General features: G+C 49.7%; 2 protein-coding genes and 1 long non-coding RNA gene across 15 annotated transcripts; 1 reads left to right on the forward strand and 2 right to left on the reverse strand.

Moving 5' to 3' along the window:
- Positions 1-395: 395 nt before the first annotated feature.
- ARHGEF2 (Rho/Rac guanine nucleotide exchange factor 2) lies at positions 396-47,954 on the reverse strand. 12 transcript variants are annotated; one of them, XM_070497635.1, is made up of 28 exons: positions 47,727-47,954; positions 40,925-41,205; positions 39,389-39,506; positions 32,477-32,515; positions 30,378-30,495; positions 29,742-29,781; positions 28,446-28,539; positions 15,764-15,908; positions 13,438-13,505; positions 13,037-13,100; positions 12,260-12,389; positions 11,929-12,038; positions 11,633-11,779; positions 10,881-11,131; positions 10,548-10,673; positions 10,043-10,160; positions 9,596-9,844; positions 7,866-7,942; positions 7,259-7,428; positions 5,915-5,982; positions 4,690-4,890; positions 4,176-4,295; positions 3,978-4,045; positions 3,813-3,848; positions 3,554-3,604; positions 2,918-3,361; positions 2,457-2,640; positions 396-1,566 (listed from the first exon to the last, which is right to left on the reverse strand). In XM_070497635.1, exons 2-28 carry the CDS (start codon positions 41,182-41,184, stop codon positions 1,493-1,495), a joined length of 3,570 nt encoding a protein of 1,189 aa, XP_070353736.1. In that variant the 5' UTR covers positions 41,185-41,205; positions 47,727-47,954; the 3' UTR covers positions 396-1,492. The 12 variants fall into 12 exon arrangements, with proteins under 12 accessions (XP_070353736.1, XP_070353737.1, XP_070353738.1 ...); XM_070497636.1 differs by lacking the exon at positions 32,477-32,515 and having other exon boundaries at positions 47,727-47,932; XM_070497637.1 differs by lacking the exon at positions 4,690-4,890 and having other exon boundaries at positions 47,727-47,866.
- On the forward strand, positions 24,199-25,693 carry LOC139042041 (uncharacterized). Its single transcript, XR_011498242.1, has 3 exons — positions 24,199-24,563; positions 24,644-24,738; positions 25,560-25,693. It is a non-coding gene; the product is annotated as an uncharacterized lncRNA (long non-coding RNA).
- A 3,612-nt stretch (positions 47,955-51,566) lies between the features above and the next one.
- Positions 51,567-59,221, reverse strand: SSR2 (signal sequence receptor subunit 2). 2 transcript variants are annotated; one of them, XM_014836998.3, is made up of 6 exons: positions 58,913-59,221; positions 58,058-58,212; positions 57,263-57,361; positions 55,843-55,951; positions 53,916-53,993; positions 51,567-52,149 (listed from the first exon to the last, which is right to left on the reverse strand). In XM_014836998.3, the coding sequence occupies exons 2-6, from the start codon at positions 58,210-58,212 to the stop codon at positions 52,039-52,041; spliced, it is 552 nt and encodes a 183-aa protein (XP_014692484.1). In that variant the 5' UTR covers positions 58,913-59,221; the 3' UTR covers positions 51,567-52,038. The 2 variants fall into 2 exon arrangements, with proteins under 2 accessions (XP_014692484.1, XP_014692485.1); XM_014836999.3 differs by having other exon boundaries at positions 58,820-58,976.
- Between the last annotated feature and the right edge of the window lie 10,434 nt (positions 59,222-69,655).

Below are 69,655 nucleotides of genomic sequence, written 5' to 3' on the forward strand. Positions count from 1 at the left end.
AGGGCAGAGTGGGGCTGAGTCTGAAAATGAATGACAGGGGAGAGGCTAACAGGAACTGTGCCCAAAGGGAAGGAAGGGGGCAACAGGCTGATGCAGTTTCTGAGCATGGCATGCAAATGAGATGGAAACAAGTTTTCTAATATTGGAATCCCCAGCAGCCACTGGAACCAGCTCAGCGCCCCTTCATTCTCATCCTTGTATTCGTGAACATCGACGACAACAACAAAAAAGGCCTGCAGCAGGTTCTGTGGCTAGTGCCCCATCTTCAATGAGGCAGTCTGTCGTTCCTGTGAGAGGCAAAGACCTCTTCTGGAGGGACACGGGTCACTGCCCGGCTTTCCTCATTACCAGCACCCTCGGAACCAGCAGACATTAAGAGACAGCACATCATGGGGTTCCAGGTTCCAGGTCTTTAATTTTCCCTGCTTTGTGTTTTTTCCCTTCCTTTTTTTTTTTTTTTTTACAATCAAATTGGCAGAAAAACGGCTGGTGCTGGTGGGCACTGGGGGGTCCATTGAAAAATCCCCAAAATTCACACTGAGGTTTCAGGTCATGGTTGCTGAGGTGGGGGATGAGGTCAGGATTTGTGGAGATTTCCCGACTCTCCCTAGAACTTTTTTTCCAAATGGCTGGGGAAGAGGTCAGAAGAGATCCCCCATTACTATAGATGAGGAGAGAAGCCGTTGTTCCCCCATCCCTCAAGTTCTTCAGAGATGTGGAGATAGAAGGCTGTGATTTCTAACTGCCTACAATCTTCTCTTAAAAATATAAAACACGTGCAGTTGGCTTTGGTACAAAAAAGAAAATAACAACAACAAAAGAACATTCTGGTCCCTGTGGGTTTTTTTCCCTCCCCCAGCAACAAACTATTATGGCCACCTCAACCTCTATTCCATCAGCTCTAGGAAGCCAGGTTATCTCCCTGGGGTTTCCATGGAGGATGGAGAGAAGAGAGAACAGCAGGAAGAGGCTGAGGGAAGTGGGAGAGGGACATGGCCCTTCCCACAGCCCTTCTGGAAGGGCAATAGGCTCCTGTGGCTGCAGCCTCTCCTCAAAGATGGTTGTTGCTGGGGAGGGGTGTCAGGGCTAGAACCCTGCAGTTGCACGGCTAAGCCTGAATAAACCCCAGTAGTGTTAAAGGACAAGGCCCCCTGATCCCTATGGCTTGGTTCCCATGTCCCTGGTCCTCTAAATCTCCTCTCGCCCTCCATAACTAATAAACAATAAATAAATAAATTTTCCTAAAGTAGAGGGAAGAAGGCATGAAAGATTGGCATCTGTGGTGTAGCTTCTGGATGCCACCAGGGGGCACTATGGCCTAATTCGCCCAGCTTCCTAAATGGCCCCAGGTATCCAAGGATCCCAAGAGCTGGCAAGGACAATCAGCAGTTCTTTCAAATGTTCCCTTGTCATTGGCAGATTGGAGTCCCCAAGATTTTCCTCCCTCAGTAATGTTCTTCAGGGGGGCACAGGGCAGGGGGGAGGGGCCCCCTTAGCTCTCTGAAGCCACAGGCTCCCCGTCGCGGCTCTCAGTCTCTTCCGGGATGTCCTGCATTCGGGTGAAGTCTGAAGGGGGAAGGGCAAAGTTAGTGAGTGAGTAGAGGCTCCTGGGAGCAACTGCCCCCCTACACTAATGCCTACCCATCTGCGTACTGAAGAGCTCTGAAGGCTGCAAGGGACGGCAGAGGTGTCAGTGGCAGAGATCAGTGAGCCCGTGGGTGAGAGAAAAACCTCTGTCAACAAGGCCACACCTAGCCACACCTAGGTCCTTTTACACTTTGTAAGTATACAAAGATACAATTTGGTTAATAAAATACAAAATGTATTAAGATTATTATATGAAGTCACAGTAGCTTTTAGTTGTTTTGCATTTCCTGAACCAACTCTAAGAACTTAGAGATCTTTGAAATTGTTTTACTTTAAAAATCTATTTCTAGGGCTGGCCCCGTGGCCGAGTCTGTGCACTCTGCTTTGACGGCCCAGGGTTTCACTGGTTTGGATCCTGGGCGTGGACCTAGCACCTCTCATCAGGCCATGCTGAGGCGGTGTCCCACATAGCACAACCAGAGGCACTCACAACTAGAATATACAACTATGTACTGGAGGGCTTTGGGGAGAAGAAGGAAAAAAAAAAAAAAAGATTGGAAACAGATGTTAGCTCAGGTGCCAATCTTAAGGGAAAAAAAATCTATTTCTACTTGAAAAGGTTGGGAATCACTGGCTTTTTGGAAGAGGAAAGGACCCTACGTTCTCTGCTTCCTCGAGTTCTACCACTCATTCACCATCGGACAAAATGGGAAGTCCGTGCGTCCCTCCCAAGGGTTACTGTAGAACTCGGATTTTAGGGACCGTCCTCAATGTTCCTGTGTTCCAGGATACAGACTCCATTTGGAAACCCAAGGGTCTCTACCCAGGTTGTACCCCACTTCTATTCCATGTCTCTGCCTGGGTCTCACCTCGTGGACTATGGGGCGGAGACAGACGGCCACCACCTTCCTCCTCGCTGCCAGTGTCAGGGTCACTGCTATCTTGCAGCCGCTCCTCGGGGCTGCCCAGCTCCTGTCTCTCTCGATCCTCAAATGGTCGATGGACAGAGCGAATAGTCACAGGCAAATCCAGGCGATCGTGGCCTCGGCTGGGCTGTGGACAGCAGGCAGGAAAAGCAGCAGGCCAGGGAATGAGCAGTGTGAAGACTGCAGGCCCTGCTGGGCCCCAAGACGCGACTCTCCCAGTAGAGCCACCACTGACTGATTTCTTTCTGTACCCATCCAAATTTTTCAGTTCTCCAACCAGCATCATAATATCCTTCAAGTCTGTTGCCTGATTTCATTTCAGCTCAAATCCCCCATTCCTTTCAGGTTCTCTCATGGACCCTTATGTCCACCCCAGGTCAGCTCACTCCTCCAAGCCTCCTTACCTGTGGGGGGGTGAAACTCAAGTACAGGGCATCGCCGGCAGGGAGGCTCCGACGCCGAGGGTCCAGAGGCCTGCGGGCCCAGGGGGCCTCGGCTGGGAGCGGTTCAGTCTGGCCCAAGGCGGCCAGCTGCCTGCGAGCCTCCTCGGCCTCCCGCTCCAGCAGAGCCCGGGCCTGCTCGCTTTCCCGGAGCCGGGCTTCCAGGCTGCCGGCCTCGGTGGCCCGCTCTTCGCCTAGCCGCCGGCAGCGCCGCAGCTCCTCCTGCAGCAGCGTGTGTTGCCGCTGCAGTAATGCCAGTTCCGTGGCCTGCTTTTCAGGAGCCCCGGGGGCAACCCCGGCTCTGCCAGCATCCCCATCCCGAGAGTTGGCTCGAGACAGCTTCTCCCGCCGCTCAGGGCCCTCAGGGAACCGAGCTTCCATCAAAGTGTCCTGCTGGGCCACAGCCGCCTGGGGGTGGCATGGGGACAGACGGGTGTATCAGAACCCCGTTTCTTCTCCCCCTTCCCCTCCCTCCCCAGCGCCTAGGTCATGATTCCTGGAGAGCTCAAATTGGAGGAAGGCTTAGAAAGGCCTGTTAGGATGACTCTGCCCCACCAAAACGGGCAGCTTTGGTCTGGCTCCTCCCCTTGCCCCACTGACCTGTAGGCCATGTAGAAGTCCATAGAGATTGACCAATCGCTGCAACGCTTCCTGAGGACAGAGAAGAGGGTGGGAACAGGGCCCAAGCTTCAGGATGGGAGAACTGCCCAGAAGTTGAGTAAAGGTGGGTGTGGGGACAATAAGATTCCAGATACTTTGAAGTGTAGACTTTCCCCCACACCACTCCAAATTGGACTCCAATTTCTCAGACTGAGAAATCCTCCCTTCAGTTTCCTATACCATCAAATTCCCATCTCACCTCCTGGGGCGATCTCAGCTGATTTCCATTTCGATCCTGCAGAAATGGGCAAGGATGGGGAGTCAGCAAGCACACAAGTCCCTGATAGCTCTGTGTCAAGGATCTATAGGCCAGCTGCCCCTTTCCCACCCTCTAGCCAAGTCCTGACACCTTCTGAGGACCCACCTTCTGGCTGGAGTCTGAGTCAGCTCTGCAGAGCTCAATCGAGCCATTGAAGGTTCTGGCCTCACCATCTGTTGAGAAGGGGAAAAGGACGGGCTGGGCTCACTTCCCCAGGGCCCTGACACCACTCGGTCCCTGGTACTACCCCATTCCCTTTAATCCTGCCCACCCACTACCTTGGTCCCCTGCCCTGGCACTCACTGGCAGTGACCCCAGGACTCGTGTTACCGCCGCTGTCTGGATCCGTTGGCAGGGCTGGTTCTCGGGATGTTGAGAGCAGCTCTACTCCAGGCCCCACCAGCAGGTCCTTCAAGCTCTCCACTGAAAGGAAAGAGGAAGAGATGAGGACAGGAGCAAGAGAGAACCCTGTGGGGAATGGGAGGGGATGCCGTTCACCAATATACATGGAATATTGAGGCATTTAGGGAAATTCCCCCTGCACAGGCAGTGAGGTCTCACTCATACCCACAGACCAGGCAAAACAAAGGTCATTAATGGTGCCTAAGGGCCCGCACAAGTAGATGCTAATGAGAGGTGCCAAACAGGAGCAAGGACCACGCCTCTGCCCCTGCCTTCCCAGCACCTGGCAGCAAACAGGCGCTCAGGGGAGTTTGTGGATTATGGACTCGACCTCCCCCTTGTCTGTCTAGCCGTGTGGTCATATTCTGTGATGGTGAGTGGATGAGCCTGGACTCTTCCCTAGGAGCTCCCTCACCCTCACGGATGGCATCCTGCAGCAGCCGCTCGCCACGAGGGGACTCAAGGGACTCAGAGCGGAAAAGGCCCCTGGGCAGGGTGGGCAGGGGCATCCCACTGCCGCCATCCTCTTCCACCTGGAAATGGGTCATCTCGGCGAACAGCCCGACCTTCTCTTGCAGCAGCTCCACCAGTGCCCGGTCTTTCTGCTGCAGCTCCACTGTGGGTAAGGAACAGGTGAGCACACGGGAGGGCCTAGGGGCACCCAGAAGAGGCAGGAGCAGAGGGGCAGCCCCAGGGGTTAAGGTCCAGAGCTGGGCAGAGTGACAGGACTTAATTTTGGGTTTTTGGCATTTACGAAAAAGAAGAAATCTTTTTTGGGGGAAAAGTAACACATGCACTTTGGTTTTAAAAACCAACGTAAACAATTTGTGGCAGGGACTGTAGGTTGTTCACCAGTTTTCATTTTCCCCATCTTCCTTTAGAGAAGGAAGTACAAGGGCTTTTTTAGAGGATGCACACAAGTTTCATCTGGGCATGTGGCTGCCCAGTTAGACTACAGTTCCCAGACTGACTTGCAGCTAGACATTGCCACATGACTAAATTCTGGCCAATGGATGTGAGTGTCTTCCAGATCCGCCCTTAAAAGAAACGGGTATAAATTCTCCTTGTTCCTTTACTCCTCCCTGCCAGCTGGGGTACAGATGTAACAGCAGGAGCTGGAGTAGCCACTTTGGACATCGAGAGGGGGGATTTTCCTATTGAAGATGGCAGAGCTGCACGGCTACCCCACGCTTCCCACTTCTGGACTGTTACGTGGAGAGAAATAATCCTCTGCCTCATTTAAGCAACTGACTTTCATTGGTCTTTTGGTAGAGCAGTTAGATCACAGCCTAAGTAATATAAAGCCTTAAGAGTAAAAAAGTAATCAATCCTGTCTCAATCCTGGTCTTCCTAGTTCACCTTCCCAGAGGCAGCCACAGTAATAATAGCTTATCTTGCTAGAGATATTACACACACACACACACACAAAATACATATGACATACAGCTATCTCCATTATTTTGACACGAGTGGTGGCATACACCTTACCCTTGTTTTAAACTTCACTCTTTCGCTTAGTATATTTTAGTTATGGATCTATATCAGCGCTCATAGAGCCACCTCACTTTTTTAAATAATTCCATGGTATTCCATTGTGGATGTATCATACATTATTTAACAAGCTCTCTGGGCGGACTTACTCTTGATTCGCCGCAGGTAAGCCTCATCCTCCGTCTCAATCAGGGGGAAGTCATCCCTGGATGGGCATCTGGAGGGAGAACAGGTCGGGTGGGGTTGGGGGGAGGAAGCTGGGTTACAGACCAGGAATCAGTTTTCCCTCCTTCCCAAACACGCTGTTCGCTTCCCTGGTAGGGGCTCACCGGCCGCGTGCCCTGGCTTCATCTGCTCCTGACCCTCTCTTTTCTTAGCACCCATCATCTGTGTTTACTGGGAAGGATAAACTTCTCCAGAGGTCACTGCAGAGGCAGCACAGTGCAGAGGGACAACTACAGTTTTGGCATCAAGCAAACTGGGCTCAAATCCTGGCTCCCCCGTTTACCAGGTGCTAATCTACTTCCTCATCTGAAAAATGGGGATAACATCTTCCTCACAGGGTTTTGGTTAGTATTAGAGGAAATAATGTAACAGTGCTTTGAACACGGCAGAAGCTCAATAAATCAATTACAAAGAATAATATTAATTATGATTTCACAATTACAAATATTATACTATTAATAAAGAGGCCACTCATGGATCTACCGTGAATGGGACAGATATTTTGTATTGTTTTCCTAGAAAAGGCAATTTCATACTTTTGTATGCATTTCTGAAAAATTGATTCGAAAGTCTAAATTGCAGAAGTAAAAAAAAAAAAGTAGCTTTACATATTATAAAGTGCAGAAGAATCCATTCCTTGAAAGCTAAAAAATATCATAAACATCCTAATTGAGTTTATCTTTAGGCATAATCTTCAGGAATCCGTTTTCAACATTTTACACGCACGCATTTACTTGACTTTTTCACCACAGCAGATACACAGTTGACTGCCTCAGACCTAATGTGTGTCCAACAGAAGCCAAGGATTTGCTGCTTTAGCAACTGAACAGTTTCCTTCTTGCCTCTATTGTATGGAGGTTGTCTGAGACTTGCACCTCTTATTTCCAGTATCAATGCTTTCATTATCCTCTTTTTCATTCATTTTTAGAAGATGAAGGCAAAACACAATACAATCCAAGTAGCAGCCCAGTGCCTATGAACTGAGATGTTAATGCAGCTGAAACGGTACTGGTGGCTGGCAGGTAGGCCACCATGCGACAGAATTCCTTTGCTTGTTAGCTCATGCTGCATTTGAAAGGTGGTCAGAGTTGTCATCGCATAAAATACGACTTTACAGGAATGAGGACACAGATGACCTTTCCTGCCTTGTGCCATCTTCTCTCTCCCCCAGCCTCTGCCTCCACCTCTGAACCCTGGGTTCTGTTTGCCGAAGTGCCCGGGCCCGGGGCCCTAAACTGCAGGTGCCCTGAGGCCATATACACACTCACACTCGCACGCTCTGCTGAATGACGCGAATCCAGGTGCTCCGGTCATCTCGGGATGCCGTGTGGACCTCATACATCTCAGGGGGCCCCGAGCTGATCAGAAACATCCCTTTCTCCTGGTTGGCGATGTCCCGAACGATTAGATTCTGCAGCGGTACCACTGAGGGCTTGTCCTGCCAGTCAGGGGAGAAGGAGGATTAAGCCTGGGAATCCTGACCCTTGGATACTTGGGTCTTCAGTCCTTCTAGAATACTCAAAAGATTGAAGAGTCAGCCCACAATACCAGTGAAGAGCCCAGGCTCTGGTGGCAGCCAGAGAGGACTCAGAAATGTATGTGACCCTTGACAATTTAATTAACTTTAAGCTTTCCTTTCCTTATCTACAAGAGGATAATAATGGGCCTTGCTCACAGGTGTAACAGTGCCCACACAACACGGTAACAACACCTGTCAGCTATTCTTATTTCTCCTTATCGCGTTATAGTAACGGTTACAGTAACAGCTGTTTGACTCTGTGGAGGATTCCAGGGTTTTTTCGGGCTTAGGTAGGAAAGCAAGAAAGGCCTGCAACACTTGTCTGTTCTGAGAAAGGAAGAGGAAGAGGGTCTCACCAGGGTAGGGAAGATGTACTTCTGGTCCTTTTCCTGGAGAAACACCAGCACATCTGTCATCAGCAGCATCAGCACATCTGGCAGGGGGAGAAGGGCCGGAGAACAGTCAGCATTAGAGGGTCCGAGCAGCTATTCCCCTCTTTCCCAAGGACCAGGCCTACCCTGACAGCTTAGTGCTCCCGACGCCCCCTCTTCCTGGCCTCTCTTCCCTCTGGTTGCTTCCTCCACCTTTGCAGACCTCCCATGTCCCCAGTCTTACAGCTCAGAAATGAGAGGAAAAAAAGCACATGTGCTATCAGATGAAACAGCTTCATGGGCTGGAGGAGACCATAAGGGATCACCCATCGCCTTTGAAGAAAACCCTCTTCAGCCAACGGATGCAGGTTTAACGCGGGGTCTGCAGATCCCCGTGATATCCACTGCTGGCTTCAGGGGCTCTGTAAACCCTCTGAAGTTGCATAGGCAATTTAACATATTAATACAACACATGTGTATTTTTCTGGGTGAAAGGATCCCAGATTTTTGTGAGGGTAAAAAGGATTTCCAGAGTAGGAGGGGCCACCTTTTTTCAGCCTTTCAGTTCCATATCTAACAACAAACTAACACAAGACTTTTGTGGACATCTGACCTAAATTCCCCTGCCCCAGCATATTTCCACTTCTCATTTCGTGCTGGGTAGGGAGGGCGAAAGTTGGGTTCCTCATCCATCTCTCCCCAGTTGAACACACCCATCTCCTCCAACCCCAGCAGGCCCCTCCTTCCTTTTCCTTCTCTGCCCCACCTTCCAGGCTTTCAGATCCTATGAGGTCCAGCACTTTAAGACTGAGGGGGGAAACAAAAGTCGAGTCCATAAAACTCAGATGTCACAGTCAAGAAAACACAGTCACCCTTTGCCCTTGGAAATTTTACTAAACTGTGGGCACTCAGAAGGGGAGGGCTTTTGCTAAATGCTTCAGAAATAAAGCTCTCCAGCCTTGCTATTTTTAACCCCCCATGGTTTACATTTTTAGCTTCTGCGTGGGAGGGATGGGAAGAAGAGAAAGGGATGAAGGAAAGTGGCTGGTGGAGACTGAGGTACCCAAGTACGTGGAGTGGGGGTTTCATGACATGGGACAGAGGCTCTGGGCAGGCTCTGGCCTCAGATAGCACAGTTGACTTTTGTCCCTCATTCTTCACCCACAAAGCCAAGGCCTGCTACTCTCTTGCCTTGATTTAGGTAGGGAAGACTTGTCCAGTGCAACCTGGGAAAGGGAGTGGGAATTGTGCCCCTGACGCTCGCATGCCCTCTCTGCTCTTTTCGCTCCTCTCCACCCTGCCCATCCTTCCCTGGGCTCAGGCCCCTCCTGTGGGCCTTTCCCAGCTGTCTCCCCAAAGCTCCTGCCCATTCCCCAGTCCCGGTCCTGGCAGGTGGGATTCCAGCTGGAGGAACCAACTACCCTGATCTTGTCCTCCAATCCTGGAGTTTCTCTGTCCTCCTCATCAAAACTGGTAGTTCTCCAGGCACACAAGGACCAAAGAAATGAATAAATACTAATAAGGAAGTCCTTGTATGGTCCATGAAGTTAAATCCAGATTCAGACTTTAGCTGCAACAGAGACCACATTCTTTCCTCCCACTGGGTCTCACCCTGGGTGTAGGGCTGCATAAAAAGAGGTCCTAAGGGCTGGATGCTTCTCCCTCTCTATATCTGACAGCGGACTCTTGCCCGGCCTGCCAAGCTGACCACTGACCTTTGAAGCGCCCAGTTGCCGTCTTCCAGAGCAGGCAACCATCATGGATCAGCTTGCGCCGCAGAAGCTCCTCTCGGCCAAAAGGGCCCTTGCCAGGCACTGGGGTCTGGGCCCGAGGGTCCATGCGGTTGTAGATCTCCTGCAGGCGGGCACCTTTCTCCAGCTCATGCACATCCTGGTCCACATTGGATAGCAACTCCTTCATTAGCCCCAGTGCTGTCGTCAGGTCCTGGCGTTCCTCCTCCATCCCTGGTGCCAGGGTTGGCATGAAGGACGGGTGAGCCAGCTGCCCTCCAGCCCCAATTCCCACCGTGTCTCCATCCCACCTTCGGAGGCTGTCCTGGGTTCCACGTGTGCCCCCATACCTTCCCTTGGTTATCTTGAGCCTTTTCTCACCCCAGACAGCCCCCTCCCCACCCTGCTCCTGGGGCCCTCCCTCCCTCTCACCGTGGGAATGCTGCAAGATCCGGTTGATGAGCACCGGGTACTTGGTGATGCGCTGAGTCACCAGTAGGATGCACTCCTGGACCCCATGCCGCTTCAGCACAGCCGAGCGGGTCACTTTCTACAAGGGTAGAGGCAGGGCTCAGGGCTAGAGTGCGGCCAGAGGGGAGGGCAACAGAAAGAACGCTGGACTTGGAGCCTAAGCTCTGGTGCTGGCCCTAACTTGGCCATTTACCTCACGCTGGCTTAGGTGACTGCATCTGGAAAATGGGGATAAGGCCACAGGCTTATTGTAAGGACCAACCAGACAAGGCAGCAAAAAGCACTTGTTCTCCCACTATGAGGGGTTACGGTTGACAGGATCCGCGAGAGGACGGGTCCATGAGGGGTGGTGAACACCTGACCTCCGTGTGGGGGCAGCACACACGTGCTCCCCCGTGAGTGGGGAAGGCTGGGATTGGGCCCCTAGAGGAGGCTCTGAGTGTGGGCCCTGGACAGGTTTGCTCACCCGGATGAACTGCTGGAAGCGTTTGTCTCGGGCATATAACTCCTTATAGAGCTTTAAGGCCTTGGTGTGGCGGCTACAGAACTCCGAGTAGGTCTTACGCATCTGCTCTGCGCTGGGACCTGAGAACTAGAAGTCGAGGGAGCAAGGCTGGGTCAGCACATCCCTTAGACATACCTTATGCCCTAGACACCCTCCGGCATCCCGCCAAACAGGCTGGCTTCCTGCCTCTCCAGCCCTCCCTGGCTCCACCCCCTAGAGTTTGGAGGCAAGAAATGCCCACTCCAGTCACACCTCCTTCCATGAATGTTGCCCATGAATCCTGCCTTTTCACACCTGGCTGATGAGCAGGTCACCCAAACGATCGATGACAAAGTTCCGGGTGCTGCCAGGGCACAGGGCCTGGCGTCGGCGTTCTAACAGTTGGCTGAGGAATCGTGTATGGATGTCACTGAGCTCGTCCACGCAGGGGAACAGGCCCTGGACCACTGCAGGCTCCAGCTGTAGCTCTTCCAGCATCCCCGTGCGGAAGAGGCGGGTCATGATCTTCAGTGTCCGCACGTGGTGCAGTTCCGTCTGGATTAGCTCTGTGGGGACAACGGGACATTCGGCCTCCACCCTGGCTTGGCCACAATTGTTGGGGCCTAGGCTGGAGACCTCAGAGCTCATTTGAGGTTTTCAAGGTCCCTTCCAGGTTAACATTCTGCATTCTTATGCTCTTAGATCACTTTCTAATCATTTTTTATCTTTATGCCTTGCCATCTCAAGCTGTAAGCGGTTTTAGGGCAAGAACCACATGTCTTCTACATGTCCAGGTTTCCCACTGTCCCCAGCCCAGTGTTGGGCATGGCACAGGCAGAGAGTAAAGACTACGAATTGACTTGAAGAAAGGGATAAAGATAGGGCCTTGGAGACCAACAGTCCCAAAAGGTGGGGGACCCAGTAGCAAATTGTGGGACGCCAGGCAGGGTCCTGGAGGTCAGGGGGATAAGAAGGAAAGCGTCTTGAGCAGTGAGGGCTGGCAGAGGGGCACAGAACACAGGATCTAGTGAAGAAACAGGAGTCTAGAGGTGGTCTTCTTGGCTCACCGTAGATGACATCCTGCTGCTTCATCACTTCCTTTTTATGCTGCTGCAAGAAGCTGCTGTCCACAGCAAGGCTCCAGGAATCAGCTGCAAAGTCCTTCTCATCCATCTCAAAGTCACTCATCAGTTCGTTGTAGATGACCTCTGCACCTAGACATCCATGGGGGAAACAACTCAAAGCCAAATCCTCTTCCCCAGGTCCCGGGCCCTTCTCTAGATCCCTTCCCACCGGACCGTTCGCAGGCCTGCTCCCGCCAGCCCCTCAGCCCCAGGTGTCCCCCAGGCCCAGGCACGGTCACCTTCGTCGATGAGGGACTCCACCGACAGGGTTCGGTTCCGCATGTTGAGGGAGTCTGTGGACTGGGACAGAATCCGGCGCAGCCCCAGGGGAGACTCATCATTGAAGTGTCTGAGGGAAGTGGAGGCTGGCTGCATCACTCAACTCAGGCAACAGATCCCTTCCCGGCTGGGGAACTGAGGCCAGGATCTGAGAGGCAGTCACCCCAAATTCTCCTTACCTGTCTGTCTATAATTCTGAACTCAGGGATGGGAAGGACCTCTCAGCCCCCCCGGGCTCCACTGCCACACTCTCTGTCTACCTAGCTCTCCCTTCCCCAAGTAGAGGCTCACCCAGCAATGTTGGTGGTGGAAACACTCTTGGCTAAAGACAAGGAGGAGCGGCCACGGCGGGAGCCAAGCAGGGACTGCCTGAAGCTGTCGGAGGGATAGATGGCAGAGCTGGGCCGCTCCCGGGTGGTGGCTGTGGGGGATATGGAGCAGGCAGACATCAAACTGGTGGCGTCCCAAGATTCAGGCCTGCCAGGCTTCTCAACCAGAAGTGAGGCCTCCTCTTCCACCCCACCCTTAGCAGCCTCTTGTCAAAGAAAGGTGATAACAGCAATGCCACCTTATATCCTGAAATACTTTCAATGTTTACAAAGGGCTTTCCTTATCTCCTCTCTTCCCGCAATAAGCCTCTGAGCAACCTGAAGCTCAGAAAGGTTAAGAGATTTGTCTGGGGTGACTCAGCTAGTGGCTGAGCAGGGACTCAGAATCTGGCCTTTTTTACTAAGTACCATGCTCCTTCTGTTACACCAAAGCTGTCTGAACTAATACTTGACAGCTGCCGCCAACACTCCCAAGTACGGTGTAAATAATCGATAATAGTAATACAGGATGTGACCAGGCTCAGATGACTGGCCATCCAAGCCCTCATCCCCATTTGAATTCTCCTGTCCTGCCCCTAAGCCCGGGAGTCTGGAGATCCTTTATGGCCCCTCCCACTGCTTCCAAGTGAGGGGAAGAAAGTGCTGTGCCCAGGAATGACCTCAGGGGGGCAGCAGAGCCAAGGGCTGAGAGGCCTGGGTCGAGGGTCCTAGGGGGCTTCTGCACGCCCTCACTACTCACTCTTACTGCGAAGTGAAACAGACTGCAAGGCAGTGTTGTTCTTCAGCAGGGCAGCTTTCTGTTGCTGTGAGGCAGAGAGCAAGAAAGAGATACCAAGAATAGCTGTCACACAAGGGTCGCCCCCACAGGCATGGGGCAGGAGCTGGGCCGCTGGCCCCTTGGGAGAAAGCTGCTACGGTGGCCAAGGGCATCAGGGTAGCTGAGCCCAGTGCTGGAGGGATCTGTCTGCAGCGATAGGCCTGGCCCCCTCGGGGCCTGAGGCCTGGGGCTGAGGGTCTGGGCTGCCCCATGGTGAGGAGAGGGGTTGAGGAACACAGGGTAAGGAATGAATGGAAAAGCCATGTGGGTACCACACACTCACTACCCTCTCCCCCAGCCCTCTGCCCTCCCTGCCATCTCACCTTCTGCTTGACCTTGGTACAGTTGGCGAGGGTGTCTTTACAGCGGTTGTGGATAGTCACATTGCAGGCTGGGAGGGTGGGGTAGAGAGGGTAAAGGGAGGGCCGGGTGGTACAGGAGGGGACACACCCACATGCAGACACCCATCTCCCCCTGGCCACACAGTCTCAGAGACTCTCCCCCCTTCCCAGACTTCTTGACCATCACCGCACTCCAGACCCTCTCCTCCCGCCTCCCCCTTCCTTCAAGCAGGAAATGAAGTGAGGGGGTATAGGTGTCGACAGGAACTGAGCAATCAGGAGGGGTGGGCAATCCTGACTCAAAGATGACCTGCGAGGTGGACTAGAGGGAAGAAGGGGTTACTGGCTGCCAGAGATGAGCTCAAGAAGCACAAAGGTGGTTGAGAATGACAGATGGAAGAGAGGACGCCCACGGAACAGAAGATGGCACAGGAGCAGCTGGGATGGGGGCTAGGGGCAGAGAGGGGGGAATTAACATCCCCTGAGCATCTAGTCACTGTTCCACATTTACTCGATCCTAACAAGTCTTTGAGGTAGATTCAATTATCCTCATTTTACAGATGAGGACCCTGTCTCCTGGAGAGGTTAAATCGTCTGCCAGAGGTCATACAGCTAATGGTAGAACTAGGATTTAAACGCAGGTGTGCCTGAATCCAAAGGCTGTGCTCTTTCCGTTGAACCACACATATGCTCATGAACTCTGGCTGGGCCTGAACATCAGCGAAGGCTGATGGGTCCAGTGGTAGAGTGGGGACAGGCCCTGCCCTGCCCTGCCCTCCCAAGCCTGCCCGCCTGCCTTCTGCAGGCCTCAGCAACACTTGCTACCACTCCAGTCAGTCTGCCTCCTTCCTTCCAGGCCTGGGGAGGGCTGTTCCCCAACTAAGGCGAAGCCACAGCTCCCACACTCCATATGCTGCTCTCCCATCACCCACCCCACCTTGCCATGGGGTAGGAGAAAAGAGGAGAGGAGAGGAGAGGAGAGGAGGAGGAGCCAAGCCTAGGCTCAGAGACCACTGGCTGACCCTTTCCCCAACATGCCCTCAGCCCTTGGCCCTCTCCAGCTTCCCCTCTGCCGTCCAACAACACCGGAAACTCTGCTAAGTCCTTCAGACAATACCCAGCACCACACTCACTTCCACAAATACAAGGCGAGCAGGGTGGGGCAGAGGGGCAGACAGAAGTGGGGGCTGCAGCTGCCCCCACCCCTCTGAAGCTCCCTTCTACCCCCAGCACCCAGTGTCTCTGGATCAAACCTCCGCTTTCCACCTGCTCTCAAAATAGTGCTTGCTGCCCGCCTCCCCAGTTCCCCTGGCAACAAGCTTCCAGATTGGGAATTCTGTCAGGTCTCTAGAGGGATCTAGATTGGGGTTCCCTCCTCATCCTCAAAACTCTAAGTTGAGCAGTGAGAAAGTAGGGAGGCCCCACTGGTTCTTTCTGGGGGTGCCTGCCCCAAGTTCCATAGGGATTTAGAGGCTATGGCTTTTGTCCCACTATTCATTAGCAGGTCACAGTGGTCTTGCTCTAGGCAGAAGCAGCTCTTTGCCATAAATTGTGGGCAGTGGGGAGGGAGATGGGACACGACAGGAGCCCTCTGTCTGGGCATCCTGAAGAATTCCTTGCTTGTACTTCCTAAAAACAGGGCTACCCTCGATGTGGATGAAGGTCAGGAGATCTAAGCCCTGTCCCCCAACACACATGTTCCTGCTGTGGTCTCTCTTTCTCACTGTGGATCAGTCAGACTAAAACTGGAGATGGAGGGTGCTAATCCCATACTCTGCTTCAAAGTGCAGGGATTTAGAGATTTCAGCCTCCACCCAGTCAACAGAAAGCGAAGGGCAGGGGGACCCTGAAGTCCCAAATGTCCAGTTCTGCCCAGGAAGACAGGCAGAACCAGCTGCAAGGCCGGCAGCTTCCCACCCAGCTCCCCTATCTTCCCCTCCCGGCCCTCCCCCCCGCCCCCCCCTCCCCCCGCAACATTCCTGCTCCTTCTCCAATCAGTTCCCCTGACCCTCAGCAGCTGTTCAGGGAGCTGGGGGATGCCCAGTGGACGACAGCTGCAAGGGGAGCCATCCCTGCCTCCCCTCCCCCACATTCCCAGCTAGTCCTCCTTATGCCATATTCGGACCGCCACCACTCCTAGGTGTGAGCAAAGGGAGAAAAGGCTCAAGCATCTGGCGCTGGTATTTGGGCCTTGCTGGGGCTCCGAGAAGAGAGTGACCCTTATGGATCCAGGGCAAAAAGGACAGATGGAAAGGTTAGGGTCAGTGGGCACCGAGTCAGAGAGACATTCAGGGTCCAAACAACTTACTTGGGCAGATGAGGGCTTCCTTGGCTGTGATGCTCTTGTTACAGGCATAGCACATGGTCATGCCCGAAACGGAGATGGTGGTGAAGAGGTGCCCATTGGTATAGCGGGCATCCTTGGCTTCCTTCATCTTCTCCTTTTCCCGGGTCTGTGGAAGGGGAGAGAGACAGGAAGTGAGGCTGGAAGATGCCAGGGTTCCTGAGGGTCCGGAGAGACAGGTTGAGGGCAGAGGTGAGGGAATGATGCCCGCCTGGCGTTGCCGGAAAGACACCACTTCCTAAAGCAGAGCCTGTCTCAGGGTGTCGGAGGCAGCTGTCCAGGAGTGACCAGCCCAGCCCCGAGAGGGGCCTAGCTGGCCCCTGACCTACCTGGCCCCGGCGGCTGGGCTGCCTCCTGTTGCCACTCATCTCCCTGGCTCTAGACCTCCGCGTCCTCACTCCACCTTCCAGCCCTAGCTCTGCTCGCCCCCGAGCTGCTGTACTCTCCTCTCTGTGCCGGGGGAAGATGCGCAGAGAGGAGGGGAGAGCAGGCGAAGCAGAGGGTGCCAGCTCACCAGCGCTTTCAAATCTATGGGAGTTAGCTCCTCTTATAACCATGACAACCGGTGTTGGAGCCGCTGTCTCCGTGGCAGTCACAGTGGGGGGCAGGAGATCCCCTAATTAGATTGGCTGAAAGCGGCATAATGCCACCCCCAACCCAGAGGTCAGGATCCCAAACCTCTACCTCTTCCGCACACACTCAGCCAAGGTCACACGAGCTCTTTGCGGGAGGGAGCATGTCCCCCGCTAACCTCTAGGCAGCAGGAGCCTAGTTTTGATCTCGAGACTCTCCCCCAAAACCTTAGAGAGCTCCCTCTATTCCTCTCACCCGGTTAGTCTCTCCCATCCTAGGAAGTCCTTCCTGGCATCTACCCTCCACCCTCCAGCTGCAACATCAGTTCTTCCTGCTCCGGTCTCTGCCGAGATGGGGCACGCTGTGTGCCCTACCTCAAAACCTCAGAGGCTGGCATTTCCCACCTCAGCTTTTTCTTCTCCTGCTTCCCCCTGGTCTCTGCAGGTCAAGTCACTCTCCCTGACCTCTTTTCTGTCCCTCCTCAAGCCCCTGAGCTTCCCCAAAAGCCTGGGAAGGTGCCAAGATGGGATACCACTCTTCCCTCCTAATCCAGGGCCTTCCTTAGTGGTCACCTCAGATGCCCGGATTTTCCCTCCACTCTTGGAGGTTGAAGAGCAGGAATAGGAGCTGACAAGACCACTCCCTCCAAGTTTCCCTGTTTCTCAGAAACCAAAGAGCGGGATCCACATTGCTGAGGCTGAGGGTATGAACCTCAAGTTGGGGACAGTGGCTGGGGCCCTGGGACAGCGGATTAGAACTCAGGGGAGAGCCCTCTGCCTGGGCCTTGGTGGCCCAGTCCTGACTCTCAGCTCCAGCCACACGAGCAGCTGAGAGGCGGGGGAGGGGAAGAGATGCACCGGCCTGCTGCGTAGGGTAGAAAAGGGAAGTGTGTGGGGGCTGAGTCAACAGCACAGGGCCCAGAAGATACTGGGCCGCGTGCCCTAGGGTCTCAGGGCTTCCCAGTGGCCCAAGATCCTTCTCTCTCCTGCTTCCCCTGAGAAGCTCCTCACTGATGACGAGTGAGCCCAGAGGTTTTGAGGTCATTCTCCACCCTGATCATCCATTTTTCTCGTCTCCTCTCCTCTCCTCCTGCTTCTCCTCTTCCTGTCTCCTGCTCTCCTTCCTATCTCCTGGTCTCCCTCTTCCACTCCTCCACTTCTGCCTTTCCTTTCTCACCCTCATTTCTCCTCCACTGCCCCCGGCCTCTCCCTCCCCTCCTCCAGCTGGGCCTGGTTAAGGAAGCTGACTTACCTCTAATGTTCCAGGCCTCCCTTTTTCTATTCTGGTACCTCCCTATCTAGACCACTAGAAAACTCTCCCTTTGGTCTAACCTCCATCTATCTTGCTCCAAATTATAGCTCCTTAGATCAAATCTTCCTCTGTATAACAGCGCCATAGGACCTCAAAGACCAAGTCCGAGTGTCTCTTCTCAGTGCCCTACATGCTCCCTTCTCTCCTCCTCTCCTGCCCTCCCAGCCTTCTCCATGACACAAATTACAAGTTTGAGCACTTATTACGCTTGAATTAAAAGCAAGCAAACAAACGAACGTGAATATCATATTAAAAAGAGCAACATATCTGGATCAGGGTCAACTCCAGAGTTGGCAGTGCTGCAGATCTGCCCTAATGCTGCCACAGCTCCCCCCTCACCTACCCCTGCCCTCCAGCCTCAGGCCTCCAGGAGCACGCACCTGGGAAAGAGGTGGGAACGGAAGGGAGAGGACTGGGCAGCCAGAACGGCATCTCTAGTGGCCTTTCCCTCTCTGGCATCAACGCCCCAGAGACAACCCAGGCACTCTGGGCCCAGCCTCCTCTACCTCCCAACACTCACCCTCTCTCCAAGCGACCCCCTCTCTAGGTGGGCCAGCAGCGGGCAGCAGCCACAGCAGCAGCACATCCCAACACGGGCACTGCCCAGCAGCAAGCAGCCCTGGTACTGCCTAGCGCTATTGTCCTGGAGGCAGCCTGTGCCCGCCCCGGGGCTCGGCTGGTGAGGATAGAAGGACACAGGGCCTGCTCACCAGGGGTGCCTGCTCCAGAGATGGAGAGAATGGGCTTGTCTGGTTCTTTGTCCTACTCTTTTCAAGGTATTCATAAGATAATCACATCGGTCTCCCACTTACCCACCCACCAGCAGGACAGCCTTTCACCTCCATGCCCCGATCTGTCCACCCAGAAAAGGGCCCATTACTCCACGATCCACAACACCCACGCCCAGCACACAGAGGCCCTTCCTGCTTGGTTCAATCCTCTGCTGTCCAGCGTCTAGAATCATCCTTTCTCGCAAATCCTCATGGGAAGTCTTTCTTGCTACACAGCCTTCATGGACACCAGTGCTACATCAAGGATGAAGGAAATAAAGCACCTTGCATAATGGCTGGTATACGACAGGCACTCAATACAGGTTTGGAAAGGAAAAAAAGAAGGAAGGAGGGAGGGAAGGAGGGAAGAAAGGAAGGGTGGATGGATGGATGGACACCAAGACATGTGGACCAGCAGCACCCTCGCCCCTGCTCTAGGGACCCTGGCACTCCTTGTCAGAGCTTCAGAGCCTTTGGTCTCCTGGCCTCTTGTTTCTCCTTTTCTCCCTCCACCTGAAGGGCTCGCAGCGCTTCTTCTCCCCTTCTGCTTCCTTTGAGCTTAGACCCTGAGGTTTCCTCTGGAGGCCAGGAGAAGGCCAACCCAAACCTCCCTTCCATTGTCATCCCAGACCTTGGTCACTTTTGGGAAAGGAGGACGGGGCGAATGGCAGAGGGTACTGTGACTGGCAGCGCAAAAGCTCAAAGGCAGAGGCAGTCTCCCTACTTCTCTGCACTATGCCCTGCAGGCCGAGGAAGGAGGAAAAGGGTGATTTGCACGGACGAGGCAATGCCAAAGCCTACCTAGGAGAGTGAGAGCCTCTCCAAGCAATGTCTAAGCTCTCAGCACCCTTGACTCCTCCATTGGGTATGTCCAAACCCAGACCTAGAGGGAGTCACGTGGAGCTCAGAACCACCTCTGTTCCAGCTGCAACTGGCAGCAGCCCCTTCCCCAAGATGGTGAGGCCTCTGTCTAGGCCCTCTGTATGGTGACCAGGAGGCCCCTGGAGGGCTCCACTGGGATCCGAGTCATCTGTGGCTCAGCCCCTGGACAGCATGGCTTCAGAGTCAGAGGCTGAAAAGGGCACTGAGTCATGGGGGATGAACCACAGGCCGGGAAGTAAGGCGAGAGGGGGTTCCTAGCCACAAGACTGAGAAGAGGGCTTGGGATGGTCTCAGTCAGGCTCTGCTCCTTTAGGAGCTTCCAGGGCCAAGAGAAAGGCAAGAGGCTGAGGAGAAGGCAGCCAAACGGAAACACTAACGCCAAAGCCAGAAACACAACACAAAAAGACATCGCGGAACACACAAAGGCACTTATTAAATGCCTGCTTGATGAATGAAGATGAGATGCCGGACAATGGGGGTAGGCACATTAGGGAAGCAGAAGAGGGGCGCTGAGGGCCACAGGGAATAAAATCAGACTAGAGACCCTGAGATACAGGCCTCCTGGACCCCAGCCTGCCCCCCACCCGGCCACACCTGTCGGGTCAGGAGAGAGAGACAAGCAGAGAGCGAGGGGGGAGTGATGCAAACAGACGGGCATTTGTGCAGGCGAACAATAGCTGTGCCAGGACTCCCTGCCCTCCTGGCACAGGGCAGGCCGGCTGAGGCGGGAGGGGGGCAGCTGCTGCCTGCAACCCCACCCCCACCCTCCCCCAAGGAGCCATAAACAAACCCAGAAGGGTCCAGCCAGCTCCTCTCTGCCATTTCTCTTACCAGCTCCAGGAACCCTGACCAATGTGCTCACTCAAGCTCCTAGATGATACTTTAAACCACAGACTGAAGCTAAGAATGGAACTACTTCCTCACGTAGAGAGCAAGGGCCCCTACTGTGGTGACCACCATTCAAAACAGTAACCCAGATCATCCAGGGACAGACAGACACAGACACATACACACACACACACACACACCAATATACAGGTCATGTGCATTAATGGGATTCACACCTTCAGATCTGACCCCTCCCTGATTCCAAAGTCAGTGTCCCAGGGAAGCTAGAGGGACTGAGCTGAGAGCCTCTTTAAATCCAGCAGGTCCTTCCCTAGGCACCATCTAACACCCGGGAAGTCACTCACTGACTTCCCTAAGCTTTTGGCTCCCTTCCCCCGTTCTTGCTTCTCCCCTCTCCCTCAGCTCATTCCCTAACCTCCATGACCCCTAGAATCTTTTCCTATGCCCTCAAAAGCCTCAGCCTCTGGGAGACCCCCAATTCCTCAACTTTCCTCCCAAACTGCCAGCCCCCTCAGCTCACTCCTGGGCTCACCCAGCCCTCCTCTCTGGCTTCGGTTCCACTCCTAGTGCTGCACACAAAGCCAGCCACCTCTCCATTACTTGGAACAAAGAAATAGTCTCTTCTCCTCTCTCCCCACTCCACCTGCCCACCACACGCCAATGCTAGAGTCCAAGAGATTCCAAGGGGATCCCCCAGCCTCCAGAAGTATCCCTGGATCACTGGCCTCTGCTTGCTCCTAGGCAGGAAAGGACCCTTTGTTCTGAGAGAAGTGAAGGTTAGAGTTTGGGGAAGGAGGAGGGGAGAACAGGGAGCTAAAGAGAGAAAGGGGACCTATGGGGTTTGGGGCCTGTGGAGGTAGGAAGTAGAGCGGAGAGAATTGAGGGGGTGGAGAACTGAAGACAGTCTGGAAGAATAGAAATGGAGTGAAAAAAAGGAAGCATGAGGAGGGGGAGCCACACAGAAAGACTCTAGGAGGGTGGGAAGGAGAAAGGGGCAGGGTCTACTTAAATTTCTCCCTCTATAACAAGGTCCAGGGGAGTCAGGTGAGGAACGGGGAGGGGGCTGTGGGGGCAGACCTTAGCTCTGACCAATCACCCCAGATAGGTGGAAGGGGAGACCACCTTCCTCAAATAATCTCATTTCCAGCGGGGGCCCCCCTCTACTTCCCACCATGGTATAAAAAGAAAGGAGACAGCTGGTGTGCTTGGAGGAGGGGGAGAGAGGGGATCCAGGGTTTGTTGGCTAAGAACCAACTCCCCCTTTCTGTAACCACAGCTTTCCGGAGGTGGCCCTCCCCTTCCGACCAGCCAAACTGACAACTACCCTCCTCCAGTGGCCTCTTTGCCCTCTCAGATCCACCCATTCAGCCCCCCACACCCCACCCCTAGCCAGAGTCTCAACCACCACCAGGCCCAGGATAGAAAGAGCCGAGCTTTTGGATACCAAAAAAAAAAAAAACAAAAACAGGACACGGGGACCAGGTATCTGGTCCCCTAGCTCCTCCCAATAATGCAGAAAGGACCCCAGTACCTATCCTCCCGGAACGCCCCTCTACATGCGCTCTCCAGGTCTGCCCCCCACCAGCTCCCCCATGGCTTTCCTTTTTAGGGTGGAACCAAATTTCCGTGGTTTCAAAAAACCTCTCCGCCCCCCTTGGCTCTACTCCAGGGTCTCAGCTCAAACGGTTGAAAAATAAACAGACTTTCAGAGCTGGGGCCTGGCCCGGCGCAGGGTTGAGAAGAGCCTGTCTGCCACCCCACTGTTCCACCACACTTCAGCCACCTCTCCCCTGGCCTCTGTTTGTCTTAGGCCCTACTCAAATCTCCAGTTGCTTTCCTGTTAGCAGAATCTTATCCCAGCCGCTTAAGGAAAAGTTCCAGAATGGAACCTTCTCCCAACTTAGCCTCCAGACAGGTAGCCAGGCTGGGAGATGGGAGGAAAGCATAGGGAGGGATTTCCATCATCTCTAAGGGGACTGCTCCCTTGTCTGAAGATGCTGATGAGCACCCGCTGGGCACCCAGGGAAGGGCACTGGGGTCAGAGAGAAGCCACAGATTAAACCAGCCCTGGGCTGGGTCCTGGCCCTTCTGATAATGAGTAGAGTGTGGGTGCCCTGAGCAGCCGGGAGGTGCTGTGTGCATGTGTACTTCTTCCCAGCTCTCACTTAATCACCTACAAGTCAGCTTCATCATTTCCTGGGGTCTGGGGTGTGGAGAGGTCATGGCGTTTGGGAGTGGGCCTGGGTACAAAAACAGGGATAAAGGATACGTGGAAAGGAGTGGCCAAGAGGTCACGATGGAGGTGGGGGGCAAGGATAATTGCACACCCGGACTCTTGAAATGGTAAGCCAACGGCCCCAAGATGAAGAGAGAAGAGAGCTGGGGGAGGGGGAGGAGGGACAGGAGGCACAGTGCCGAGTGGGTCAGCCTAAGGGTTTCAGGTTGTGAGAACAAGGAGCTTGGAAAGCTGGTGGGGCAGATGGGGACGGGAGACCCTGTGTTCCAGGAACAGGGGTGCTCAGGACCCCTAAGGATGCAGGAAAGGATCCCAGCTACACAAAGACCTCTGCTACCTTCACCTGAGGGTGATGGCTTGGGGGGAAGTAAGCAGTCCCTCAGCCGTCTTGACCCCAGACACCCGCCCACCAGAGGAGAGAACTGAATCACAGCTGGAAAGTCCATTTGCGAGGAGAGGAGGAGCTGACTTTTGTCTCGGAGGGGTGGTGGTGGTGGCGGTGGTGGCGGTGGGAGGAAGCCGGGAAACCACCCCCTCCCACCCCCTCCGCCGGATGGCGGGGACAAAGGGGGAACGACCAAGCCAGCGACCGCTGGGTGGGGGGACGCCGAGCGCAATCCGGTGGGAGACGGGCGGAGGGGGTGCGGGCGAGCTTTCGCCGACCCCACCCTCGTCCGCACACCTCCCTCCTTCCCGAGCCATCCCTTACCGGAGCAACTTTCTTTCGCGCGGCCCAAAACACCCGGTCCCGTCAGATCGGAGGAGACCAAACCCCGGGGCCGCTCTCTCCCGGGATCCCGGCGGAGCATCTGCGCGGAGCAGGAGGCGCGGGTCGCTTCTCCTGCTCCCCAGCCCCCTCCCCACTCACTCTCAGTCCCCACCCACCCCGTCCCGCCGCCGGCCCAGCGGACGCTCCGCCCGATCTTGGCGCCCAGAAAGCAGGCGTGGAGCCCGGGGGTGCGCTGCGGAGGACGGGGGTCGAAGGGCACCCTGAGGACCGCGGGCGGAGGGAGAGGGGACTCAGAGCCCACCTTGCTCGCCAGCTCTTTGCTCCGGTCGATCCGCGCCCGCGTGAGAGATTCGATCCGAGACATAATCTGCGGGGGGAGCCCGGGAGGACGCGGCGCGGACCCAGGCGTCCAGTTATTGTGGGGGGGAGGGCGGGGGAGGGGTCCGCCCCGCACGCGTCGGTCTCGGGGACAGGAAGTCTGACTCCCCTCGCCCGGCACCCAGCGCCAGTTCCTCAAACCGAGTCTCCTCCCCCGCCTCGGCTCAGGAAGGGGAGGCGGGGCGGCGCGAGGGCGGGTGCCGGCGCGCGGGACGGGACGCCTCGGGCTGTGCAGGGCAGCTTGGACGAGCACCGGGTCGGCGCGCGGGTCGAGGGGGCCCCCGTGCCTGTTTCCCCTCCAGCGCCTCCGGGCGCCCTCTAGCTCCAGAGACCCGTCCCTTAGCCCCGCTTTTCCTAAAACCCACCCTGGGCCAGCCCGCAGCCCTTGCCCTCGCGCTCGCCCTCGCCCTCGCCACACCCCAGGTCTTCCCTCCCCACCCCCTCCCCCTGCGCGGGACTTCAGTCTTTAAAGACCCGCAGGCCGGAGGACTCCGTCCGCCCCCAGCTCTCCAGGGAATCCGGCACCAGTTCCTTCCTGGCCTTCGGGGGCCCATCAAAGCAGGCCGGAGCCGACTGACCCCTTTTACGATTGGGGGCAGGGGAGGGGAGAGGACGGGAAAATCAAAGAGGAACTAAAGCCTGGTCTTTAGAAGCGTGAAGGAGAAGAGTCATTCCCAGAGGTCGAAGAATCAGACAGGGAGAGGAGCGCATTCTCCCACAAGCCCCCACCACGCTGGGGCCTTCCTGACCGCAGTCTGCCCATCCCCCTCTCCAGCTCCGCCTCTGCCACCTACTTGGCGGGGCGGGGAGGAATTTGCCACCTTTACTGAAGGCTAAGAAGCTGAGGAAGTCCTTCCTTGTGTCTAATCCCAGTTCTCTCTGTTGCAAGTTAGGCCAGAGCCAAAAGACCAGAAACCAGTCTCCCCCAGTCAGGGGGCAGTTGGGGTAGGGCCAGTCTCTCCACAAGAAGGGGGTGGAATGCAGCATTCTTCTTTCTGGACTCTTTGCCCCAGCCTGAGCCAACCTCCACCCTTGGTGAGTTTCCTGCTATTGAGAAAATTCCTTCTCCACTCTAACTATAATCACTCACATTGCAGTTCGTTTCTGCCTCTCAGGGTCTCCCATTTCTCTGGTGGAAGCAGAAGCATGGAGAGCCCTGGGACAGAGCATCCTATGTTTGCAGGGTCCTGCCTGATTCTGGTCCTAAAAGGTGTGTGGGGGGGGGGGGGGGTCAAAGAAGGGGAAGAGAGGAGGCCCAGCCCAGGTCCAGCAGCTTCCTTTCCCGGGTTCAGCAGCAGGGCCAGGCTGCAGGTTTCAAGCCCAACTCAGCACTCTTGTAGGTGCCAATTTTAGCCTCTGCCACTATTTTGGGCTCTACCGCCTCACCACTGGCTGAGCTGCTTGGGCTCCTCACCCCCAACACCACCCCCACACTGCTCCTCTGGCTTCCCCTCTTGCCTAGCAACTCCTTCACCTCCTTCTTCACCCATTCCCCTGTTTAGGATCCTTATATAGCAAAGACCAGAAAAAAAGGAGAGCAAATAACCATGCCCTTTCTAGGCTAGATGGAAATTAGAAAGCAGAAAGGACTTTCCCAGAGCCATGGGGAGGCTGAGTCCTCCAGGCTTGCACCTGCAAGGCAGACCTAATGGAAGGCCCTAGGAATGTCCCCAAACCAGCAGTCCTGAGTCTTCCGGGCCCAGATCCCCAGACTTACCTCCCCGCAGTGGGCAGCCAAGACTGAGGAATGTACTAAATTTAAAAGCAGACAGCCAAAAACCAGAATTCTGGCCTCATGGCTCCACCCCTAGGGGGTCCAGAGACAAGGGATGGGCTGGGACCTCAGCTTTTCTCCCAGGATGGAATCTTAAAGGGCCAAACTCCAGTCTGGGTATCCAGTAAACCTGGGACCTAAACCCCTAGGTTTTTTGAGGGACCTCTCAGTCCCCAAAGACAACTTAAAAGGTCTTGATGTGGGGCCAGCCCCGTGGCTGAATGGTCAAGTTCACACGCTCCGCTTCGGTGGCCCAGGGTTTCACCAATTCGAATCCTGGGCGTGGACATGGCATCGCTCATCAAGCCATGCTGAGACAGCATCCCACATGCCACAACTAGAAGGACCTACAACTAAAAATACACAACTATGTACCAGGGGGCTCTGGGAGAAAAAGGAAAAATAAAATCTTTAAAGAAAGAAAAAGGTCTCTATGAAAGAAGAGGACCTAACCCTCCAACTCTTTTCTGTCTCCCACCCCCATCTTCAGTGTTTTTTCCATCCCATCTGCTGTTGGTGACCCTGCCCTCTTCTTCCTCTTAGGATGAGTAGCAAGGAAGAGGGCTGGGGGGTGGGTAAAGGAAACCATTCTACCTTTAAAAACACCTGGACTTTTAGTGAGCTAGGCCTGCAGCTTGACTTAAATTCCATTTTCTGTATCCTCTGGAAAATGAACCCTTTTCCTTGGCATCCCCTGCCCTTCGTCCAAACCACTCGCATCCCTCCTCCACTCCTAGGCAGTGATACCTCCCAGATTTTCAGAAATTATTTTTTCAGACACACGAAAACAAAAGCCAACTCTAATTTCTGCCAGAATCAAAAAGTAGCCACCACCTTCTTTAGCTCATTTAACTTGACAAATGTGTCCCCACATTTCAGGGGTGGGGAGTTGGCCCCAGGGAAGAAACTCATTGTTGGAGTCTTGGCCAGCAGGTGAACAGATAGAGCTATGGGGCTATGTGGGCCCAAGCACTACAGTGCCCAAGAGGAAGTTTGTTTTTCTTATTACTCTGGACATTGTGTATTCTGGGAGGGCATGATTAAGGCATAATTGACTCCAATGGCTATCCATCAGAAGATGGTGAGGGGCTGGCCGGGTAGTGCAGCAGTTAAGTGCGCACATTCCGCTTCCGCGGTGTGGGGTTCGCCGGTTCGGATCCTGGGTGTGGACATGGCACCACTTGGCAAGCCATGCTGTGATAGGCATCCCACGTATAAAGCAGAGGAAGATAGGCATGGATATTAGGTCAGCACCAGTCTTCCTCAGCAAAAAGAGGAGGATTGGCAGCAGATGTTAGCTCAGGGCTGATTTTCCTCAAAAAAAAAAAAAGATGGTGGAAGAAGGGAAGAGGGGGGATAAACGGTTATGTTAGGTTTACTGGCAGAGGCAGAGGCAACATTATATAGTCAAAGCTCTGGGTTTGCAGTTCCGCTCCACCTCTTACTAACTGTGGGATCTTGGGCAAGTAACTTAGCCTCTAAGTAATCTTGTCTATAAAATGGAGGTTAAAATAAAATACTTATCTTTGCCAGGGTGTTAGAAGAATTAAATGAGATGACCTCCGGAAAAGTGTTTGGCAACTCTACAATGCTAATCAAATAGGAAGGAATAAGCTACTTCCTTCTCTCACTGCTTGACTGAGCTTCTTGCCAACCCCACCCCCTGATGTTTACCTGCTCATGGCCCTTATCCTGAGCTGGGAGGAGGGGGCAGAAGAGATTTAGTGAGGCAGGTACACACATTCATGGGGGTGTAAGGAAGATGGACCAGAAGATGATGGAGAGGGAAGCAGGAGGACAGGACCAGAGACCCTGGTGAGGAATGGCCAAGTGGGACAATATCCTGACTTACTCTGGCTCTTTCCTTCTGCCTATCTGGACTTCACATTCTCTTTCACCCGGTTACTCAACCCCTCACCAAACCATTAGGCCAAGGGTGGGAAAATTCAGACCAAGTGGGATCTGGATGGCTCCCCTGGGTAGTACCAGCTTCTCCTACCATTCCCACTGTAGGAAAAGAGGGCGATTCCGCCAACAGGCTCACCTACCCTGAATTGAGAGACCCTGTGGGGAGATGGGACTCAGACCCGAGGTCTTGGTATTTGTTCTCTAAAGAGCTCTGTTCCCCACGAGAGAGAAGAAGCCTCACTGGGCCACCTGCCCCCCCACCCCCACCCCGCCCCGCCTTTAAGAGTCTCCAGCTGCTCTTGGCCTGGGTGAGAAGGTGCTAACCAGCTGGTTTCATCTCTGCCCACCCAGAGGAAGGGGAATCCTGGCTCAAAGGCTGGCAGAGAAGAGAGCCCTGGCACTGTGGGTGGGGCCGGGAGGTGCCCAGGCAACCTTACTTAGTGAGAATCCCATGGTTTTTCAAGGTGAATATGATGATGTCTTCTCTGGGGTTTCTCTCAATGCTCAGAAGCTGCCCTGGCTTGGAAAGTACATGCATACTTGGGAAGGCCATGAGAGCAAAAGAGGGGTGGCTCATTCTGCCAGTAAATGAAGAAAGTGGAAATGAATTCAAGCAGCAGGCAGAGCTCCCAGTTTCACCAGAGCCCAGGGGTTGGTAATAAGGAAGAAAGAAATGTGCCTTCACCTTCCTGAGGTCAGAGCTGCACATGGCCCCACACGTATGGCGTGCATGTGCTTCCATAATCATATACTTTCCTGGCTTCCACTCTGCCTGTGGTCTAATTTCAACTGCTTCAGCTGCTGTATCCACCCATAAAATTATGAGTGTAAAAGCACTTTGCAAACTCTAATATTCTCTGAAGAAGTAAAAAGTATTGCTGTAATTATTATCATTATAATGTCCAATGGTTAAGATTTCTGCTGCCCACCTCTTAGCTATGTGAGGCCTAAGGAGCAGGAGGGCCAGGCCACTCCTCAGCTTCTGAGGCTCCTCTCTTCCAGCTGTCTACAGCTGGCTGCTAAGCTGGAGCATGGGGAAAGCAGAGGAAAGGTGATTTACAGGGATATAGGGAGGGAGGCTGGGAGAGAGAACATGTGTTCCCCTAAAACTTGAACCACTGCCCTGAGTCTCTGTCTAGGGAAGAGGGGGAGGGGCGCAAGTAGTGGGGTGAGGAGGAGGAGAAGCGGGGAGGGCAGTGGGTCTCAGGCCTCCTGCTTCCCTGGCTGACTCTTACCTTGGCCTTCCCGGTCATGCCCAAGAGGAAGCTGAGGGTCCGTCGCAGGGAGGAGCCTGCCCAGGTTCCCGAGCCCCCTTCCAGTTGGCTACAGCTGCAGAAAGAAAAAGAAAAGGTGAAGAGATGGAGGCAGAGCTGGAAAAGAAAAACAACATACTCACAGAGAGATGGTAGATGAAGGTCCCATGACCAGGAGATAGAGAATGGAGATACAAGAGGGAAGACTCAGAGAAAGGGTGAGGAAGAAAGAGGAAGGAGCCGGAAAGAAAGACACTCCCACACACACCTCCTAGGACTTCCTGGATGTGGACACTACAGTTTCCCAGGACCCACTGTTTATGAGGAAAACTGCAGGCTCCTCCCAGATAAATACAGACTTCCCCTTCCTACCTAATCCAGGCCCAGTCTCCTCCTCTCATGCTGCTCCCCAACGGAAGTGATATGGGGTGGGGGCTCTCCAGTGGGGCATTTTCCCCTCGCAAAACAAGAACCCTGTGTACGACCCTCTCTGCTGTTTGGAAAGGGCCTCTGGGCCTAAAGCCAATAAGGACTGAATTTCCTGGGATTTCATCAGCCCCATCCCATGAGCTAATCCCAAACCCAGAGCCAGGAGGATGTGTCAGCTAGAGATTTTCAGGACCACAAATCAGAGCTTGATATCTTAAAGGGCCCATTACTAGCTCACACACCCACACTGTCTTAGAGGGCTGACCCACTCCAATCAGGCCTGGCTATAGGAGCCAAATAAACAGGTGCTGATTTTGCATGCTTATTTACGTAGTTATTGAAATCTCCCAGCCTCCATCCTGATTCCTGAACTATGCCTCCAGCCCCTGCCCTCTCCCCTCGGGGCTCTACAGTTCTTGCCCAGCTCTCCTTAGAGCCACTCCCCATTGGCCAGTTATCTGAGCCATCCAAGCTGATCCATGATCCTTTGTCACTGTCTCTCCGGAAGACTGTCCCAGAGCTCACCTTTGTGGCACTGACAACAGCAAGCAACTCCCATTCTCTTTTATTCAATTGACACCCTGGGGTCTAGATACTCCTTTTCTTTCCCTAATTTCTTCCGCATCCCATGGAGCTCCTGGGAACCTTCTGAGCCTTCCCTGGCCAATGAGAAGAGGGTAAATTCTATGCAGCTCAGAGAGAAGGATATTTGGAGGTCTTTGATCAGAAATGTTAACCAGAGCAATGTTTCAGGAAGCAGGGACCCTTGGGGCTACGAAATCCAGGGCCCAGTCCCTTTGCCCCTCCCTAATCTGGGCCTTTGAAGGGCTCCGAGTCCCCCAAACTCACCTTTGGCTGAGGTCAGCGGCAGACGACTGGGATAAATTCCCTGCCAAGACAAAGGGAGACGGGAAGTGTCCAGCTAAAGCCAGACAAAGGTGCTCAGGGCTGCCTCCCCCACCCGTTCCACCTGGATCAGGTTCCCAAGCTGCAGGTGCATGTGACGCCATTCCTGAGGGCGGGCGCTGGGGAATAGGGAGGGAGGGCGGGGTCTGAGCTGAGCAGAACTGAAGAATTTAGGAGCCAGGGAACTGAGCACCAGGGTTATGTGGAGACGAGGGGCTAGGCATGGATGTCTCCGTTCTGTTTCTGGTGAGTGGGGAGGGCAGAAGTTTCACAGTGAGCTCCCAATGCCTCATCTTGACAACAAGGTACATTGCGGGTAACTGTCCTCCATCTCTGGTGACAGGGGAAGCTGGAGAGCCTCACTCTGTCCTATGTCCTCCTTCATTGGAAAGGAGAGTCTCAGAATGCCAAAGGTCTGAATTCAGATCTCTCATGTGAATAAAGGCATTTTTGGGTTTCCAAGAGTGTGTGGTTAAACATAATCCAGGACCTCTGGACCCTAAACAGCTGGCTCGGAGGAGTGGTGGCGAGACAGAAAGGGGAAGGGGCATCACTGCTTTGCTCCCCACTTTTACTCACCAGCTGGATCTGAGCAGCCCAAGAAGCAATTGATGCCACTCATGGATACAGACTTGGAAAGCATGCCAGTGGCTGGGTGGTCCAAAGGGCCAGCAGATGGATGACAGGAACCCTGACCCTAGAATCATGTCAAGAATCCTCACACAAAGGTCAGGCCTCATCCGTCTTCCACCCACGCTCTTCACTTTTCCCACAGTGTGGCCCCCTCAAGGCCTCCAGTACCCATATCTGGGATATTCCATTTGAAGTAGCTGGGAAGTTATTCCTGCTATTTAGCATTCATCACTACTGCAATTCAAGCCCAGACTTCCTTAATATAGAAAATATCTTAGAAAAGATTTACCCTGAATAGTTTCCAGAGATGACAAACTCAAGCTATAGAGGCCAGGCAGGTAATGAAAAAAGAAATGAGGCAATCTGGGTTTAATACAATAGGGAATAGAAATATTCATAAACCACACAGCCAACCATTAGAAAATAATTTTTTTTTCCTTTTTCTCCCCAAAGCCCCCTGGTACACAGTTGTATATTTTTAGTTGTGAGTCCCTCTAGTTGTGGCATGTGGGACGCCGCCTCAGCATGGCCTGATGAGCAGTGCCATGTCTGTGCCCGGGATCTGAACCAGTGAAACCCTGGGCCGCCTAAGTGGAGCGCGAACTTAACCACTTGGCCACGGGGCCGGCGCCAGAAAATACATTTTTCTGAAGCCTACATGAAGCATTATAAAAACCGGCTACATACAGGCCATAAGGCAAATTTTAACACACTTCAAATAATCTGTATCATAGAGATCATAGGAAACAATCCAGAAGTTCCTTTCCAATAGACTAGATAAAGAATCTGTGATAGATTTATATATCAAAATACTATTCAAAAGTAAAAATGAACAAACCACAGCTTACCCAACAATATGGATAAATCTCACAAACACAATGTTGAGTCAAAGAATCAAGACACAAAAGATGTATATACTGTAGGATTACATTCATATAAAGTTTAAAACAAGCAAAACTCATTGATATTGTTTAGAGATGCATACAAAAATGGTAAATCTATAAGGAAAATTGATCTCAAAAGTCAAGAAAATGATCATCTCTGCCAGGAGAGAGAAGGTTCTCAATGTGGAGGGACACAGGGGCTTCTGGGTTTTGATGACACTTTTTCTTTTTTCTTCTTTTGAGGAAGATTAGCCCTGAGCTAACTGCTGCCAATCCTCCTCTTTTCACTGAGGAAGACTGTCCCTGAGCTAACATCTGTGCCCATCTTCCTCTGCTTTATATGTGGGATGCCTACCACAGCATGGCTTGTCAAGTGGTGCCATGTCCACACCTGGGATCCGAACCGGCGAACCCTGGGGTCACTGAAGCGTAATGTGTGCACTTAACCGCTGTGCCACCAGGCCGGCCTCAGACACTTTTTCTTACCTGGGGTGGTTACACAGCTGTTTGCTTCCTAATTATGCGTTACCTTGTTCATGTAAGTTTTATATACTTTTCTGTATGTATGTTTTATTTCAAAAATTTTTTAAGTTTTAAAAAAATCTTTATAGATTTAGAAATTTTAAAACACCATTCTAAATAAACTTTCTGGTCAAAGAAGAAATTATAATGGAAATGTAAACATACTTTATAATAACAATAATGAAAATACTACAGAACAAAACCTGTGAGAGATGGCCAAAGCAGTATTTCAAGGGTAATTTGTAGCCTTAAAATGTTTATATTGAAAAATTTAAAAAGCTGAAAATTAATGAGTTACGTCAACTTAAAAGGTTAGAAAAAGAACCACAGAAAAAATCCAAAGAAAACAGAAAGAAGGATACAATAAAGATAAAAAAACAGAAGTCAATTAAGTAGTAAACATAAAGTAGGATCAATAAAACCAAGAGTTGTTTTTTAAGAATAGGCAAATAGACAAACCTTTGATAAGAGTGATGAAGAGAGAGAAGGCACAAATAAAAGTAGAATGAAAAAGTAGACCTAACTACAGAAAGAGCAGTGATTAGAAAGATAAGAGAATACTACCTACAACTTAATGCCAAGAATTTTGAAAATGCAAACAAAATAGACAAATTCTTTAAAAATATATATATAACTTACCAAAACTGAATCTAGAAGAAATAGAAAGTCTGAGTTGTCCTATTAAAGAAACGGAATCAGTAATTAATCTTTCTATAAACAGAATAAAACACAGCAGGCCAAAACAGTTTTATAGGCAAGGAACAGATCTTTCAAGGAATAGATCACTGAAAACTCCTTCTATAAGGCAAGTATAACCTTGATTCTTTTTAAAAATTTTTTCATTTAATTTTTTAATTTTTAAAAATTTTATTGGAACACAGCCATGCCCATTTTTTTTCCCCTGAGGAAGATTAGCTCTGAGCTAACACCTGTTGCCAATCTGCAGCAATAGATAATTGATACCATAAGTGAAATCCAGCAGCAGCATGACGAAGTTGATTTATCCTAAGAAAACAAGGGTGGTTTAACATGAGAAAAATCTTTAAATGTAATTTACCTCAATATCATATCAAAGGAGAAAAACCGGAACCATCTCAGTAAAAACAGAAAAGCATAGAATAAAATTCAACACCCACCTATTGTAAAACTAAAACCTTGGCAATTAGGGATAGAGGAAATTGTCCCTAACCTGATAAAGAGGATCTTTCAAAAACTTACATCCAAAAGTCAATTTCAATAGTGAAACATAAGATGTACTCCCTCTAAAATCAGAAACAAGACAAAGATACCCATTATCACCATTTCTGTTCAACATGCAATAGAGCCCTAGCAAGCATAGTAGGGCAAGAAAAAGAAAGGAAAGGAATAAATATTGGAAAAGAAGAAACAAAGCTCATTTAAGGTTGATTTAATTGTCTAATTAGAAAAGAAAAAAATCCACAAATTGTTAAAACCAGAAAAACACTTAGTAAGATGAATGACTATAAGATCACTATACAAGGATTAATTCAATTCCATTTCTATAAACCAAAAATAATTATAAACTGTAATTATAATATAAGAAAGCATTTATAATAGCAACAAAAACTATAAGATACCTAGAAATAAATCTAATAGATTGACAAGACCTGTATAAGGAAAACTAACACTTTATTTTTTGTTTGTTTCTGCTGAGGAAGATTCGCCCTGAGCTAACATCTGATGCCAATCTTCCTCTTTTTGTATGTGAGCCACCACCACAGCATGGCCACTGACAGACGAATGGTGTAGGTCTGTGCCCAGGAACTGAACATGGGCTGCTGAAGTGAAGCACACGGAATGACTAGGCCACCAGGGTTGGCCCCTAATATTTTATTAAAAGACATATTTTCCTTTTAGAAAACTTAACTAAATAGCGAGAGATATTATTTTTCATGGATAGGAAGATTCAAGATTAGAAAGATGTCAATTCATCCTGAATTAATCTTTGAATTCAATACAATCTCAATCAAAATCCAGCAGGAGTTTTTGATTTTTAGAATTGATAAGCTGATTCCAAAATTCACATGAAAATGTAAAGGACCTAGAATAGCCAAGATAATCTTAAAGAAAAATAATAAAGTTGGAGGACTTACACTACTACATTCTTAAGACTTACAATAAAGCTACATTAATGAAGACAATGTAGTATTGGCATAAGGATAGACAAGTAGATCAATGGAACAGAGAACAGGGCCCAGAGATAAACTCACACAAATACAGTCACTTGATTTTCAACAAAGGTACCACGGCAATTCAATAGGGAAAGTCAGGTTTTTTAAGGGAGCAGCTGGATATCTACATGGGGGAAAAAACCCACAAAACCTTGATTTCTACCATACACAAGAATCTAGATAACTCATAGACCTAAACATGAAAGCTCAAACTATAAAGCTTCTAGAAGAAAACTTCAGAGAAAAGTCTCCACATTCTTGGGGTAGGCAAGATTTCTCAAACATGATCAAAAGCACTAACCATTAAAAATGTGATGAATTGGGCTTCATCTAAATTAAAAACTCATGCTTATTAAATACATTGTTAAAATAAAAAGGCAAGTCCAAGACTGGGAGAAAATATGCACAATACATATATCTGACAAAAAGACTTAAATCCAGAATATATAAAGAACCTCACCAATCAATAAGAAAAAGACAAGCTGTTTTAAAAACTGAGTAAGAGTCTTAGACAGACATTTCACAAAAGAAGATATTCGGATGGCCAATATGAATATGAAAACGGGGGCTGGTCCCATGGCTGAGTGGTTAAGTTCGCATGCTCTGTTTCGGCAGCCTAGGGTTTTGCCGGTTTGGATCCCGGCTTGGACATGGCACCACTTGTCAGGCCATGCTGAGGAGGCATCCCACACAGCACAGCAAGAAGGACCTACAACTAGAATATACAACTATGTACTGGGGGGCTTTGGGGAGAAGAAGAAGAAGACAAAAAAGAAGATTGGCAACAGATGTTAGCTCAGGTGCCAATCTTTAAAAAAAAAAAAAAGAGAGAGAATACGAAAAGGTACCCAACAAAACTTTTCAACAGGGACATGCAAATTAAAACCAGAATGAGGGGCTGGCCCCGTGGCCGAGTGGTTAAGTTCGCGCACTCCGCTGCAGGCGGCCCAGTGTTTCGTTGGTTCGAATCCTGGGTGCGGACATGGCACTGCTCATCAAGCCATGCTGAGGCAGCGTCCCACATACCACAACTAGAAGGACCCACAATGAGAATATACAATCCCGTACCGGGGGGCTTTGGGGAGAAAAAGGAAAAAAATAAAATCTTTAAAAAAAAAAAAAACCCAGAATGAGATACCTCTAAGACACTCACCAGAATGGCTGAAATTAAAAACTTGACAAAAGCAGTATACCATATCTAAGAATAAATCTAATATATACATCTAATCTAAGATCTGTATGGCAAAAATAATAAAACTTTATTAAAAGACATTAAATGGAGAGGTATACTATTTTCATGGATAGGAATAAGCAATATTATAAAGATGTCAACTCTCTCTAAATTAATCTTTAGATTCAATGCAACTCCAATAAAAATCTCAAAGTTCGTTTTTTGTTTTGGTTTTTTTTTGCTGAGGAAGATTGCCCTGAGTTGACATCTGTTGCCAATGTTCCTCTTTTTTGTTTGAAGAAGATTGCCCTGAGCTAACATCTGTGCCAGTCTTCCTCTATTTTGTTTGTTTTTGTTTTTGTTTTCTTCCCCAAGCCCCCTAGTACATAGTTGTATATTCTAGTTGTGAGTGCCTCTGGTTGTGCTACGTGGGACACCACCTCATCATGGCCTGATGAATGGTGCCATGTCTGCACCCAGGATCCAAACTGGTGAAACCTTGGGCCACTGAAGTGGAGTGTGCAAACTTAACCACTCAGCCATGGGGCTGGCCCCTTTTCCTCTATTTTGTATGTGGGTCACTTCCACAGCACAGCTTGACGAATGGTGTAGGTCCACACCCAGGAACCGAACCCAGGCCACCGAGTGGAGCATGACAAACTTAACCACTAGGCCACAGGGCTGGCCTTCAAAGTGTTTTGTTGTTTTTTGAGGAAGATTAGTCCTGAGCTAACATCTGCTGTCAATCCTCCTCTTTTTTGCTGAGGAAGACTGGCCCTAAGCTAACATCTGTGCCCATCTTCTTCTATTTTATATGTGGGATGCTTGCCACAGCATGGCTTGACAAGTGGTGTGGAGGTCTGCACCCAGGATCTGAACTGGTGAACCCCAGGCCGCCAAAGTGGAGCATGTGAACTTAACCGCTGTGCCACCAGGCCAGGCCCTCAAAGTTTTTTTAATGCATGTTTTGTATGTATGTTATACTTCAATAAATATGTTCATTTTTTTAAAAATTAAGAAAGTCTATTTAAAGACACCATGGGAGAGGGAAAAGACAAACCACATTTCTCCATCTTTGAGAAAAGATTACTGCAGCACATATAACAACAAATGATTAGTATTCAGAATATACAAAGAATGCATTCAAAACAATAAAGGAAAAACCCTCAAAGAACCCAACAGAAAAATGGGCAAAAGACATGAAGAGGCGGGGCTGGCCCGGTGGCGCAGTGGTTAAGTTTGCACGTTCTGCTTCTCAGCAGCCCCGGTTCACTAGTCTGGATCGCGGGTGTCGACATGGCACTGCTTGGCAGACAGGCTGTTGTAGGCGTCACACATATAAAGTAGAGGAAGATGGGCACAGATGTTAGCTCAGGGCCAGTCTTCCTCAGAAAAAGAGGAGGATTGGCAGTAGTTAGGTCAGGGCTAATCTTCCTCAAAAAAAAAAAAAAAAAGACATGAAGAGGAATTTCACAGAAGAGGAAACACAAATGACCAGCACACATATGAAAATACGCTCAATTGCATTTGTAATAGGATAATTCAAATTAAGACCACAATGAGATTTATAACCGCCAGATTGGCAAAATTAAGTCTGATGACTCCAAATGTTGAAAAGGACGTGGATCAATGGGAACTCATATTTATATACTGCTGATGGGAGTGGGAACAATTCGTCATTATCTTGTAAAATGAACATCTGCATACTCTACGACCCAACAATTCCACTCCAAAGTATATACCCTGGAGAAATTCCTGTGAATGTGCAGCAGAAGATGGATAAAGGGATATTCATAGTGACAATTCTTCATAATAGCAAAGAATGGATATTACCCAAATGTCCATCAACAGAAGAATGGAATGAAAATAAACTATAACTATTTGCAACAAATGGGTAAAAATTAGAAGCAGAATGTTGAATGAAAATGTAAGTTACAGAAAATTTTGTACAACATAACATCATTGTTTTTAAACTCAGAAATAAATAAAAGAAATAATATATTATTAGGTAATACATATATTTGTGTTAAAACTATAAAAAATATAAGTGAATGATAAAGAAAGTTCAAGATAGTGATTACCTCTGGTAGGAAGGCAAGAGAATAAGTGAAGAGAAGAAGACATAGGCAAAGATAAGTGTATTGGTAATGTTCTAGTTCTTGAGATGGGTGGTTGATTTACTGGGCATTCTTTCTTTTGCTTGAGGAAGATTAGCCCTGAGCTAACATCTGTGCCAATCTTCCTCTATTTTGTACGTGGGTCGCTGCCACAGCGTGGCTTGATGAGCAGTATGTAGGTCCCCACCCGGGATCTGAACCTGTGAACCTGGGCCCCCAAAGTGGAGCTCGCTGAACTTAACTACTACACCATCGGCCAGCTCTGGGCATTCATTTTTAAATATTATGTTTAAAAGGCAAAGGGAACAAAATACATCAGAGGGTATTAGCAACTCTGGCAAAGTGGAGTGAACAGGCCCCATTTAAGGACATCTGAATTTTAAAAAATGTAAGCACCATGCTGGCCAAACAAAATAAATTTTGGAACTAGACTTGGCTCATGGACCATCAGTCCCCAAGACCCAGTCTAGTTTAAAGAGTCTCAGACTTCTGTTCTGTGGACTTTGGTGGAGAACTTAACGCGTTACACGTTACTGCAGGAAGAACCAAAAAACCTCCAACATATAGACAAGGAGGAATTTAAGGGGATTGCTTAAATATTGGGTGGAAAGAGGAGAGGAATCAAAGCAGGAAGGCATAAAAAGAGAAAAAAGCACTAGGGAAAAGAGGGAAAGAAGAGCACGTATAATACCAAGAAAGGGAAAGTGGGGAGAAGAGAAAGGTGGAAGAGAGGGAAAGAAGTATGAAGGAATGCTGGAGAGAAGAGGAAAAAGAAGTGCTATTTCTCACGCTCCTCCTGGGTGCCAGCGCCTGTACTGGGCACTTTAACACCTTTTACCATCTAATAATCACAACTTTAAAAGATTGTTTTTATTATCCTGATTTTCAGAAAGATGAAATAAATTGTTCAGCTGGTAAATGAAGGATTTAGAGTCAGTTTGACTCCTAAATCCTGTTCTTTCTACCATATCACATTGACATGGGGGTGAGGGAAGACAGGCAGAGATCTTGATGGAGAAAAGGGGGCGATGGAATCAGACGGGGCTTGCTGTCTCCCTGACAGGCTGTAACAGCCCCTTGCTGTCAGCGTCTCTCCCAAACCACAGGCACTTGAACGACGAGGCGGGGGTGGGTAACCCTCGCCAGCTAGAGGATGAGCAGGAAGGGAGGCAACCTTTAGTCACCAGGCTTGAGACATTTCTGTGCACTCAGGGACTCTTAGCTAGTAGATCTAGTGGTGTCTCTAATGCCCTCATATCCTCAGTAGTCCCTAGGTCCTGACTTGAGATCCCCCCAGTTTTATGTGTCCTTAAGCCAGAAGGCTGGGCAATCTCTCTATCCTTTCTCATTTGATAATCCCACGATTATCTTGTTAGAGAACTATTGTCTTTCAAGGTACCAGATGCCTAGTTTCATCCCACAAATAATTTCAGCTCCAATTCTGAGAAACGTGGGGTCTACAGAAAGAAGTGGTTATAATAACTAGGGGAACAGGGGACTTTGAATGAGAGAGAAACAGAGATACCCACATCAATACAGAGACACAGACATGGAAAGGAAGGAACAGAGAGTCTTAGAGAAAGAGACAGAGGTGGGGGGGCTAGCCCCGTGGCCGAGCGGTTAAGTTCGCGCGCTCCGCTGCAGGCGGCCCAGTGTTTCGTTGGTTCGAGTCCTGGGTGCGGACATGACACTGCTCATCAGACCACGCTGGGGCGGCGTCCCACATGCCATAACTAGAATGACCCACAACAAAGAATATACAACTATGTACCGGGGGGCTTTGGGGAGAAAAAGGAAAAAATAAAAAAAAAAAATCTTTAATAAAAAAAAAGAGACAGAGGTGGGATACCAAGAGTGGGGGACAGAGCAGACAGACCAGGGGAAGCAGACAGAGGGGTGGGGTATAGACAACAGATTCCGCTTCAGTCAGATGGAGTCAGTGATGCCTGCGTACAGAGAGAGACCCAGCAGCTGGCAGAACAGAAGAGGCACAGAGTGGCAGCTGGACAGGCAAGGGGGCAGGAGAGGGGGAGGAAGTCGGTGGCCTCCACCGGGATTAGTCTGTCCATACCACGTGGGAGGATCGGCCACCTTGGTGCCGCAGTTCCAGAAAGGTGTCCAGTTCGTCTTGGCTCTGCAATAAGGGGGCCTCCTGGGGGCTCGTGCATCCCGATGCCTGCAGTTTGCTCCTGAAACACACATTGCCACCACTGCCCTCTGTATCCAGTGGCCAGTGACGGGCACAGGGAGGAACACCGCCTCAGCCCAGCCCTGTTGCTTGCCCCCAGCCCAGCCCTTCCTGTTGGCATAGGCTCAACCCAGACCCAAACTAACCTCCCTTTGCGGCTGTGCTCTGGCAGAACTGCAGAGCTGGCTGCAGGCAAGGGTGACCCCTGCTGGTCAAAGGACAGTACTGCCCTCCAGAAGAAAGCTGGGATTCAGGGGGAGGGAAAGGGCAAGCTGGATTCTCAGTCTTTGCCTGGTTTCTGATGCCAACCTTTGGCCCACTCAGCTGAATGGTGTGCCCAGGGCTCCCTTCTGTCTATACCCAAAGGGCAAGAAGTGATGCCTGATAATGAAAGGTGGCACCTGGAAGACTCTGAGATACAGTTGGCACCACATAAGGGGTACCCAGGGCATCTCTGCCTTGGACTAGCTGCTCTTAGGAAGGTGCCGTGAGCCCACCAGGCAAGGCTTCTCACCTGAGTTCCCACCCAAGCCAGTTCAGGGACAAGGCGCAGGGTCCTCTCTCTCCACCCGGTCCAGCCAGCTCTGCCCAGGAGGTAGAGAAGGTTCGTCTACTCACCGGAGCTAAGGGAACTCGTCTAAGGGGACCATTGCCAAAGCATGGAGACAGTGCCCTTCCATGACTAGCAGGCCCTCACATGACCAATCACACTGAACTCTTCATGCTGACCCCTGGACCTTCTCTTTCTGACTTCCTCTGTCTTTGGGGAAGTGGTCAGGGATTTTCCAGGAGACGGGGGAAGAGATGGGTCCCTCTCTTCCGGTCTGCTGAGCGTAAGCAGGCCTCTGAGCAAGAAGAGCTATTCCCCCATTGCAGGGCCATACTATGAGGTCCAAAACATCTTGGGTCTGCCTCAGGCTGGACCCAGCAGGTAGGCAGCAATTTGGGAAAGGGGCAGGTTCAATGCTCCAACCCTGGGACCACTTCTTTCAAGAAATCTCCCAAAGTTCTCTGGGCCTCAGTTTCTTCACCTGTAGAATGAGATTGGGCCGTGTGATCCCTGAGTCCCTTCCAGCTCTGGCACCTTTGTATGACTCTATGAAACCCAGTTGGAGATGGAGGCAATAAGACCAAGCGTCCTGATACTCACCCCAACTCCATACCTTACCCCCTCCACTCTGACCCCCGCCTGCCCTGGAGACAAGGTAGAAAGAAGGTGCTAGGACCACTAGGGAGAGCCACATTTTAAAAGGTAGGGTCCATCATCCCCAAGGGCCCACAATAGGCCTGCGTTCTGATTCTCTGGGGAAGAGACCTAGGGGACCAGGTCTCTTCAATTCCTGTCATTCCTTTCCAACCACTTTCTCCTGGGTCTAGGACTTGAGGGAAGGAGGGACAGGAGGTCCCCTGGTGGTTTACCTGCTCAGTGGATCCTGGAGCTCCCTGCCTGGCCCCCAACTATGTCTTTTGAAGGGGTCATAGTTGTGGCTATGGGCACGGAAAGCCCCCGACCTTCGGAGGGGCACAGCATGGAAGCCATCTCCCTCCTTTTTTCCCTCTTCCTCCTCCTCTTCCTCCAGCTGCTCTCTGGACTCCACCACAGACAGGCAGCGGCGAGTGTGGCCTTGGGGTACCGGCTCTCCACCTGTGAGGAACACCTCTGGGACGTCTCTGTTCATGGGAGGCACACACAGGCCAGTCTGAGTCAAGAAGACAGAGAAGGATGAGCAGGGTTCTAGAACTCTAGAAACGTGGAACTAGAAAGATGTCACAGTCAGCAGGGCCTAGAGTATCTAGTTACCCCTCCCTTTCCTGAGGCACTGAATTCGAGAATGGCTGGCTCAGGATCACACTGGAAATGGAGTGCAGAGCCAAGTCTAGAACTTGGGTTTTCTGACTTCTAGTCCAGTGTTCTTACCAGTACCTAATGACGTCCTCATTCACTCATTATTATTCCATTTACGGAGCATCTATGTGGCAGAAAGCCAAGCCAAGCAAAGAGAAATAGATATTGTGTCTGTCCTCGAGGAATTCAGTCTAGTGAGTGTGTGTGTGTGTGCACGTGTGCATATGTGCACACAGACAAAAGCACAAAACACAAATGACTGACTGGCCAGAGTATGCCAAAGGCGACAAGCGAAGTTTCAACAAAAGGCCTTGTGCTACCAAAGGAATGAGTGCATATAACCAGTTGGAGACTCAAAAAAGGGAAATAGAAGGAAGTAGAAAACCTTTGAGATGGGCCTGGAGGGGTGGAGTGGTTGGGATTTGGCCAAGTTAGAGAGGGAGGAGGCTAGGCAGATAAAGCAAGAGGGAGAAAAGGTTTAGGAATGAGAAAATATTGTGATTTCTTCCCTCTAGAACTCTGGTCATATGGGGAGTTAAGAAAGTGCTTATGACCTCTCCCCGGGAAGCAGAGAGAAGAGCTCCCAACCTCAGCCACATCGCAGTTCCTTCTCTCTCCTCCAAGGGGGCGTTGTCGTCACTGCCCAACACCCCCGGCTGCCATTAGGGCTTGCCTCAGCGTGTCTCAGAGTTAAGAACCCTCAGGTGCTCTTAAAGTTGAAAATGATAAGCCCCATTCCAGAAAGAAGTACCACATACCAGAGTATCAAGGTGCTGGAGGGGCAGGAAGGGGACTAACATTACTGCATACCCCTCTATACCTCATTCCTAGGCCCTGTCTCTCTGGACCTTCTGCTAGGATGAGTCTCCCAGGCTCCCCTTCTCCAGGGACCACCCAGCTAGTGAGATGTTGGGAGTTCTCAGGAGGACCAGGAAGCAGTGAGCCAGAATCCTGCCTCCTCCAAGGCTTTCTGTATTATTACTCTCCCCACACAGGAGAGTGCAGGTTGTTGGAAAGTTGCTCCTTCAATCTATTTTACCCTCTCTCATGGCAACCTGTCCACTGCCCCCACCCCACTCAGGACTACTGAGAAGCCACTTGAGCCCGTGTTGACCACATGCCTGTCCACCTCAGGGAAGGAGGGAGACAAGTGCTCAGGCCTCTGCAGACGGCATTCTGCTGCTCTGTCGGGTGGGTCTAAGGATAGAAAAGGAGAGGCCTGGGAAACCAGCCCAGGCCCTGTGCCGGTCCATGCTCATCACATCTGAAAGCAACATAGAAGGGACTCCTCAGCCAGCCACCAAGAGAGACCTTCTCTCCCCTGGTCTACAAACTTGGGCCTCGTGCCATCTGATGTGCTGTCTATAAATGGGATAGGCAGATCTGCAGGGAGCAGGACAGAGCCCGAGGGCCAGAGCATTCCTGCCAACCGGTGGTCTCCAAAGCTGAGATTTGGGGGGGCAGGGGGAATACTGACAACAAGTATTGTGAGAAGCAGTGGTGGAGGGAGGAATAGGAACTGGAGGTGCTCACTGGGAAAAGAGAGACAGGGACCGGGAACAGGACAGAAATTGAGGGGCGCAGAGGGGGCACTGCGCGGATCTTGTGTGCTCTGGCATTCGGTGACCTCACGAAAGAGGAAAGACTGCTTGAGCTACACCCCCTGTAGCCAGCTTCTCTCTGCTCTCCCTGCCCCAGTCCTGCCTGCAGTGCCGATTGGGCAAGACGAAAGGACTGCAGTGAAGTTCAGCCCTTTTCTTTCCCTCCAGCCCTGGAGGGGCCACTTGCTGGAGAGGGTACCCTGCTACTCGGGCCTGGTAGACATTTCTGATCCTGACATCTTTATGTTCTGAGATCTTCCCTCTTCTTCCTCCAGCTCAGACCAACTAGAATCTGGCCTCTTCTCAAAGATCTACCCTTTTCCCACCATCTCTGTCATTTCATTCATGGTGTCTGCCCTCTGTGAAAATGGAATCCACTGGGCTCCTTCTCCCTCAGATCTTCATTCCATTTCTCAGAAAGCTTTCCTAAACTCCACCCCTCCATGCTGTAACGTCAATAATTTTTATTCTATCCTTCAAAGAGGTGAGGTTTAGCAAGGCTTCCTCAACCCCCTCCCAGAAAGATTCCCTCCTCCGTTTTTTCGGAAATTCAAGCTGGGGCCCCCATGGTTGTGTCCTCCTCTTTGCTTCTCCTCTCATTAGCTCTCTCCCAGCTCCCCCCTCCCATATCCTCAGCCTCCTGAGCTCAGGAAACAGTGCAAGGGAGCAGCCAGTGCTGGGTCTCACACAATGGCTTTATTTAGCTCCCGAATGAGATCACATCATGTCACATCACTGCTTCCGCTGAACAGAGAGATAGGAGATTTGAAATAGGTCTGGGATCAGACGCTCGAGATGGGGGCAGGGGAGGAAAGCAAGAAGGGGCTCTAAGAAGTCCTTTAACTTATCTTCCTGCCTGTTGATCAGATGGTTTTCCCACCAACACAGACTATCAGTGTCTCCTGCCTCCTCCTCTGAGTGTGCAACCTCCACCTATGACACCAGTCATCGGAGATTTGTTAGACAATCTACTGGGCACTGAGATGGGAGCATATAATATTTTAATACAGAGACATCTGTTATTCAAAACTCTGAGACCATACTTTCTTTAGGATCTTATAGTGGCTTTGAGGTCTGTCAGATTTGCTAGCTCTGCCGCCTTCACAACCTCATGACCTTAGGAACTTGCTTAATGTTTTTCAGTTTTAGAATCATCTGTAAAATGGGAATGATAATACATACCCTTAAAGATGTTGAGAGACTTGGTGATGGCGTATGGATGCAACTAACGTTGTACTTGGCACAGATTAGGTACTTAATAAATGCTATTATTATTGTTGTTATTATTATTATCATTTAGAGGCAGAGAGAAGGCAGGGCAGACAGAAATGGAGAGCCGGAGAGAGGAAGACCCAAGACAGTAGTAGAGATAGACATTATATGATGATTGCCCCCTGTTCTCTCTTAAAAAAGAGAGAGAAAATAAATTACCTGTGGGCTGACACTAAAACAACTGAGATAGGGACTAATTATCCTAACTTCTGATGGAAAAGAGTGCTGAGGAAGCTGTCCTCTTCAAAGGGAAGGGAGGGACAGAGTGGCCTCTGGTCATTTAAAGCAGGGTTGGCAAACTACAGCCTGTGGGCCAAATCCATCCTGCTATCTTTTTACGTTTTTGTTTTTTTTTTTTACAGATTGGCACCTGAGCTAATGTTTGTTGCCAATCTTCTTTTTTTTCTTCTTCTTCTCCTCATAGCCCCCCAGTACATGGTTGCACATTCTAGTTGTAGATCCCTCTGGTTGTGCTATGTGGGACGCCGCCCCAGCATGGCCCGACAAGCGGCGCCATGTCTACGCCCGGGATCCGAACCAGCGAAACCCTGGGCCGCCAAAGTGAAGCGCGTGAACTTAACCATTGGGCTCCAGGGCCAGCCCCGTGCTATCTTTCTTAAACGGTCGGAAAAAAAAGCAAAAGAATACTACTACTTTGTGACACATAAAAATTATATGAAACTCAACTTTCAGTCGTTCATAAATGAAGGTTTTTTTGGAACACAGCCATGCTCATTCAGTTACATCTGTTCTATGACTGTTTTCACCTCATCACAGCAAAGTCGGTAGTTGCGACAGAGAACCACAAAGCCTAAAATATTTATTATTTAAGTCTTTGCAGACTCCTGATTTAGAGCAACTGGGTCTCAAAATCTCAGGAAGGAGGAAAAAGAGACCAAAGAGTGACATGAGGGCTCACTGCACACCCACCAGGCATTCTGCAACAAGCTCGGGGGCGGAGGGACAGTGAAGACCCCAACATAGCCATTTCCTAAAGAGCATCTGGAGTCTGCGGGCAAGAGAGTTAACCCATAATGAGTACCGACATCATCTTGAGGGATCCTCACCACCATTTCTTGAAATGGACATTATCTCTGTTTTATATATGAAGAAACAGGTAGCACAGAGAAGTAAAGAAACTTGCTCAAAGTCACAGGGCTGTAGGAAGTGGAGCTGAGTGTTCAAAGCAGATCATCCCACTATTGAGCCTGAGGACTTTTCTGAAACCAGAAGACAAGCTCCCAAAGCAAGCAAGTAGTTAGCTTGGAAAGAAATCTGGCAATATTGTTATTCACCCCCACCCCCACCCCATTCCCACCTTGCCCCCCAGCCAAAGAAAGGAAGTAGCTTCCAAAAGAAATTAGACGGAGGTTCCAAAGAAGTTCAGTTTGTGCTTTCTCTTCCCTCTGTTCTCTCAGAAGTCTGATGAGGTGATGGGGGGGCAGCCAGGGCTCTGCCTATGTTTGCTGCCAGCAAACACTGGGAGGAGGAGCTGCTGATAGCAACCATACAGCTCGGAAGGGGGACTGGGGCAATGCTGGAGGGTCCTTTCACAGCCTGGGGGGCTCCCTGGGTCTGGATCTGGGGTCCTAAATCTCCCAAACGGGGACAATAACGGGAAAGACCCGAAAGAACCAGGTAATAAAGAAATAAGAACGGGGAGGAAGGGAGAGGCCGGACGAGAGGGGCTGCTAGCTTCTCCTCCAGGTCTCCTCGCCCTGGGGAACGGGGTCATAGAAAACCCTTTGATGGTTCAAAATTTAACCTACCTGCCTCTTCTCCCCTAGAAAGTAAACCATTAATCCAACAGTGTCTTGTAAAGAGGGCTAAAGCAGGGCTTCTCTTAGCCGCAGATAAAGAAGACCCCAGTAACCCCAGTTCCTTCCTACGCCTGCTCCCCGGACACCCCATTCTATGGCAGGTCATAGCACCTGAGTCTCTAATACCTCCTGCCTCACCCTGACTTAGCTACATCATTGCTCTCTCTCTCAGTGTGAGATGCATGAGATTTTGCCATGTGCTGAACACTGGTGTCCTGGAACTCACTCTCCTTCTCTGACTTTCCTGTCAACTGCCAGAGAGTAGCATCACAATTCCAAAATCAAAGGAAAGGCAAGGGTACAGAGAGAGGATTCATTCAGCAAACATTGCTTTCGCACCCACCAGGTTTCAGGCCCAGAGAAGAGCACCCAGCAGGGTCTGTGCACAAAAACAACGGTGGGACGCGGTAAGTACAGGCAAAAGCCGCCTGCCCACACCAGCTTCCAGGCCCCCTCCTGAGAGGCGCCCACCTTCTTCCCAGGCCCACAGGGCAGAATGATCAATTTTGTTGTTAGTACTTAGTTCCAGAAGTTCAAAGCTAGAGAGTAGGGCACACCCAGCCCCCATATCGAAGCACACCTCAGGCATCTCAAACAGGCAATCAGGCATCTCAGACACCCACCCTAAACCACCCGCACCTCTTCCATATACTAGGCTCACAAGGCAGTCAGGAATTTGCTGCTTTGGGCTTCCAAGTATGAGCACCTTTTTTTTTTTTTAATTGGTTTGCAAACTGAACCTAGGAACCCAGCCTTCTTCCTTTGTGCTAGGCCCTTATGCTTATTCTATCAGGAGCTTGTTGGGACCCAGGGTAGCCCATGATGTGCGGGGGCTAGGGAAGAGGAGGGTAAGACCAGTCAGAGCTCTTCTACCTCCTTCCAGTTTCTTGGCATGTGTTCTGGGTGCTGTGCCAGAAGGGTGGGGCAAGAAAGGGTCTGAGGTTCAGAGGGACACACCTGAGAAGACTTTGGCCACTGTGTCACAGGGAATTAACCCATCAGATTCCAGGGGACAGCTATAAGTAGTGGGTGGAGTAGGAAAGCTCTAATCTGATGGATGGGGTAATCTGGAATCTGGGAGTCTCTGGCTCACAGGTATGAGTTGATGGCCCTTTAAATCTCACAATTGATCCCCAGGGATAAAGAGAACAATGTCAGGCACTACAGGAAGGGGACCCTGGATGAATTAGGATCTCAAGGTTTTAAAATTCCAGAGCCATCCTTCCTGTCCATACCTCCCGAGTAGGACAAAGAGACCAAAAGACAACAAAATGGACTTTGGTGTCAGATGGACTTGAGTTTGAACCCCAGTCCTACAGTTTACCTCTTAATTGACATGGGTTATTTAACTTCTCTAAACCACACCTGTAATGTAGGGATTATGGTATATCAACCCCATAGGATTGTGAGGATTAAGAATGTATAGAAAGGGTTTAAAATCACTTGTTGCACAAACAGTAAGTGTTATCTCTTGGCCATTATTGTGATTCCCTATTTGCATACTTACACACACTTAAAATGCCCCCTGAGTGAAAATGGGAGCTGAATGTGGGAGGCTGGTGGAGAAGCTACAAATTGTCCCGCCACTTCCTGGGGTGCTGAGGGGTTCTTGAAGATCTCTGCTTCTGGGGAATGCCCATTCACGAGGGAAGGACCCAGGGAAAGGGAAGAGGGAAACTCACCAGACCCGGAAGATATTCCAAAGATGGGGGACCTGTTCCTGTCCTCAGTTGGTGACTTCAATGTAGGAAAAAGTCCTGCTTCAGGTAGCCCCTCTAAGAATCCAGTCCAGCACCCAAGTGGGGGTGCCTCCCTCTCAGTGCTTTTAAGGGAACGGCTCATGGCCCAGAAGTTTGCATAGGAGACAGGGGGGACTCATTCCAGTCCTGACCAGCTGCCTCTTCAACCACTCCAGCCCTTCCCTTCCCCGCCCTACTTCAAACACCCCAGACGGTGCTGGGCCCAGACCTTTAACCCCTTGGGTGCCATTGCTGGTCCCGAGGATTCCTGGGTTCCCCGGTCCCCAGCATTCCCTCAACAAAGAGCAGCCCCCGGATTCAGGCTGGGGTGGGAACAGGTACAGGAAGCCAAGCCGGGGTAACCTGAGGGAGAGTGTGTGGAAACCCGACATCCCAGGGAACTTTCACCTTCCTTCCAGCGGGGACAGGGTGGTGCTGAGGAGGGGAGAAAGAGGACATCTCAGGGAAAGGCCCACAGCTGGAAACCTACTTAACAGCAAGGTCCTATTGGGGTCAGGGAGGTCCTTTGCCCTCTCTCAGATTTGGCATCAAGATGCTTGTTGGTCCCTTTAAGAGGCAGGTTACGGCAGGGGGAGGAGGAAAGATTGTATTTTCTGTGATGAAAGTGCAGGGAGGAGCAGCTACAAGGGCAGCTACGACTGAGGAGGCCCTGGCTTCAGCTAGCAGGAACAGGGGCACCAAGCAGCTCAGCACACACAGGCCTCCCTGCTTGTTGTGGATACCGGCACAGGATATCTGAACAGCCCCCTCACCCGCTTCCCCAATAACAGCTTCTGGGGGGTGCTGACTCACCCCCACTGTTCCCTGGGGCAGAGGACAGCGTGGGCAGACATTGGACTTCCTGAGGTAATGGGGGACCCTCCTCCTACAGGCCCTGTGGTCTGGTGGTAAAGGGTATGTTGGAGTTGGAAGACCCTAGCTGGCTTTGCCAACTCCCTAGTTATGAGGCCTTGCAGAAGTTCCTATTAGCCTGATTTTCTCATCTGTAAAATAGGGGTGTTAAATCAGCTACGTGCAAATAGTGGGACATAAACATTGAGCCTATACTAGTTATTCAATAAAGAGGCTAGCGGCCACTTGCTGTGTGACCTTGGCTAAGCCACTTGACTCTGCGCCTTTCCTGATCTATTAAATGAGAGGATTAAATTCGGTGATCTATGGTCTATCCTTGCTCTAGAATTCTGAGTGAGAGGAAGAGGGGAGTTGCTGCCAGACGTGGAAACGGTGTACCCTTTCCTACCTGGCTGGACCCCCAACCACACGATGAGTGACTGCAATTGCTTCTCACTTCACAAGAACGCGGGGAAACACTTGCTTCATTTTTCTGGTGTGGAGGTCCTCAGAAATCCTCTGATTAAACAATCTCGTGATTGTCCAGATGAGGACACAGGCTCTCAGAGGGAGTGTGACTCCCCTGAGCTCATTCAGCCATTTGGTGGCGGAGTTGGGGCCGGGACCCAGCACTGCTGCTTCTGTCTGTGGTCAGTGCTGCCTCCAGCACCCTGAGCTGCTCCTGCTCTCTGAAGGGATTAAGCTTTATAACTTCCTGAACCACTGGATTTCTTCCAGTTTCTTGGAAATTCAGATTCCTTTCCCATTGACTTTCTTCAGGTAGAGCCCCAAAACCCAGTACGTGAAGTGGGTGGACACTGGGCACCTGGCTCCTCCTGGTACCGTGGCTGGGTGTGTGGGTGTGCAGCTGCCAGCTGGAAGTTTGGACAATGTGGGAGGGATAGACGGTTGGTTTCCAGGGGGTGGAGGGGACCCGGAACACGTTGGCAGCTGGGTTACTATCTATATTGCCTTTTAGGGAGGAGCCGCTCAGTTTTTTTTTGAGGAAGATTGGTCCTGAGCTAACATCTGTTGCCAATCTTTCTCTTTTTTTTTTTTTTCTCCCCAGCACATAGTTGTATATCCTAGTTGCAGGTCATTCTAATTCTTCTATGTGGGATGCCTCCACAGCATGGCTTGATGAGTGGTGTGTAAGTCTGTGCCCAGGATCCAAACTGGCGAACCCTGGGCCGCCGAAGTAGAGTGTGTGAACTTAACCACTCGACCACGGGGCTGGCCCCTAAGCCCCTCAGTTTTGGTACCCAATTTCCAGGAAGGCTGTGGGACCGGTGCTTACGTTCCCTCTCCCTGACAGACCTCCAGACAACCCAAGATGAGGGTGTACACCTCCCCAGGGTGGTTTCCATTAGAGTGGAGAGCTGTGCTCTGATACTCATCCTCCCAATAAATTAACTCAAGAAGTTCAGAGGGCTCAATCCTAAGGCCAATTATTCCGGGTAAGTCTGTCTATAGATTTTAGAGGCTTTTATATTCTCCAACTCCACTACTTAAGGGAGGTTCAAATTCCACCCCTACCTCCAAGGAAGTTGACCTTTTGAGAGATGAAGCTTCTGGTTTTGGCCTTTTTTCAAGGTGCCTGTGACACTAAGTGCCTTCAGAATGCTTCTCTTGTCACCTGTGTCAGGCCTGGGTCCCCCTCCCCACCCGTCTCCTCCATAACAAGGGCCAGGACACAAAGTGCTGAGTCCTCCAAGGAAAGGTGGATTGCCCCAGCTTTCAGGAAAGGAGTCCCTCCCAGAATTCAGACTGAGGAAGAAATCCTCTGTTACCTTCCAGAGTTATGAAGTTTATCCTGTCCTCTAAACCAGAACTCCTCCTCCGCCAGGTTAACTCCTCATTCTGTTTTCAGTGGAGACTACACAGATGAAAAATGTGTGTTCCCTCCTCCAAAGACTAACATTTCATAGTCCTAGAGAGCAAGACAATACAGATCAAACCAGCTCCCTTTCCCTTCCCTACACTTGTTCTCAAGCCCAAGCTTCTGACCCATTGCTTTTGTGCCTATTCTCCTGAGCAAGTCCCAGGTCCCACCAGGAGTACAGTGAACAAGGGCAAATATATCCTCCTCGCCCTCTGACCTGGCCAGTCCCGGGGTCTCCGAGGTGCAGCCCCTGAAAGACCGATGTGAGCTGGCGGAGGGCTACTCCATTTGGATTCTCCCGTTGTCTCCATGTCCTTTTCATCCTTCCCGGGCCCCAGAGGCTCCAACTGCTGGGCGAAGGAAAGGTTAAACCGGTTGAGCAGCCCCCCCCCCCACCCGAGAGAATCTACACTGGGAAACTTGGTGGCAGGAACAAAGCGGGTGTTTGTTGGGTCTCCCTCCTGCCTGGGAGGCTGTTCTCGGACCACGGCATTCCTGGGTTGGACAGAGTCAGCTAAGAGCGGCTTCTCTCCACTGCTGCTATAGCAAAAACCACCGCCTTTCTACAGGCCCTACTTAGGTAATGGTTCAGGGGATCCAGGCTCTTCTGCCCAACCTGAGCTCAAAGCAGGGGCATTAAAAATAAATTCAAGCTCCAGAAAAGTTAGTTTAGAGGAAGGGCTAGAATCAGGGGTAAGAGATAGCTTTGCAAAAACAATCAGTAAATAAATCAGACCAAAAGTCTCCTGGGGTATGAGAATGGCCGCTCATCTGCAGACCTCTTTCCCACAGTCTCCTCCAGCTGTGCAGAGGAGCTGACAGGCCAGGGAGGCTTCCGGCAATGGGTGGGGACTGGCGAGGAGAGAGAGACAAATAGGGGATGGAAGCAAAGGGCTTCAAAAGGGGGCAGGTATCTCTGTGGGAACAGAACCCACAACCCCCACAGCAACTAGGCAGGAGTTCAGCTTGCCTGCCCAGGAGCCGGGGTGCTCAGGGCCTGAGCTCCGACAACAACCTGGGCTCACCCAGGTGACAGGAAAACAGACAAGTCATTGTGGCATTTGTTTTTATTAGAAAACCCCTTTTGGTAAGCGCTTCCCTAACCCAGAACAGAGACTGCGTAGCCTCCAAGAGTCCCACAGCTTTCATTTTATCTTCCACCCTCTTCTGACAGGGGAGGGCAGGCAATGGGGGTGGTGTCAGGTAGTCTCTGAAGTGCCCCCTCCTGGACCCCTGAAAGAGTTCACAGGCCAGCAATACACCCTGTGGCACTCAGTGGTGCACCTGAGGTCCCTCTAGGCTCAAGGCTGTTGCTGAAGGCGTTCCTGTTTGTATGGCTTCACGAATGGACCCACGGAGGCTCTCACAGACTCCCAGGCCTGGTCCCTCAGTCTGGCTGACAGCAGGGCAGGATCCAGAAGGCGGCCAGGGGCTAAGGGAGAAGCGACTGCATTTGAGATACCCTTTGGAGTCTGGAAAGCACCTGGATTTCTTGGGAAGGGAGGGCTGTGGAAGCTCCACTCAGTTCTTCTTGGTTTTGGGAGTGTCATATTTCCTCTTGCTGGAGTACCACAACAGCAGGGGGATGCCGATGGATGGGAGTGTCATGACCCCGAAGGCTGCCCAGTCCAGCTGTGGAAGACAACAGAGACCTTGCTTAGAAGTCTGGATTAGGGCACAGGAGAGGACCAAGAAGGAAGGGGTCCAATGAGATGTGGAGCAGCCCAGGCCAAATCTGAAGCAGGACCTAGGCAGGAAGGTTCCTCTCTGCCTACTCCTGACACAGAATTGCTCTCTAAAGACCAATCTGTCTTTCAAGCAGTGAAGCCAAAGGCCTCACCTGACCCAACTCAGCCTAGAAGAGAAGGTCCTCTCTCCTGGACAATCTTTGAGGAGGGAGATGCCCAGGTCTTGCCCTGACAGCCAGGCCTCCTGTGATCTAACCCCTGCTTATACTTCCAGCCCCCTCTCATTCTTCCACTTCACATTCTGCCCTCCAGCCTTGCTAAACCACTTGCCATTCCTGGACTGCACCATGCTTTTTCTCACTTCTGAGCTACTCCTTCTTCCTAGGACACCTGCCCTTCCTTATCTTCTTTTTTTTGCTGAGGAAGATTCACCCTGAGCTAACATCTGTACCAATCTTCCTCTATTTTGTATGTGGGTCACGGCCACAGCATGGCTGCTCACGAGTGGTGTAGGTCTGTGCTCGGGAACTAAACCCAGGCCACCAAAGCAAAGCATGCGGAACTTAACCACTAGGCCACTGGGCCGGCCCCCCTTACCTCCTCTTTGACTGGTTAAACTTCTCCTCCTCCAGAAAACCCTCCCTGACTCTCAAAGACCATCAGACGTTCCTGCTGAATGCTCCTCCAGCACCTTGGATATGATCTCTATCACAGCACTCTTTCTCCCCCTTGACTTGTTCTGAGTGCCCATAAGATCTCTAATAGAATAAACTGTGTCTGAGGATTCACCCTTGTTTTCCCAAAGCAAAGCACAGAACTGAGCACATAATTAGGAACCTCCTAAAGGAATTTCCTTATTCAGGACTTCAGGCAAATCTTAAAATTCTCTCCTAAGGCCAGCCCTGTGGTCCAGTGGTTAAATTCAGTGTGCTCCACTTCAGCAGCCTGGGTTCAGTTCCTGGGCACAGACCTACACCCCTCTGTTAGCAGTCATGCTGTGCTGGTGGCACACATACTAAAACATAGAGGCAGATTGGCATGGATGTTAGCTCAGGGCAAATCTTCCTCAGCAAAAAAAGAAATCTCTCTCCTACTCTAGACCGTGGCAAAGTTTCCACTTAAGCTTCCCAATGCTCTATGATTCTCTGAATCTAAGCAGATATTCTTTTTTTTAAAGATTGGCACCTGAGCTAACAATTGTTGCCAATCTTTTTTTCCTGCTTTTTCTCCCCAAATCCCCCCAGTATATAGTTGCATATTTTAGTTGTGGGTCCTTCTAGTTGTGGCATGTGGGACACCGCCTCAACATGGCCTAATGAGAGGTGCCATGTCCACACCCAGGATTTGAATCGGTGAAACCCTGGGCCACTGAAGCAGAGCACGTGAACTTAACCACTTGGTCACGGGGCTGGCCCCACAGATATTCTTTTAAACCTCAAAATAGACCCAAGATTCTATGATGGGGCTCTACTCGAGGCTGAGTAGAGAAAAAGGGCAGTTTTTTGGTTATGACAGTTGTGATCTCATTGCCAAAAATCTCTAATCATGGTTAAATCAGGATATTTGATGGCTGTCTGTATCAGACACCACAGAACAGATATGGCAAGAACCAACCAACTAAACAAATCTTGCAAGAAGACCAAGAGGTCCCAAGCCAAAAGAGTGTTCTCATCCCAGGGGAATGATAAGTAAGAACATCGCAAAGCTTACAAAATGGGGGGAGAATCTCCTGTCAAATTCCCGCTGAGCCAGGATTCCTCCCTGTCCAGGTGCACTGGTGAAGCCAATCTGAAAAGAAAAGGGCATTAAGGCAAGTCCACATTCTTCTCATCTGAGAAGGGGCAGTTCCAACCAACCCAAGTCTAAGCACTAGATTCTTGGAGCTTCAAATAGATGAGGACAAGCTTTTGAACCAGAGAGAGTTGGGTGACTCTTAGTGTGTTATAAAGAGTAAATCAGGAGCCAGGAGACCTGAGAAACCCGTGAGGACCATACTAGACGAGGTAGGCCAGGTATGCAGCTGAAATTAAGCCAAATCCTTCTATCTTAGCCTCAGACACTGCAGAGAGCTGCTCACCACCACTGGCCCCTCTGCGGGGCCCGTGTGTAACGGAATGACTTGCCCTCGGCAATCATTTGCTTATTCCTCAAGTGGAAATACTCTTCTATACCTCACAGGTTGACATGAGGCTCAAACGAAATAATGAGAAGGATTCTGGAAGGTATAAAGCCCTACCCAAATGTACATTACTAGAGGAGGGGCGGAGTCTGGCCCACATTCCTTGGTCTTGGAGAGGTGGCCAAGAGTTTGCAGCACACCGCAAACAACTTTGTTCTAAAGCGGCGGTTGAGCCGTTGACTTTGTCTTTAACCCATCAAGTACCAGGTAGAACCAAAGAGTCCTAAAGTTGGTTCTGAAAGCAGAAATGACACAAGATGAGAAAATGTAACTACGATTACAAGAATATGATTCCATGTGGTTTATAAAAAAAGAAAATTCAGACAGTGTCCTGAACATTAGAGAATCTTCGATTTCTCTTAGTTCTATGGTGGACTCCATTGAGTCCCTTCCCTACCGTGCACTCACTAAGCAGCCTACAGCCCATGCAAACGGTCCTGTCAGGCCCTTTATAAAGGCACGACCTAAGCTTCCTGAGGGCTGGGACAGTGTCTTAATGTTCTTGGTATTCCCTAGAGTTTAGCACATTGCAGGAGCTCAGTAAATGCCTGTTGACCTTTACATCAATCAATCAAAAGACAGTTTATCACTGAGCTTCTATTATATATGGCAACAGAGAGAAATCTAAGAGAAAATTCTGGCCTCAAGGAGTTTATAATTAAATTGGGAGGTGGTGGTAGGGGAAAGACCTATACACAAGAAAAAGAACTACTAAAGACAGAAAATAATTAAATGTCCAAGTGGCACAGACTATAAGAGCTACAGAAGTTCAGATGCAGTCAATGAATGTTGACTGAAAGAATGAGTAGGAAGGAGCAACACGAAGTGTAAAAGCCAAAGACAAGAAGGAGATGCAGCTCAAACTGGGTCTTGAGAAGGCTTCGGATAATGAAGTGGAGGGGGGGTACTTCAAACAGAGAAAAAGGCAAAGTGGAAAGAATTAGCACAGAGTCGGGAGGGAGTGCAGGAAGGAGCTTGGCCTAATTAGGACGGAGGGTCTTTGTGGGGAGGGTGGGCGAGAAAGCTGGAGAGGCAGAGAACAGCTAGACTACCGGAGGAGATGCGATGTGAGGCAGACAAGTCTGTCCTTGACGCAATAAGCAGGAGCAAGACAGAGAAACAGAAGAGACTGGGAACAATCTGACAGTGGCACAGAAAATGGACTGGAAGGGCAAGGACAGCAATAAACTGGACAGCAAAGGACACATTCCAGATTACAAACACAGCAGAAGGAACGAAGAGGAAGGGAAGGCTACAGTACTCCCCTCCCATCCATTTTCATTACTTTATTCTGGGACTTTATAATTTGAAACATACTTCCTTCCTAAGGACAATATCCCAAGTTTCTGGTCCTTCTTATCTTCCTCAGAATTTAGCGGCTGCCTTGGAAATTTTCTGAAGAGTTTTCAAAGGCAGGCAGATCTGAGCCCCATCCAGCAAAGGGTTTGGGCCACTCACCACAACAGGCCCGTCCTCCTGGGCCAGGTAAGTAATAGTTGCTGAGGTGAAGTTGAAATAACCAGCCTTGAGAGGGCGCAGGACCACGGTGTGGGAGACATTGCTGGCACTGACCCAAGAGTTAAGGATGGGAAAAAGATGAAGCTGAAGTTGTAAGAACCTTTCAACTTGTGGACTAAACGCACCATTCACAAAAGAGTTGCCAGCAGATGTGGTGACCTCACACCTGCAAAAATAACAAATACAGACTTTTTCCTAGCCCTGAAGCGTGTGGCATAACATAATGTCTTCCTAGCCAAGTGTTAAGGGGTCTATGATGTACTCAATATCGAGGTTTTTTCATGTTGTACTCAATATCGAGATTTTTGGGGGTTTTTTTTGAGGAAGATTAGCCCTCTTCTTCTACTTTATATGTGGGATGCTGCCACAGCATGGCTTGATAAGCAGTGCGTAGGTCTGCGCCTGGGCTGCAAACTGGCAAACCCCAGGCTGCCAAAGTGGAGCACATGAACCTAACCACCATGCCACTGGGCTGGCCCCTCTAGGTTTTTGAAGTAAACTTTCAAAGCAATATGTGTTATGGATGAAAAATTAGTCACTTAAGCTTACAGAAGAGCTTTCATTGACTATAAGTGAAGGAGGTTGTCGAAAATATAAAATAAAAACAAAAACAAGAAACACAAAGAGAACACTTACCCTCACCAGAAAATCTAAATATACTTTAATTCACAAGGAGGAGAAAAAAGTAATCTAATTCAAAACACTGAGGAAATAAGTGGTAGATCTCAATAAAGACTCAATGAATAAGAGCCTTTTTTTTCTTTTTGTGAGGAAGATTGGCCCTGAGCTAACATTTGTTGCCCATCTTCCTCCTTTTTTTAATTTTCCCAAAGCCCCAGTACATAGTTGTATATCCTAGTTGTTAGTCCTTCTAGTTCTTCTATGTGGGATGCCACCACAGCATGGCTTGATGAGTGGTGCTAGGTCCATGCCCAGGATCTGAACTGGTGAACCCCGGGCCAGTGAAGGTGAGCACGTGAACTTAACCACTTGGCCACAGGGCCAGTGCCAAATAAGAAGAGTCTTTAAGAGGTCACCCAGGTCCTCCACGCTAGCATCCAACTGAATTTCTTTTAAAAGCACCTTAAAAGTCCTTGTCTGGTCACAAACATCTTTCTAAGTGTCTACATCTTCCCAATACAGTATGTCTTAGAGCCTTATAACCTGAACTTCAGGAACATCCTTCTTCAGGTCTACCTTAAATCACAATTTTCCCCAGTCTCTCTTGCCCCCTTTTATCCTGAGAGGTGACAGAAGAACAGCCATGCACACCCAGGTGGCTGGAAGTGACGCTGCTCTTCTGCTGGCAACATTCCCTCCCCACACCACCAGGCTCCATCAGCCAGTGTCAAGAGGATACGGGGCAATCCGGTCCCATTTGACATTGAGCATTCCAGAGACGATGCCAAAGTCCTCTGGAGGGAAGGAATCATCAGATAACTCCACATCTAATGCAGCACTAGAAAACAGAGGAAACAAAAAAGGTTAGTAAGTAATGGATATAAAATTAAAGCAATCAGCAATTAAATCTGCCTGCTTGTCCTAAAAAAATCAGAGCTACAGAAGACAGATACAAGTCACACAGTAACTTGGGCTTGTTGCACTGAAGAATCTAGGTCAAGGACTGGATTCCATAGCTCAGAAGCCACCAAAACACTCAAGTAGCTAGGAAGGAATGGGCCCAAATCCATTCTTGCCTCAATTTCTTCATGTGAATGTGTGTGTGTGTGTGTGTGTGTGTGTGTGTGTGTAAGGAGGGGAAGAGAAGCCAGATGCACTTGGAAGAGAAAAGTAACGGAATAAAATGAAAAAAAGGCACCAAAAATGCTTAGAGGCTAACGAAAGAAAGGAAGCCGAAACTTTAACCCCCTGAGGTAACACAGAACATACATATTTTGCCTCCTCATCTTCCTCTCCCTGTTTCACTACAATTCTTGCTTCTTCCCTGCTCTAAAACTCTTTCAACTCAGAAATGTGAAAGATGGTTTGTTGCAGCTTAGGTAGCAAGATCCTCCTCTTCCAAAAGTGGGTCCAGCTGTCTATCACTCACTCATGATATCTGTCTCTCAAAGATAAAACACTGCTGGTCCCTGTTCCCAGCTGGGAAATCTAAGAATCCTGAAAAGGGCCCCCTGCAGCTCCAGGGCCTCCTCACCTTGAACCAACATTGTAGATGTTGTACTGTAAGGTCAGGTCTCGCCCCTCCACGGCATATCTGTTCAGCAGCGATTTGGAGGCCAAAAGCCTGGCTCCTTCCTCTGCTTGAGTGACAGCAAATAGAGCCAACACTGCAAACGCCAGCAGCCTCATCTTTGGAGAAAAAAGCAAAATGAGCGATCAACCCAAGCATACAAATATCACTAGAATCTTCCTGACAGCCCTCCCCTACAAAGTTTATCCAAGCTCTTCTGATCTTATCAAAGCAGCAGCCCCTTCCACAGAGGAGTCCGTAAGCCACCAGAGCTGACCCATTCAAGAGACTCTCCTACCATCTCCTCCGCTCTGCACTCTCGAAAATCGGTCTAAGCACCAGCGTATCAGTTGCCCTCTTCCTGTCAGGGGCCCAGGGCGCTCCCCAACTGGTGGGGTCTTATGAGAGGACAACAAGTGGCCAGAAGAGGGCCTTCCTTAGGGTGCCCGAATTCAGCCGATCTCGGATCTGCAGCAGCCTCTAGCTTTCCCAGGCTGCTGCCTTCCCGCTGCTCCTCTCCTCCTCCGCCCAGCTCTACTGGGATCGCCCCGCGCGCTCGCGGGGTCCTCCCCAACGCCCCGGTACCCCACCCTCCATTCTTGCCCCGGAATTCTTCCTCGCCCCCCACATCCCTTTCTAGGTCCCTCCGGGGGCTCCATCCGTTCTGCCCCCTCCCCCGTCTTGTCAAGATTACACGTCTTCCCGCTGGCGCGCCCTCTCCCGTACCCGCCGTCCCCGAGATAACCCTCAGCCGCTGGGTGATGTGCGGACACGAGACGCCCCTGCTCCCGCTCGCATCTCCAGAGCCTTTGGACTCACCGTGGATACCCCAAGGGCCTTTCGGCGGCCACCACGACCGGAAGAGAACGTCAGCACCCGAAAGACCGGAAATAAGCTCTGGCCGGAAACCTTGGGAGTCTGCCCGATGCCTTCTGGGATTTGTAGTTCTTGAACAAGCCCCACCTTTCCCTTTGTAGTGCCCGCCCGCCTCTTCGACGCGAGAGGTCCTAAAACCGCCTTGTCTGTGCGGCCTCCAAGGTTTTCTTATTCTGCCCTCTTCCGTGGCTTTTCAAGCTGGGTTGCCGTTACTGTATGTGATCGGCACCTGATTAGGTGCTTTGCAGAACTGGCAAACCTAGAGATTTGGATCATCTATTTGGAGTGTACTGTCGAGTTAGGAATTAGGGAAAAGCTATTTCTCTCAGGGCTACCAGCATTCTTGCTATTCCCAGGTGAGAAATTTAGTCATCCTCTAGATCCAGTAAGTCACCAAACGCTGAGCTTTATTTAGAAGCCCTTTGAGGTGCTGAAAAACTAGATCCTTTCCTCTGCGTTCCCCGTGTAACTGCTTTATTTCATACTCCTTACTATATGCTCTTTTTACTGCAGTAGTCTCCCTATCTTAGGTCTTTCCCTGCACTTTTCAATCAGCTACTAGACAAACTTCCCAAAACAGCATTTTGAACAGTAGACTCTAAGTTCAGAGGATGGACCGAAAATTTAGGCAGTCATGAATTTAACTGTCAGTTCTGTCACTTACTAGTTAGGTAACCTTGAGGCAAGTGTTACTTGTATAAAGCCTTGGTTCCCAAATCTATAAAATGAGATAATTATAGTACTCTCAAAATATTGGGGGATTGGGCCAGCCTGGTGGCGCAGCAGTTAAGTGCGCACGTTCCACTTTGGGCAGCCCAGGGTTCTAATCCCAGGTGTGGACACGGCACTGCTTGGCAAGCCATGCTGTGGCAGGTGTCCCACATATAAAGTAGAGGAAGATGGGCACAGATGTTAGCTCAGGGCCAGTCTTCCTCAGCAAAAAGAGGAGGATTGGCAGCAGATGTTAGCTCAGGGCTAATCTTCCTAAAAAAAAAAAAATATATATATATATATATATATTGGGAGATCAGTTAAGATAATCTATGTAAAATTCTTAGCATATGGCCTGGCACGTGTGTGTGCTCAATAAATGGTATCTGTCAATATTACTATTATTCTCTATCTCCATCGTACCGTTCCTTCCTCCAGTATGCATTTACTGATCACCTAATTTGTACTTGTCACTGTCTAGGTACTGAGAATACAGTGATGAACAGGACAGATAAGGTTTTTGCTTTGGGTTACATTCTTGTGAAATAATACACATTCATCACCTGTATTTGTTTTAGTATCTGTCCTTCCATTCCCTACCTCCCAGACTCGAGCTCCTTGAGGACAGGTTGTCTGTTTTTCATTGCTTAGTGTCATGGCTGAGCACACAGAGGGTACTCCAGGAATGAATAATCACCACTATGCTACACATCACCTCCAATCTGCTCCTCCTTCAGGCCTTTGTGTGTGGTTTCCCTGAAATGCTCTACAGCCTCTCTTTCCTTATCCAAATCCAACCCATCCTTCAGGCCCGGTCCTGGTCTCATCCCCTCTGGGAAGCCTTCCTTGGCTTTGCCAGACTACGTTGCTCTTTTACAGCTCCACAGTTTATCGTGTCTTCTTCTAATTGTTTCTGGTCTGCAAAACTACTTTATTGATTAGGTGTAGTTCTCTAGTGTACACTTATCCAAGGGCCCTACAGCGATGCTGAGCGCACAGGAGGTACTCAAGAAACACCTGCTCACTGCAGGACTTTTCATTTCTTTCCAAAGCATTGTTTTCTATAGCAACTTCTCCAGGATTGGAAAGATGCGAAGTGTGAGTGTTCTTGTTTCTCAGACTCAGCTGAACCCAAAAGGAACATCTTCAGCACGCACAGTCTAGACACGTACAAAACAGCCACTCTGGATTCAGAAGAGAAACGTCTTCATTCTTACTTTGCCCGTTTATGCATTGACACTTCTCCTGCCCTTACTCCATCCAGTTGGGTCACTTGTTCGTTCACTGATACATTTAGCATTGAATTGTTGAGCACCTATTATGTGTGAAGCACTGTGATAGTCACTGTGGGAGATACAAAGGTAGAGCATGGTGTTAGCCCTCACGCAGTTTAGAAGCTAATGGTGGGAATGAGATATACTTGCGACTACAGTAAAAAGGCAAATGGGATGTCAAGCGCTCCTCAAAAAAACAAAAAAATTCAGTGGCTTCCCTTTGTCAATGGAAGTAAATCCAATTTCTTTGTCTGACAGTGAAGACCTTTCACTGTAGTCCCTTCTCCCCTCTGCTTTAGCCAGACAGACCACTCCCTCTTGCCCACTTTCTCACTTTAGGACTTTCGATCAGTGCAAGTTATTGAAGTTCAAAGAATCTTTGTTGACTACGTACTATCACTAACCCTCTGCTAGTTCCCGGGTAAACAAATATGTATGAGACATAACACTTGCCTTGGAAGAGTTTGTAACCTGCTGGATTTGGGGGTAGGGGGAGGGATAGATAAGCAGAGTATTTTGACACCGTCCTAAGTGCTCTGAAAGAGGTTAGCATGTGGTTTCCCAGTCTGTGGTTTGTCTTTTCATTCTCTTAATTTTGTCTCTTTGATAAATAAGAGTTCTTCATTTAATTATAACGTCCTCTTAAAAAGCAGTTAGCACTGCCTGAGAAATACTGCCCCTTGGTGCTTTGGGTAGCACATGTGGAGTTTGGACATTTGGGAAGGAAAGACACCCAAGCTAAGACAAAATATGACACTTACACTTAATATAGTCAATGAAAAACATTGTTCACCAAAGTTCCCTATATCCAAGTGAATCTGCCTAGCAAATCCCTTGCAATTAATATAAATTGTGTTTTTCTTTCTCTAGAACCGGAGAGAACACAGGAAAACGTTGTGACAATAGACCTTCTCACCCTTGGGACCCTGACATATCTCACTGTGGATCAGAAAGTCTCAGACAAGGCATGGACTGTTAAAGACACATCATCTCTGTTTACAGTCTCCCTATTGGAATCTATTCTGCCTAGAGGAGAGATTTTGGGAGTCAATTGCTAGGGGAAATGTTTCTGTTGAAAGACTTTCAAAAGAATAAAATGGCTTCCTGCCATCCTCAAGGGTACCCCAGACCAAGAGATTGAGTAGAACTTTGTTAGAAGTGCTGGGAACTGTGTGCCAGGAACAGAGGCATGCATAGCCAGTGTAAGGCTACCTAGGGCAGCTACTGGGCCTCCTGGGTGGTGTCACTGGTTTCATGCCCTATTTCTTGATGTTTAAGATAAAGCCCAAGCTGCTTACTGACCTCTCTTTTGGGATCTGCAACATGAGGGCAACTAAGATAGCGTGTGGCTAAGCTGCAAAGGAAGTAGCAAGCTGCTTGTTGGCTGGTGGCTAGGCAGGCACTTAGAAGTAGAGCCTTGGGGCCGGCCCCATGGCCGAGTGGTTAAGTTCGCGCGCTCAGCTTCAGGAGCCCAGGGTTTTGCCGGTTTGGATCCTGGGTGGAGACATGGCACTGCTCATCAAGCCATGCGGAGGTGGCGTCCCACATGCCACAACTAGAAGGACCCACAACTAAAAATATGCAACTATGTATCGGGGGGCTTTGGGGAGAAAAAGGAAAAGTAAAATCTTTAAAAAAAGAAAAATTGTGGTGAATACACACAACATTAAATTTACCATTTTAACCATTTTGAGTGTGCAGTTCAGTGGCATTAAGTACATCACATTGTGTGCAACCATCACCACCATCCATCTCCAGGACTTTTTCATTTTCCTAAATTGAAACTCCATATCTATGAAACGCTAACTCCCTATTCTCTCCTCCCCCAGCCCCTGGCAACCACCATTCTACTTTCTGTCTTTATGAATTTGACTACTCTAGGTACCTCATATAAGTAGAATCATACAATACATTCATTTTTTTTTTTTTAAGATTTTATTTTTCCTTTTTCTCCCCAAAGCCCCCCGGTACATAGTTGTGTATTTTCAGTTGTGGGTCCTTCTAGTTGTGGCATGTGGGACACCACCTCAGCATGGCTTGATGAGCGGTGCCATTTTCATGCCCAGTATTTGAACTGGCACGGATTCGGCCAGGATTCAGAAGCAGAGCTCGAGAACTTAACCACTCGGCCACGGGGCCGGGCCCTCATTTTTAATTTATATAAATAATACATGCTTATATTCTCATTGAGCAAAATCAAACAATACTGATATAGCAGGTATAAATGTCAGGATGCAAATTTAGATGTCCAAGAAATGTGAACTTCCTTATTTTTCTAAAATCAAACCTAATTTCCATTTCCAACCCATTTTCCATCAGGTAGCAAGAACTGAACGTTAAGGCAGGGACTCCTCAGCCATTTTCTCCAGAGGTGCCTCTAATTTTCTAGAGGGCTCTTGATGTGCCAGAGGCATGGGGCATGGGGGAGGGGACTTCTCGTGCTTGGTCATCAATACTTTTTCTCTCTGGCATCTACTAAGATTTCCAGATCCTGTCTGCTCTCAGGCTGTGAGTTCTCTCAGAGCACAGCTGCCACCCCTCGGCCTATCCCGAGGCCTCCCCAGGCATGGCGCCTCACTCCCTTTCCCTCCCTCCACTTTTCACACCTCATTGGAGCCACAGGGAACTCAGTTGGGCTCTCCAAAGCCCTTCACCTCTTCCTTGCTACTCAAAGTCACTCCCGAATCCTGCAAACCAGGCTAGAACCTGGGGTGAGCAGGGATCTTAAAGGATGTCTCAGACTCCCTACCTGGGCACATCCCAGTTGACCGCTCTTTGGCTCCAGCCCCAAGCTGGGATGTGGAGAAACTCTGGTGCAGTCCATTGCATGCTTTGGGACCAGGCACGAGACTCTTCTTGCTCTTGGATTCACCAACCTATTTGGGTTGTTTCTTTGCTCCCCTCCCCTAAACCCACAACAGAGTTAAGTCAGAGCACAATGCAGGGAGGCTGCCAGAGCCTCAGAGCTCTTCTCAGGGGTTTATCCATGGAGGACTACGATCCTCTCTCCAGTTCTCTCCTCTTTCTTTTCTTCCTCCCCAATCTGGGCAGACTCTATCTAGCTGAGATCAGTTGGGTGAAGGGATAGACGTGATGGAAAACTGGCTCTAACTTCTCTATATTCATTTAACAAAAATTTACAGATCCCTCTCCTTTGTGCCAGACACAGATCTAGGCCCTAGGGCAGTAGTAGTGGACAAAACAGACAAAACTCCCTGCCTTTCTCTCAAAACAGACAAAACTCCCTGCCTTTTTCTCCTAAGGAAACACTGTCGAATAGAACTTTCAGTGCTAATGGAAAGGTTCTCTAATATCTCCACTGTCTAATATGGTAGCCACCAGCCACATGAGGCTATTGAGCACTTGAAATGTGACTGGTCAGACCATGCAGCTGAATTTTTTAGTTTTATTTCACTTTAACTAATTTCAACTTAAGTTGGAATGGCCACACTTGGCTAGTGTATTGAACAGCATGGTTCTTGTGTATTCTGACACATCTCTGGCCTTTGGCTTTTGTATTAAGAAAAGCCCATGGTTTTGATATTCAGAAAGCCTTTCCTCTGCTTTTCTTCTGAAACAACACTTCTCCTCATCACTGGGAGAACTGAGGGTCTGGGGCACAGGATATAGGACAGCTCCCAGCGATTTCCAGAAAATGCCCAGCTCTTGACTGATTCCACTGAATGCCTGAACCCAGGGAAGACACCTTCCTTGTGGTAGATGCTTCTGAGTGTACAAAGCACAGGGTGCTCCCCTTCCTTCCCACAGTCTCCCAACTCATTAAGCTGGAAGGAAGCTGAATTCCCACTTTGAGGGCTCAAAGAGATCCAACAGTAGGAGAGTGTGGTATGAAGGACTTCTGTGTCCCCCGCAGTCCCTTCACCCTTATGTTCCTCCTCCGCCCTCATCTCTAGTAAAGAGGAGCTATTTGAGCATAAGAGCACATCATCCTGGTGCTCTGAGAGACGGTCTCTATGAGCAAGAGAGCAGCTTGTTGGTTGGTTGGTTTGTAGATGCCACACTGAGGAAGACAGGACTTGATTCATTGTGAGGCCCCCAGGAAGGAGTTAGAAAGAGTGATCTCCTCCACCTTCCCACAAGGGGCAGCAGCAGGAAGAAGTAGGGCCCCAGAGGAAGGATTGAAGGTAAATAAGGAAAAGGGAAGGGCCCTTTGTGTAAAATGGGCTTCCAAGTATCTGCTCCAGGCTGACTCCAGAAGTTATCCTTTGGGAGAAAGTGAATATATGTAAGTCCCACCTCCCAGGCCAGAAGTCTGTGTGTGTTAATGACCAGCTACTAGTGGGTCTGTTTTCTTTCGGATAATGAACTGTGCCCACCATTCTTTCTCCCAGACACTAGGGAATAGATAACTGGCAGCATTGGCGAGCTCCAGCTCTGGGCTCCTGCTCAGCTACTGCAGCCGCCAGCCTGCAGTAAGATGAGTTGTTGCCAAGTCTGTCTCCTCACTAGATTGTGAGCATCCAGAGGGCAGAGACAACCTCGAGTTTGTTGAATGGCTACCCTAAAAAATAGTCGTTGAGCAGAACTGAGCTGTGGTGGGAGAACAGCACTGCTGCTGACCATGAAGCAGCCAGGTTTGGCTGGAAACAGACAGGAGGCTGGGGAAAAAAAGGCCAGATTACAAGAGCCAAGAACATTGCCTAGCATACAGTAGGTGGTCAATAAGTGCCCCACACACTATTTTTTATTTTGAAAAACTTCAAACCCATAGAAACTTGAAAGAATGGTTCCATTAATACCTGTAAACCTTTCACTTAGATTTACCAGCTGCTAACATTTTGCCCATTTGCTTTATTCTGTCTGCATAAATTAATGTGTATATATTATTCATATATACTACACATTCACATATACATATTTTTAACCACTTGAGAGTAAATTTACATATCATGACACTCCACCCCTGTGTACTTCAGCATGTATCTCCCAAGGACAAGCACATTCTTTTCCAGAACCGCAATAACATTATCATACCCAGGAAGTTTTGACATTGATATAATACTATTTTCTGATACACAGTCCATATTCAATTTTCCCCAAAATTCCCTTTATGACTTTAAAAAAAATAAAACCTAGGATCCTATCAAGGATCATGGATTGCAGCGTTGCATTTGATCAATAAATGTGTGCAGACTAAACCAAATGATCTTCTCCCAGGGAGAGTGTGGAGAGAGAAGAGAAATGTGTGGAAGACAGAACCGTGGCTACTGCCTCCCCACACTGAGAGGATGGGAGGAGAAAGGGGAGAGAAGGCTCAGACAGAGCTCAGGCTCTTGAAACAGACACTGAAGGGTCCATTATAAGTCCTTGGATCCCTTGAAAATTCAGACAGACCCGATCACCTGAAGTGATGGTGGACTATTTTCTGTTTCGTGCCAAATTTCTCGCCAGCACGTGCAAATTCCAAGAAGGATTCCAGAATCTACATCTGCCATATCTTGATGCCCTTTGGAGTTTTGTCCCATTTTCAGAATTTGACCACAGCCTCTCTTTTTAATGCCAGTCTTCTTTCTATTAGCCCTGATGGGGTTGGGGGGAGGGAGTGGAGCATATCCAGCCTCCTCTTGCTGAAAAGTGAAGAAGGAGGTGTGTGTGTGTGTGTGCACGCGTGAGCCCTCTCACACCCCTCAGAGGCGCCCTCCTTGAACCTGTGGGCATGAGACCCCTCCCTCCTATTGCTATGACAACCACTTCTGTGAGAACATGGGGACTAAAGAATTGTGAGTGTGTGGTGAGGGAGGGAGGGGACACCCCAGAGTCTCATCACATTAGTGATCATAGAACTGTATGGTAATGAAGAAGAAAGATAATGTGTCTTTATCTTCAACTCTCAAGGTAAGAGGGCGGGATGGGTCACAGGCAGGAGCCAGGGCAGGGAGGTATCTGAAGTTCTGCTTGGTGGGAGCTGCTCCACTCCTAACTGACCTCTCCTTCTTCTCCCCCTAGGAGACCAAAGAAGCCTGGGGAGCCTCAGGGGCAGAAAGTCCCTCCTTGAACAACTTTGATGTATCCTTGACATCCATCTACAGCGTCACTGATGACCTAGGCTACCAAGGGAGCCAGGACTTGACCAGCGTGAGTACCCCACTCTGCACCCTCCCTCCTCTGGGGGCTTGCACACCTTGCTCTACCACCATATGGGCATTTTAGCTCACTGACCTCCCCTAAGATGTCCCATATCTTCCATATCTTCTCTACAGCCTTCCAATTCCCATTCTTACTAAATGTGGCTCAAATTTACTCCTTCCAGAAAAAAAATCAACAATAATAGTAACCACAGCTTATATTTATTGACCACGTACTACATGCCATTGTTAGAAGAACTTATATCTGATTTAAACCTCATAACAATCCTATAAGGTAGATACTATTATTATCCCCATTTTTTGGGTGAAGAAACTGTGGCATAGGCCAGTTAAAAACTCTCCCAAGATCACAGAAGTAAGAAGCAGAGATGACAGAGTTTGAGCTCAGTGTGTCTAACTCGAGACCTCACACACAGAACTGCCTCCCAGTTAGCTACCCCATTTTTATTAGTCCTCCATGATATCCTTTCAACATTTATGTGCTGTTAAACACACTTGATATATGAACTTTTTATTTGTTTATTTGACGGAGGGTTTAAATGCCAGCCGTGTTTTTTTTACTGAGCTATAATTGACACACAATAAACTGCACATATTTAAAGTAAGCAATTTGATGTTTTGATATATATATATATATATATATACTCGTGAAACCATCACTACAATCTAGATAAGACACATGTCCATCATTCCCAAATATGAACAACCACGATTTCTAGAACAGATAAATTAGAGAGTTATTTTATGCCTTCTAAAATGAGTCTTTATTTAACCGAAGAATTTGCATTAGGATCCTTTCAAGATGATGAGCTCTCTTCTAATGCATTCCGAATATGCTGTGCATCCTTTGCAGATACTGCTTCGTAACTTCTCTTTAGTAATTTTAAGTGAGTGTCTGTTCCAAGTGAGGCAGTCTTTCATCATTTGTGCTGTCCACTCTGTACTCACACACAGGTGGGTGCTTGGCTTCAGCTTTCCCTCTGATCTCAGTCCTTCTCTGCCTTACTTCCCCCACTCAGACGCAAAGTCCCATATATAACGGGATGGGTCAGTGGAGAGCACACTTCATTCCTTGCTCTCGGACTCCCCAAGGAAGAAGATCCCAAACTTGCTCAGTCCAAGAGGCCAAAGCGGAACAAAGCTGCCATTGTCCGGATGAGGAGAAACAAGGTGAAGGAGGAAGATGAGGATGAGGACGACGAGGCAGAGGAGTCCTCTGCTTCTCTGCGATCTCCTAGGATGAGACGGAAGCAATACCCATACTCAAGAACCTGCCAACTGAGGCAAAAGGAGCACTTGAACACCTTGGAAAGTAGCTCGAGCATACTCACTCTCAAGACCCAGTCGTCCCGCTGGAGTTTGGCCGAGTTGCGTCAATACTTGTGTAGCTGCTGCCGCAGGAGGAAGAAGTCGGTGGAGGAAAAGAAGGCTTTGGACCCCGAAAAAAGGAGGGACCCAAAGGAGAATGGCCCAGTCCCGGGCTCTGTTAGTGAGCAACGGGTGCAAGGGGCTCCTGGGGGCACGCCTGGGGAAGATTTGGGCAGAAGCCAGGAGAACAGAGAGTGTAATCCCTCAGCTTGTAAATAAAGCAAACTTTATTTTTGTGAATGGTATGTATGAGCCTGATGATTCCAGGTTTTTATCTTTCTTTCTTGATTTTTTTTCAGTAGATATATCAGTTTAAGGCCACATCCCATATTTATGTTGCCATTTCACTTTTCTCATCCTGAGTAAAGGACAAAAGGGGTCCTTTCCCCCCGGAGCCCCCAACCCCTCCCCCTTCCTCACATACACAATAATAATTCAGAAGGAATTCAGAGATCAGGAACTATAACTGTCTTAGGTCAGGTTCCCTAGAAGCTGAGCTTGAGATGGCGGTTCTTGTGCAAGCAATTTATAGAGAGAGTGCTCTCAGGAGAAGGAATGGGAGAGAGGGAAGCCGGAGAGGGCAGGGGAAGAAAGCCAAGCAAGGATGCGGTCTCTGTGAGAGTCGGCCTCAGCCTGATCCTGGGAGCTCTAGAGGATGAGCGACATCACAAAATTGGTCGCACTGTTGAGGCAAGGGATTGGCCTTTTGTAAGTCCACGTCACTCAATTATTTTTGGCTGCCCAAGGTTAGGGGATGGTGTAACTTCTCCAGCAAAACAGCCCCCTGTTGACTGAGGGCCATTCTCTGGGGAACGGGCTATCTGTGAGCTGTTAGCATCACCCCTAAGTGGCTGAGAATGGGTGTATGGCCCGGTAAAGGGAATCTGGGCAGGGCACCACGACGGCAACTAGTATAATTCACTGAGATTTGTTGTAGTTCCCAGAATATATTTAATTTTTGTAAATGTTCCACGTGTGCTTGAAAAGTGTGTTACAGTAAAGTGCATCAAAATAAGCACACAAATGGGGAGAAAGGACAGCTCTTCCTTACAGAAGAACTGCAACTAGCAATTCTTGAAGGAATGAGGGAAATAGAAAACCTCCATTAAAACACCAGTGTCATAATTGTTGCAGCAAGGCTCAACAGTGGATGGTGAAATTAGTGGGTGAAAATTTGAAGAGAAAGGATATTTGCATAGTCTCAAAGTATCTCCCTCAAGATAAAT

Source organism: Equus asinus, chromosome 25 (assembly GCF_041296235.1).
Source record: "Equus asinus isolate D_3611 breed Donkey chromosome 25, EquAss-T2T_v2, whole genome shotgun sequence".
Taxonomy (NCBI): domain Eukaryota; kingdom Metazoa; phylum Chordata; class Mammalia; order Perissodactyla; family Equidae; genus Equus; species Equus asinus.

What these genes read in the sequence shown, in the direction of transcription:
- ARHGEF2 (XM_070497635.1), bottom strand. Translation starts at nt 41,184, where the DNA reads ATGAACAGAGACGTCCCAGAGGTGTTCCTCACAGGTGGAGAGCCGGTA. An exon ending in GGAGTCCCTCATCGACGAAG is followed by an intron (nt 11,780 to 11,928) that starts GTGACCGTGCCT and finishes ATGGATGTCTAG; the next exon opens with GTGCAGAGGTCATCTACAAC. An exon ending in GAGTCCTGGGGTCACTGCCA is followed by an intron (nt 4,046 to 4,175) that starts GTGAGTGCCAGG and finishes CCTTCTCAACAG; the next exon opens with ATGGTGAGGCCAGAACCTTC.
- SSR2 (XM_014836998.3), bottom strand. Translation starts at nt 58,212, where the DNA reads ATGAGGCTGCTGGCGTTTGCAGTGTTGGCTCTATTTGCTGTCACTCAA. An exon ending in ATCTACAATGTTGGTTCAAG is followed by an intron (nt 57,362 to 58,057) that starts GTGAGGAGGCCC and finishes TCTGTTTTCTAG; the next exon opens with TGCTGCATTAGATGTGGAGT. An exon ending in AGGAGGACGGGCCTGTTGTG is followed by an intron (nt 53,994 to 55,842) that starts GTGAGTGGCCCA and finishes TTTTCTTTTCAG; the next exon opens with ATTGGCTTCACCAGTGCACC.